Source organism: Nothobranchius furzeri, chromosome 7 (assembly GCF_043380555.1).
Source record: "Nothobranchius furzeri strain GRZ-AD chromosome 7, NfurGRZ-RIMD1, whole genome shotgun sequence".
Classification (NCBI taxonomy): domain Eukaryota; kingdom Metazoa; phylum Chordata; class Actinopteri; order Cyprinodontiformes; family Nothobranchiidae; genus Nothobranchius; species Nothobranchius furzeri.
The window spans coordinates 50417163-50484649 of NC_091747.1; the positions used below are offsets into that span (position 1 = coordinate 50417163).

Below are 67487 nucleotides of genomic sequence, written 5' to 3' on the forward strand. Positions count from 1 at the left end.
TTCTAAGAAATCTAGTTTTCACCCATCCCTTTGAGTCCTAGTGTCCCACAGTTGAGGAACTTTGAAGTTTAACTGCAAAATTAATGTCCCACATATCAGTAATTACGTTCTCCAAACACATCTACAACTACAATATAAACAGTCTAGATGGAAAACAATGTCATTTAAAATATTAAAAAATTAAGACACAATAATACTTGAAGTTTATTTTAGAAGAGCGTCTGGCTCTTTTGTACGTTCTTGCTGTGTTTGTCTTTAAATTCCATTTTTGGTTCTTTTTTAAACACAGATAAGGTTTTTCTTTACCTTGCTGACGTTTCGTTTGCAGCTGCAAACATCCTCAGAGCTGACGCTGATGGTGGCGTCACTTTGTTTGGCTCTGACGGAGAGACAACTGGATTACGTCGTAGTGCGGATACGGCTCCTGAAAATTTACGCATGGAGTCCACTTTTTCAAGACACTGCTTGCGGAGCAGAAAGACATTACACGAGCCAGACAAGAAGTGAGATGTTTCAACGAGGTACATCTGGTTTATTTCATAATAAAACATGTCACATTATTTACATCATAGAATACATAGACACCCCATTGGACGCTGGAGAACATAACAGCATCGCCGCCATATTGGATAGGTTCCTCACTCTCCAAACCTAACTGGAGCAGGATGCAACAATTGGTGTACCATTGAAAACAGATCACGTGAGATTACTATTGACTTTGCTATCCTACCTGTTGGGATTTTATGCTTTTGTTTAAATATATTTAAATTATAATGCCATACCATCTTATTTTTTTAAAAGAATAATAAAATGTATTTGCACCTTCTTCAGTAGAAATTAAAGCACTGGGGGCGAATGGGAACCCACCCAAGATGGCGGCTGGCCACCTTGGGACAGGGCGTCTACGTATATGATGGCTGTGATTTAGATAAACAGACGTTCAGCACACAAACCGCAGTCAGTGTGAAAGGCAGGAAGCCGTTTGGTAACCAGGCCGCATTCAGTGAAAAACAAGCTTGATTATTTACGTGTAAAGACGATCCAGTGATTCAGGATAATTCGCTAACAGACATCGACAAAATTAAAGTTATGGACCCTAAGCCTAACTAAAGAAAGGAGTGACTTTCAGCTGTTACCACAGCAAACTTCATCTTATTAGAATTTCCTGACTTTTCTACAATGAGTTTCTGGATCTGTTATGATAAAGCTTGTGTTGAAGCCAAAACTCTCATTAGGCTCCCGAGAGCAGGCAAGTGCATTCCTGCAGCAGTGACTCACAATTAAAACCCTTGTTTAAAAAGACGTTTTGGGCTGTTTTGCAGCATGTCAATAATAGTTTTCATGTTTTTCCTCTAAAACTGTCCAAATGGAGCTTTGATGCTGTTATTGACAACTCTAATGAAGCCACATTATATTTTATCGGAACAGCTTTTTCCTGAAGAGCTGAAGAACAAAACATTATTACAAATTTGCCAATTTAAAATTAATGATCTTGCACCAGCCAAAAATAAAGACACTTCCTGTTAATCAGACTAAAACACTGAAATTTTATGCTACAATTTTACTCAAAAGTACAATTAAAATGTTTGAGTTTATTCTTCTGCAATGTGTAAAGCTGCATAATTGCGTAGATTTGACTTCAAATTACTCTTTAAGAATTTATATCACATTTACTGTTATCAACATGAAATCTGAAGGAATAAATTATGCGACTTAATGAAATAAACAAAATTAAAAGTTAAATTTTTTTAAATGACAAAAACAGCATTTGCAGTTTATTTTATTCTTATTAAATAAAACATTTTATTGATGTCTTCATTTAAAGTTTGCTTTTATTCCTTGATTTTTTTCTCTATAATTCTTGATTTTATTTACCGCTAAAACATACAGCAGCTCCGTATGAATTATGACTAAAACCATGGAAGACTTTTACTTGAGTGTTGTAAAATTTGTACAAATAAAATATCAGCTAACAAAATATCTAAAAACATTTTTGTTCTATTTCATTCATAATATGTCAGATTTGATCTCAACAAAGAACATGAGTCATTCCTCGGGAAACGTGTGTAAAGAAGGATAAAATTCAGCAAAAACATAACATTTTACCTTTATTTATAACGAATTTTTTACATTTTCCTTGAACACCATCTAACAATATGAAGCGCAGTTTGGGTTTTAAATTTTTCAAGAAAAAACAAGTCAGTATTCTGTATTCACAACTTCAATTTTACAGAAAATTACTGGAAACGATTTAAACAAAAGTGAAATTCAATCCACACTTTCTGCCAACATCCTGTTGAAGATCAGAACGGCGGGCTGAGAGAGGGTGTTCTGGATGCTGTAGGCTTGTCCTGCAAAACAGAAACATCAGACTGAAAAAGATTTTCCATAACAAACACAAATTACAGATAATTAATGGTTTATAATTTCACCAACACGACCTTTTATTTGCATCTTGTTCTTACCACACTCCACAGAGAAAGCCTGACCGGACCTGTAGCGGGACACGGTGCCGTTGACGGTGACGCTCAGGGAGCTCGTTAATAAATGAAACACCTTAAACAACAAATGAAAAGAGCAATTATTAAAACATGTATTATTTATGAAGAGTTTTACTAACATGCACTGACTGTTGTTGCACTGTGATCCACCCAGAGGGGCTTCTTCATGTAGGAGCCCATCAGGATCTTCCCAGAACAGAAGCAGGAACTGTTCAGGTCCACCTGGATACCCAAGGCTCGGTTCTGGTGGAAGAACCACTGAAACTGGTCTGGAGTAAGTGCGGCAGGTTCTGCAAGAGATATATATACTGGCTGGTCAAACTGGTTTTCTAATGGAAGTCAGACGGATAATTATGAGTCCTCACCGTGAGCCGTGGTGGACCAGAGAGTCTGGAACCACTCGGCCAGATTGGCCCTGTCGTTGGAGTGTAGGGTCAGCGGTTTGAGAGGAGGAGCACAAAGAGCTGCTGCAGACAGAAAGCTCTGGGCTCTAGATGGCAGATCTATAATACAGGAGGAGGATTACGGAGGGCAGTTAGTCAGAGAAATGCAACGTCAGCGGACGTTCACACTCATGTCAACTGGGGTTAAAGGACAACATCTGCTGCATCAAAAGGCTTGAGTCGACCATCTTTCATTCTCAGCAGGAGGTGAAAGCCTCTAGAGTGGCTGCACGTTTCAACTTTAAGCCTCTGCTGTGGCGATTAGACGTGTTACCACCCAGAAGCATTTCACTGAATCTGGATCAACTGATTTATGCTTATGTCTTTATCGACCATGCTTCATCTGCGGGGATGGAGGCCTTCAAGCATCCGTCCAGGTGAACATACCCATTTCCTCAGAGTTTTCCATGTCGACCATGGAGGACGGTCCACTCATGCAGGCTCTTAACCTGCAGGAAAGAATCCAAAGCAGTAAATAAACAAACCCTGGATGATAACAGAGACAGAACAAGCTGGTTTACTCTGACTTCTCTCCTTACATGTCGTCAGACGGACGTTTTCTGTGTGGTGCGGTGGGCTGTGAGTGGCTGTGATGGCCCACATCTGGAGCAGCACTGCTGTGTGTTACAAAGGCCGTCTCAGCGGGACGCGGCATCAAGACAGGGCTGCTAATCTGATGCGCAGCGGACACAGCCGGGGTATTTACACCTGAAGTTAAAATGTCTTTTAACGCTGCCGGGGTGTCTTTGACTGTCCTTGAAGGTACGAGACACTTCAGAGGAGACACCAGAGCCCCCCCTGGTGGTTCTGATGCCCTTTTCCCTACTTTAGGAGAAGCTTTCCTCTGTTTGGACTTCTTCTTCTGCTCTTTCTGAGATTTGGGCTCCTGAGAAGGCAGCTGAGGCTGTGAGGAGGAGTTGGTGCCTCCTGAATTATCAGCAGAAAGAACTTCCCACCAGCTCCCAGGATGCTTTCTCCTCCGTTTGGCTGGCTCTGCTTCCCTCAGCGGATCTTTAGCTGGTTTGGGAGCGACGGGAGATGTGGGAGGGGCGGCCGGTTTGTCGGTGGAGGAGCTATGATAGACCTTCTGGAACATCTGTGCTCCTGTAACATAAAAGCACACAGCTGAGCTAAAAGGTGTAGAGCAACCTCTACCTCAGAAACATCATATTTGAATCTCAAAGAGGTTAAACTGCTATTTTTTAATGAAAGAGGAAACCCTTCCCACACACCCGAACTGACGCTGATGTCTCTGCGACTGAGCACCAAGGGGCTGGACTCCTGATCCAGGCCTCCATCAGGGATCTCCTGCTCCGCCTCAGCTGTGTCAATTTCATCCACTTCTTCGACCCGTTCCTCCTTTTTTCTCGTGGCCTTCCTCCTCTGCTTCCCAGTAGCTGTGGCCGTGTGAGCGGGTGGTTTCTGATTTGTTTTCTTGGCCGCCGCGGCTGAAGGAGGAGCTTCGCTGGAGTTTTTCTGTTTGGACTTCTTGGGCGGTTGAGGGGGTTCCGTTTTCTTGGGACTTCCAGAGATCCGCCACCATTCATCGGTCGGTTTCCTTCTCCTTTTCCCAAGAGCCCGGACTTCTTCATGTGAACTCTCCCCGGACTTATTCGAGTGTTCCTTTTGTTTACGTTTTTCATTCTCTTCGGCTTTTAGAACTTCTTTCTCTGCTGAAACACAACGAAAAGTTTTAGCATCTCCAGGAAAAAAAAGCCCAGAGTTCTTTTTAAAAGATTTATTTCCAGACCTTTATGCTGTACCTGTAAATGATCCCAGATCTTCATCACCTGCAGGCTCTCCGTCCCTCTGCTCCTCTACATCAGCCTCCACCTCCTCCATCACAGCTTTAGGAGCCTGAAGTCCTTTTCTGTCCTTTAATGTTTTATTTGTTGGGATTTCTTCTTCATCCTCAGAGGAAAGGATCTGTTTGTTGTACTTCGCTGCTTTAGTTTTGGATTTAAGGGAGGCTTTTTCCGTTTCCACATCGACTCTATCTTCAGGTAGCTCCTCCTCCTCGCCTCCCTCTTTTAATGAAACCTTCCTCCGTTGTTGTTTCTTCTTCTTTGGCTGCTTTCGCTCCATCGAGTCACCAGCAGGAGGATCCTCTGGATTTGTCAAACCATCACAATCCTCATCGGACCCAATCACTTTCCCCTTCTTCCTCCTCTTCTTCACTTTTTCATTCTCAGCCCGAGTTTCCCATTTGTTGGCGGCCTTTTCCACTTCCTGCTCTTCCTGCGGCAAATCCTCTGATCCCTTTTCCGGCGGGTTCGCTTTCCCAGAGCCGAAAGTCTTGTTCAGTTGATTTCTTTTGTTTTTGGCACTTCTACTCGGGATGGTGATGTAAAGAGGTGCATCGTCTTCCAGAATCAGAAAATCCTCCAGCTCAGGAGGAGGCTCGGGAGGAGGCGCAGAAGGCGACGCTTTCACTGGAGTATTCCTGACAATTAAGCAAACACTGAACGTGTTATTTACTTTTACAAAAAACATATTTCATAACAAAAAAAGACCATTTTAACTCACGATGTTGGGTTTGACAGCATAGCCTGTTTTAACTTCTGCAGAAACGCATTCCTGTCTTTTCCAGAAGGTGCCGGTTTCTCTGCAGGAGGCCGTGTGTCGGCCATCTTTGCAGATGCAGGTTTAGGCTGCTTTCTCGTTGCTGAAACAGACGGCTTTGTGTTGTCCATGCTGTGTTTAACCATAGAATAAAAGAAACAGATGATGCTTAAGCTCTTAAAGATGACACAACAAGCTGTCAGGATGTTAAACCCTTTAACAGCAGTGGAAGCAGCTGATTTTACTTTTACTAAAGTGACAGAATCGGGAGAGTTCCACCCATTCATTGTCTGAACCCGCTTGTCCACGTAGGGTCGCTGGTGCCTGTCTCCAGCGGTCAATGAGCAATCAGGCTGTGTACTCCCTGGACAGAGAGCCAGTCCATCGCAGGGCAACACAGAGACACACAGGACAATCAACCATGCACACACACACACACACTCATCTAAGGACAATTTAGACAGACCAACCAACCTAACAGTCATGTTTTTGGACTGTGGGAGGAAGCCGGAGTACCCGGAGAGAACCCACACATGCAAACTCCATGCAGAAAGATCCCAGGCCGGGAAGCGAACCCAGGACCTTCTTGCTGGAAGGCAACAGTTCTAACCACTGCACAGCCTTCGGGAGACTTATTGCGCTCAAAAGATTAAAAAAATTACCCTCGCCGCATTTACCCTGAAGTTCTGGTAAAGAACACACCTATCTAGTCTTGTATTTAAGTGGCAGTGTGTTTTGTGGTTTTAAATTCATGTATCTTACTGCCTAAATGTTTTTGAATGTGGTAACGTAACTAATGTAATCATCAGCCAATCATCTAATGTGACGTCATCAACAGGTGCAAGACCCTGAGCCGCCCAGAAGAAAACGTGGGTGTCTAATATGGCATCCCCCAAAGACGCTAGACCCGAGCCCTATGTACTCTAGACCTGATTTTTATGGTTATGTGGTACAAAGCCGACAATATTTTACAGAAACTGGACATCATTGGATGGATATTTCCAGAGATTAATGGTAAAAACTACACTTTGTCTCCAAGACATGAGAAATGAGAAAAGAATGGAAACTTTTGTTTCCATCGCACTACACATCTATCAATAGATGTTAGGGGTGAAAGGGTTCACGGGGGCGTTGAACCGTTTTGGTTCGGCCTGTTTGGTTCGGTTCACTTTTAAATGATGAATTTTTATTGGCATGATTTAAGTGCAGCAGATAAAAGTTCCTAGGCGAGTTTCTGCACGGACGCTGTATTGAGTGGCGCATGATGGCTGCACGTGCCTGATCTCCCTTTAAAAAATGTGATCTGCAAATTCTGATCAACGACTTTCAGAGCGGATCAAACCAGCTGGCTGTCGCTGCCACTGGAGCCTGTAGAGACGCTGAACGGAGCGTCGCCCCTCCCTCCCTTCTCTCACACTGACGGCACGCAGCGGCAAAAATGTAAACAAACATGTCTGCTGAACTTTCCCCCAGGGACAACTGATGTAAAGTTTTCATCCAACAACAAAAATTACGGCACAGAGGAAGCTCGTTATTTAATGCGAGTTTTAAAGAAGAAACTCTGGCCGAGTTTTCAAAGCTCGCTGCAGAAATAAAAACACCAAGCATCAACATTCAACACTTGTCTGTATGAGCGTGACACTCATAGCTGCTGTTGTCCTATTTTTTGGTGATTTTAACATCCATATCTGCTGTCCTGATAATGTGCTTGCTAAAGGTTTTTTTAATTTGCTAGAGTCATTCAATCTAACTCAATGGGTATCATCCCCAACTCATGCCAGGGGTCACACCCTGGACCTGGTTATCTCTTATGGTCTACCCATCATGAACCTTGTGACTTTGCCTCCTGTGCTCTCTGACCACTCTCCAATACTCTGTGATGTTACGTTGCCATGTCCTGTCCCTGTGTGTGAAGCTCCAGCTACTAGGTTCAGAGCCCTGGATGCAGAAACTATTTCAAAGTTTGTGGACTGTATGTCTGTAAGGTTAGAGACCTTTAACCCAGATCCATCTAACGTTGATCACTATTCACAACACTTTGATGTACTTTGTAATCAGGTCCTGGACGTGGTTGCCCCTCTCAAGCTTTGCAAGTCTCGGCCTAGGAGGGAGCCTTGGCTCTCTGATGTCACACGGGCTTGCAGGCGGGCGTGTAGATCCTCGGAGAGAAAGTGGAAAAAGGATGGCCTACAGGTCTCGCATGAGTTGTTCAGAGCATCTCTGGTTGCTTATCAGGAGGCAGTGAGGGCTGCCAGAATGGCCTATTTTGCAGACATCATTGAGACAAACTCCAATAATCCTAAGATTCTCTTCAAAACGCTAAACTCAGTTCTGGTGTATCAGGAGCCTAGCTCCATGTCTCCTACAGCTGCTGGAAACTCTGAAGCTTTTCACAAATTCTTTGTAGATAAAGTGTCGGGCATTAGAGCAGCTATTTCTGGTAACTCTGTTGACCCTGTTCCAGTTCATCCATTACCACCCACCCTGAGCTCCCTCAATACAGTTTCATACTCTGAGCTGAGTAAGCTTGTTGCAAGGCAGAAGCCATCTGGCTCTCCACTTGATGTTCTACCGCCTCGTCTCTGGAAGGCAGCCTTTCCGTGCCTTGGCCCATCACTTGGTCAGATTATCAATGGGAGCCTCAGCACAGGTGTTGTCCCAGCTGCTTTGAAAGCAGCAGTTATTCGGCCGACCCTGAAGAAACCTGGTGCTGATGTCTCTGTGATAGAAAATTACAGGCCTATCTCTACCCTGCCTTTTACATCTAAACTGCTTGAGAAAGTCGTTTATCAGCAGCTGGTCTCACATTTAGCTGACTCTGATCTGTTTGAGGTTTTCCAATCAGGGTTCAGGTCTGGCCATAGCACAGAGTCTGCTCTACTGAGGGTCCTAAATGACATCTATCTATCACTAGATCAGGGAACATCTGTGCTGCTTCTGTTATTAGACCTGACAGCAGCCTTCGACACAGTTGACCACGCGATTATACTCGATCGCTTGGAACGATGGGTTGGGATCAAAGGGTCAGCTCTGGACTGGTTTAGATCATATCTCCAAAACAGGACATTCTGTGTTAAACTGGGTGATGTTTTTTCTTCTTGGGAGGGGCTCCGGTGGGGGGTCCCGCAGGGGTCGATCCTTGGTCCACTTTTGTTATCCATTTATCTGCTACCTCTGGGGTCAGTCTTTCGTAAACATGGCCTATCATTCCATCTGTATGCTGACGATTGCCAGATTTACTCTCCATTGTGTCAGGAGAAAGGTCACTCTATTCAGTCCTTTGTCTCCTGTGTTAATGAGGTGAAGTCTTGGCTAATGTCCAACTATCTACATCTGAATGAGGGAAAGACAGAGCTCATTGTTTTTCACCCCAACAGCAGGAATGTGGATCGTTATGCTGATCTTGGCCCTCTTTCTCCATACTCAAAACCAGTTGTTACCAGTTTGGGGGTGAAACTTGATGTAGGACTTAAATTTGATGCTCACATCAATTCTGTGATCCGGTCCAGTTTCTTTCACCTGAGACGCCTTGCTAAAATCAAGCATATGCTGTCGAGAGCCCACCTGGAGCGGATACTGCATGCCTTTGTAATTTCTCGGCTTGACTACTGCAACTCTCTCTACGCAGGGTTGTGTCAGTCAACACTGCGTCGCCTACAGGTTGTGCAGAACAGCGCTGCCAGGTTCCTGACTGGGACCAGGAAATGGGACCACATCAGTCCAGTTCTGGCCTCCCTGCACTGGCTTCCGATTTCCTATCGCTCACAATTCAAAATACTCGCCTTTGTTTATCATTTCTTCCAGGGTGGTGCTCCCCCCTATCTGGCCACTCTCCTGAACAGACATTCCCCATCACGCGCTCTGCGCTCCTCTGACCAAGGCCTGCTCGCTGTCCCTCGGTCTAGGTGTCGTACCCGTGGGGACCGGGCTTTCTCAGTCCTAGCACCGTTACTCTGGAACCAGTTGCCACCCTCAGTTAGGCTGTCCCCTTCTCTGCCAGTCTTTAAGAATCACCTAAAATCACACCTCCTCCGCTTGGCGTTTCCAGAACATGTTTGATTATGGCCCTCTACTATGTTGAATCCATTCCACAGTTTTCATTGGTACACTCAATCCATCCACTCAATCCAATTGTGTTTCACACATTTGTATTTTACCGGAATGTTTCATCTATCTTTTAATTTCCATTTTGTATTTTGTAATTTGTATTTTGTAATTTGAATTTCTTTTATTGTTGATTTATTCAATATAATTACATACAACTGTACCATGTTCAGCGCTTTGGGCTTCCTCACAGGGTTGCGGAAGGCGCTTTATAAATAAAGCTTTGATTGATTGATTTGATTGATTGATTGAGCTGCACAAATAACCTGTGAAATAATTAAAGACATCATGTTAGATCATGTAGCGTCATGAAATGTCCTGTTTTTGACCTAAAGGTCATGCTCTGCTGCGTCTGCTCGAGCAGAGACATAAAGTCTCTGACACAGGCCTAATCTACAGGAGATATTGGACAAGGCCTTTCATGCCTCTGCTCATCTGAACTGCTTCACCCTTTACAGCTCAAGACAAGACAGGGAACTCTCTTGATAAATACATAATCAAACGTTTGTTATTGCCAATTATGTGAATCCAATGTTCAATCAATCTGTGAAATGACAATGTTATTACTTGATATTATAATTCTGTGATCAGTAGTATTTTACAAGTAATTATAATCTTTGACGGCTGCACTAGACTCGTGATGACACAGAGTAATGCTAAAGTCACATGACACAGCAGCCTGTGATGACACCTGCTTCTGCTCACTATGGAAGCTGCTTCAGATATTAAATAAATAAATATAATAATAATAATAATATAGAGACAATTAATCAAACAGAGCTCTTCAAAACACTGAACCGAACTGAAAAGGAATTTAGAAGAAGAAGAAAATATCATTTCTATAGCGCCTCTCAAGATAAAAATCACGAGGCGTTTCACAAAAACAAAAATTGTAAAAATATAAAAAAGCATTTAGAAAATGTTTAAAAATATATTTTAAATGAGCAAAAATAAGCAATTGCGATTTAAAAGAAAAAATGTTAAGAAAGAGAGAGAGTGAATAGGAAAGAAGGAAATCAGTGGATCCTGAGGAAGGTGGAATAGGTGGGGAGAGCAGAACAAAGAGAGAGTGGTGAAAAAGGTCATACAAAAGCCAGCTTGAACAAGTGAGTCTTCAGCTGATTTTAAAGGAGACCACTGAGTCCACTGATCTCAGGCTCAGGGGGAGAGAGTTCCAGAGTCTGGGGGCCACAGCAGTTAATTATCAGTCACCTTTGGTCTTTAGCCTGGTGCTGCACAACCAGTAGGCTTTGATCACTGGACCTCAGGGACCTGCTGGGGGTGTAGGGACTAAGAAGATCACCAATGTAAGATGGTGATTGTCCATGTAGGGCCCTATAGACCAGAACCAGGATCTTAAAATGAACCCTGAAGTTGACTGGCAGCCAGTGAAGCTGGAGGAGAAGCGGGGTGATGTGGGTGTGTTTGGAGGACTTGGTCAGAAGCCGAGCACAGGCATTCTGAACCACCTGTAGATGGTTCAGGGAGGTTCTGCTCAGACACGTGAAAAGAGAGTTACAGTAGTCTAAGCGTGAGGAGATGAAGGTGTGGAGAACGGTCTCAAGTTCAGAGCGGGACAGAATGGGACTCAGCTTAGCAATGTTCCTGAGATGGATGAAGGAAGAGCGAACAAGAGAACTGACATGGGAATCCAGGGTGAGAGCTGGGTCAAAGGTCACGCCAAGATTCCTGACAGAAGGTTTGGTGTGGGAAGCAAGCTGGCCAAGAGAGTCTCTGACTTTGGGAACCAGCTTGTCTGGGGCACAGATGAGGATCTCAGTCTTATCTTCATTCAGCTGAAGAAAGCTCCCAGCCATCCAGGTTTTGATAGAGTCTAAGCAGATGTGTAACAGCTGCAGCTTAGACATCTCATGGGGCTTAAAGGAGATGTACAGTTGGATGTCATCTGCATAAAGATGGTAGGAGATTCCTTTGGAGGAGCTCAGGATGTGCTGAAGAGGAAGCAGATAGAGGAGGAAGAGCAGAGGCCCCAGCACAGAACCTTGTGGGACACCATGGGTAAGAGAGGTGGTGGAGGACCTAAACTTGGAGACGGCCACAGAAAAGGAGCGCTCAGAGAGATAAGAGGAGAAGCGTACCGTTGCACCCCTAATAGATATATACCATTACTGAATTATGGTCTGGCCATAATCCATGTGATGCAGCCGCGTATAAAACTCGACACAGCTGTGTAGCCTAAACCGATTCAATGCAACTCCAACTCAAAATTAGCTCGTTTTCTTGCATTTATTAAAAAGTTGGACTTTTAATGCGTTTCTTTTTTCAAACAATAAATAATTCCAACATATTAAACTATAGAAATAAAAAGATTTAAAAAATACTTACACTGTTGCTTTTGCCATCACTTTGTTAAAGGTCTTCTTCAATTGAACATCTACTTTTGGAGAAGACTCCAATAAACCCTCATCAGCATCAGCAGCGTCACCCCTCCTGCACATAAGTAAAATAAAAGCATAAAAATATATACACCAAACAGAAAAATAACAGAAAGCGTTCTGATCTTTGTACTTTTCTGTCACTTGTCCGGTGCACTGAGGTTTCTGGGCGGGTAGAGGGTCTTTTTGAGGTTCCTCATCTTCACTGTTGAAGAAAATCGGGGACACAACACACCCGTATTCAGGCCTTTCGATGCAGTTCTTATTTGTGTTCTGTTCAATTGGGCTGGAGGTCTTCACTGGGTCAAGGCATCTGATTGGGACACTTACATCTGTAACAAAGGAAAAGGTTCTACTTATTAAAAAGAGGAAACAAAACAAGAAAGAAGAGCAAAATATGAATAAAATAATGAACGAGTATAAGTCGGTTTCTGACAAGAGTATAGTTGGGGGTCTGGTGGTCTTGCAACAGGATCAACAAAATCTTCATCGGGACTCTAAAATAAAATAAATAAATAAATAAATAACACTGAATGACACAATACACTCAAAGGCTTCAAATCTAGTCAACATGACACTTTAAACATTTTATGTTTGTGATTTCAAATCAACCTAAAGTACTGACTGGAATGCGACCAGCGATTTGACATCCAGGACGTTTTTTCTGCAGGACTGGGGAAGCTTGTGTGTCATTTCGGTATGAGGCTGAATAAGAACCCTGGTGCAGAACAGTAGTCAGATGTGGCTCGGCTGTGGACAAAAAGGGTGAACAGGAGTTAATTAAATGCAGATGAAATTTTAAAATAAATGTGATTGAATTTCAGTCACCAATGTCATCAAACATCTTGTCAACATCATCCAGAGTGACCAATTTCTTCCACTGATCAGACTGCCTGAAAGACAAAATATACATAAAGTTTTATTTCTGTTAAAACATACAGGTTTGTTGATTTCTGGGTTTAAATGATGCTGATTCACTTAATTAAAAAAAATACCAAAACTCCTTTTTTAAATAGAATTTTTTTTGTAAAATTATGTCTAATCGTACCTTTTCTTTTCTGAAATGTAACAGAGTTTCCTCCTGGGTCTCACCTGGAAACACAATTAATTATATCACTTTATAGAAAGAATAAAGAGATCAACAGCTAAAGTAATCTGTTAACTCAGACTGATTTAGCTTTACAAAATCGTACTTCAGTATTTTTTTAAATAAAGTACAACAACCTAATGAGGTGAAAGGAGAAAAAAGTATTTATCAGTTAAAGAACATTAAAATTTACTACATAATAAACATGGCGTATTAAAAATGATCAAATAACAAAGTTAAATTGAATAGTTATGTAAAATCGTATTTAACAAGTAAATCAAACCATGTATCAAGTATTTAGCTAACATTAACAGTTTATTAGGATGTCTTTTTCTTCCATAAGGCTAATAACCTGGTTTCCATTCGAAACAGGTAGAATTTGAGGCCAAATCCTGACATTGTGTACAATTTTCATCAGAAAAACAAGTCAAAAACACAGCCACGACTGAAGCTGAAATAGGTAGGTTTGAATCTGCTTCGCCTTTCATTAACTTCTTGTCATTCGAATGAAAATTGTTAAAGTAGTAGTTTTTATTTGTTTTAATGAGAAACAAACTGAAAAAACTTTTGCTTCACTCACCAGAGTAGGATATTTGGCTTCCATTGGCCTGCCTGTATTTGTTTTAAGTTTCCAGGTCAACGTCAATATGCTCTTCCTTTACATTTGACGTTAGCTATAATTCCTAATCAAAAATTTCCACTCGACTGCTTTTATGAGCGGTCACTCAAAAAAAATACGAGAATAAAACAATTTAATAGCCAGAGGAGAAAGGGATAACATTTTAGACGACGTAAACTAGCAAAACAATGGCGCAGATAAATATTGCTTCAGAAAACCCGCGCATGAATGTTTTAGTCAATCCCTCTGTACAGTCTTACAGGCAAAACGTTGATTTCAACGTACCACACTTTAACCTACAGAAAGTGCTCGCCTAAAATTTGAACTAAATCAAGTAGCAAATAAAAGTTCTCTCTAATTAATAATGCTAGTTGTAAACAAAAAACATCGTAATTTAAGAAAATGTTTAGCCTGAAAGATATTTTACGGGGGCAAAATGCTCTGGACAGTCAGATCTACTTCTTCTCCTTCTTCTGTGGAGCTGACGTATGCTTTACTGTCACCTACTGTTTTAAAATACACGTTGCACAAAAATATGTTTTATATAATAAAATTTGGGCTAGTAAAAACTAAAATTTTGTAATTTTAAACTGGAAATAAAGTGAACTGCAATCCTTTTTTATTTTGTTTATATATCTCTCTAAAGTTTCCTGTTCTGAGTATTTAACATTAAATACATTGCTTTAAATTTATATTGAACATTATTTTAAATATGCAACTAATTTAATAGTGTTTTGAAGAAAAGGGAAACACTTTTTGTACCTTTCTGTTGTTTACCACTCTTGTTATAGTTTTAGTTGAAGGTTAAAAATAAATTAAAAATCCTTACAAACAATAACCAGGAAAAAAAAAACAAAGGCACACTTTGAAATTAATGCAAACATCTAAGAACTTTAATTAAATATTTTTACATTAAACTACATTTTGTGCAAAAAAAGGGAAATATAATTAGTAAACTAATGATATGAGGTACAGTTTTGAAGGATATATTTTTTAAAACTATACAACTAAACTGCATCTTTAAAAAGTTTTGCCAACAAAAAACATAAACGGAAAATGAAAAAAACAAAAAATTGCAATATTATACATTATGATGTATGTGTCAAAATGTGTCAAAAATAACATAACTGACATTTGATACTAAACAAATTATGAAATAAACTCCAGCAGAGTGTTTCTACTGCAGATTCTCTTATCTTAATTCAGCAAAACACCCATAAAGGTTCGTAGGTGGTCCCACAATGCTTAAAATAGCATTAACACAGTCATAAATTACAAAAAAAAAAAAAACGTAACAATAACAAATAACAAAAATGCTCATTGAAATATGATGTTCTGTCCCCCAGCGATCTCCATCACTTCCATTTTTTCATGACCCCCATCTTTATAGAGCGGCTGCTTCAAACTTCTCCAAACAATCAAAACAATCCGGGTAACAAGCAGCACACAGGCAACAGCCAGCAGCACAGCTGGAAGAGAAAAACATGATTTACATTATTGCTTTCTATTGTTATTTTGTTCAGAACATTTTAATCCTTAAAAGCTCTGATCTGACTCTTTTACTGAGAGCTCTTTCATCATCTTTTCAACCTACCGATGAAGATGCCGTTGCCAATGGGTGAAGCGGTGTCATAATTTTTATCCATGTTCCCTGACAGAGCCCAGATCACGACAGGGTAGGTGATGAAGATGTACCGCACATACTTCTCCAGAACAAAGTTTTCCAAAACAAACCTGCAAACCAAACTTTAGAGTCTCCTAGAAAAATCCTCCATTAAGTCAACGTCTTTCTAAATCAAGTCCACTCACCAAACGATCAACAGCACGGTCAGGAGGGAGTACGAAAGGGTGGCAGCGCCTGCTGGGGACATCTCTGCGTGATAACTCAACACTATCGTCAGGTTGAGAAGCGTAGCTATGGTTGTCCATGTGGTGTAAATCATCAGACCGTTCTGAACCTGCAAATCCACATTCAAAGGGTAAAAAACATGCTTTTACGAGGGGTGGGACTCCATTTAAAAATTATCTAATAAATGTATCTAATTATGCTTTGTAATTAATTAATCTTCATTAATCACATTTTAATCGTTCAAGACTATTTGTGTCCAAGAAATTTTTTTCAATTAAAAATTATGTTAGTGAGGCACAAATAACATACCCACATTTTAATGAGTTTATTTCTGTAACCACAAGGTCTGTTTGATTACACTGGTCTCATTCTAAAGGTAAGCATTGTGGGATTTGTTAGGATGTGTAAATATTGGTTATTTGTGTTATTGATGAAGTGTAAATGGACATTGAACAATGTAAATGCTGTGTACTGATCTGACCACTAGGTGGCAGCAGAACACTGCTGATATATGTAGTGGTGTGGTCTAATGAGCTTTGAAAGAAAAGCGTCTGGACTTTTTTGAGTTGCTTGAAGACGTTTCACCTCTCATCCGAGAGGCTTCTTCAGTTCTAAGGTCAAATGGTGGAGAGTCCCAGATTCAAACCCAGTGGGAGTTTCCCCCCGAAGAGGGGGAAACAAAAGACCCCCTGATGATCTTCTACATAAACACATGAGCCAAGGTGTGAGGGTGGGTGTGGGTCCTACTCAGCCAGAGTTTTGGGTGAGCTCTTTGTGAAGCCTGGCCCCACATTATCATGTGAATTCCTGAGGTCAGATGGCCCAGGATATGCGTGGGCGTTGAGGCATCTGGGAAGGGATCTCAAAACTGGATTATAGGTGGCAGACAGTTAATCCAGTCATGAGATCCCTTCCCAGATGACCATTTGACCTTAGAACTGAAGAAGCCTCTCAGATGAGCGGTGAAACATCTTCAAGCAACTCAAAGAAGTCCAGACACTTTTCTTTCAAAGCTCATTAGACTACAATGACCTGGATGACTGAGAACCTTCACAGACATATAGTGGTGTGGTGTATGTGATGTAGAGTTCAGGGGAAGTTCTGCCAAGGGTTACAAGATGAATGTTTTGTGTACGCTTGTCCTTCCTGCTGTAGGGACAAGCGTAACAAAAAACTTTCCACTCGACTGCTTAGTAATAAGGAAATCATTCTATGATTTCCTCATTACTAAGTTCATATGGATAAAGTTACTGCCTGCCTGCTTTCCACCAACTACAAAACATAACAGTAAAAAAGTAGATTTATTTCTTCCTTTCTTTTCTTAAAGAATAGCAACGTGTCATGATTCATTTAACTTTAGTTTTAGTTGTGTTTGGAGCTCAGAAAAAGGGTTTATATGGTCTTGTAGCTCAGGCTCTGCAGTCTTGTTAGAGGTGCAGCTTGATGATTGCTGTTGATTATATAGGTCATAAGTTGTGATGCTTAATTTTTCCGGCTCTGGTTCAAAGGCCTATATTTAAAAACATTATTTTTTTCTAACTATTATTCGTTATTAACGCTTTAAGTTCCCACCGCTAATTTTTACTAAAAAACGTTGCAAACCTTCACCACATGTTGAACACTGACCAAAACACGCATGAGCCACAGGTCTGCTTTGTGGTACTTATTGAGCCAGGGTCCATAAATATGGAGGCTGTGACTGATGAAAACTATCATGAGGTAGTTTGTGCAGATGATCAGGATGAGGAAGACCAGTGCAACAATCATCATCCTGCAAAGATAAAAATAAAAAAAAAAACTTTTTTTTAAACACCCAGATTGCTTGTTTGACATCTTTTTGCATCATTAGATAAACGAGACGCTCACCCTCGGTCCCAGACAAGAAGCCAAGCGATGTTAAAACACTGATTGAGACACCAGCTGAAGAAGAACCCATATGGAAGCACTGCGGGTCTGCAGTAGACATAGCCGTATGCATTTCTGCAAACACAATTTATCTTTTAAAGGTGTAGAATTATATTTTTTTAATGTTTTTTCTGATATAATCGGTCTCTCTGAGTTTTTCATGCAGGCTGAACATGAAAATAGTCTCCTACACCTATCTCCTGCATTAGCTTCTGATAGAAAACAGACTAGGAAACTCTAGGATTTGAAAATCCTGACAGGTCTACGTCTCACTGTCACGGACTCACCCATATTGACCCACGACGGGGGAGGTTGTTATTGATTTAGTGTCTGAGAAACAGCAGAGAACATCTCAGCTAGTTTAAGCTAACCATTAGCATTAGCAACTCCACCATACAGCAGAAGCTCCTCCTGGCTTGTGTTGTTTGTGCAGATAAAACATCAGCGTTGCAAGTCAGTGGTAGAGTCACATTGCTGTTCTCCAATCCCGGGTGGGATGTTCAAAAAAAATAAGAAATAAGACTACAAAACCGTCCGTCTGAAGCTCAGCAGTGATGTGGGCAACTTTGAAGTCAGAGAAATGGTGCACCGGTATAAATCTCACCCCCAAGAACGACTTATAAGGCATTCGTTCCTTCTAGAGACCACACTGCCAATGTATTCATTAAGCGAGTGATCTACTCCTTTAATGCTGTTTTTCCCCACGAGACAAGTGAATTCATCGTTCTAGTTCAGAACAGAAAATGTCAACTGTTGCCACAACCTTCTGCAGAGTCCCACAGTGATGTAAGCAACCATCGCCATCAGCCAGATGTAGATAAGGGTCCAGATGTAGAAGGTCCATCCCGAAGGTGTGAGCTGTGTGTCAAACACAGCCGACACGTTGGCTGTCGTGGTTTGATAGGGGCCTAAAAGGAGAAACATTACATTTCAGCTCTTCTTTTACTGGTAAAGAAACTGAGATTAAATCAGAATAAACTCACCAACTCCAACAACAGACAGCCCATTGAACACCAGACTTATCACAAAGACGACGACTGATACGACTACAGCAGCAAGACGTCCATAATTGTGCTTTTCCATGTTGTCTGCTGTCAAAGTTTTTAAAAAATGACTTAGTTAAGCTTAGAGATGCACATATCTTCACATAGAAGGTAGAAATAAAATGGAAGAGAATTCCTAGAGCTGTTTAAAGTTCATCAAGATTTACACCACGCCTACAAGTCTGATCATTAACAGCTTTTGGAAAAGTCTCACATTTTCCAGTTTTATGGAGCTCAATAAAAACACCTGCAGCGTTACAAAACAAGACAAAGCAGCTGTTCTGAGATCAGCCGCATCTTACTGTTTTCTCCTGTTGCTGCAAACCGAAGAGGGAGAAGTAAATGCACCTGCGACAGAAGAGCGTGGGTTTTATAGGGCATCAGTTAAATAAGAGGAGAGATTATGACCCATCTTAGGGTCACATGTCCTCTTATCTTATATGTTTCTATTATGAAACATATCATTATGGAAACATTATGAAACTGATCGATATACTCACGTGTTCCACATTTATTCTATGATTTCCTTATTATTAATCCATTTTTATTCATTTTACACTTGAATTAAGTACCTGGAAGTTCTAAAAACCACAAAAATCAGACAGAGAAGTTGATTAAAAAGTGCTATTTCTGCTAAAAGGTTCCTTTGCTGTCTTTTACTCTCAGAAATTAGTTTAATTGAAACTATATCAACGGCTTTTGTGTAATATTTGGCGGTCTGCAACAGAAGATGTGACAAAAAAAGTCTGAACGATTGTGAGAAGCATAAAAACCAGCAGCTCAAAGTGTTGGCTTCAAGTTTTTCTAGCAATTCACCCAATGAATGTATAAAAAAATGCTAAAATTATTTACAGAACAACTGAGACATTTGGTGTCTCCTTGTGGCTCCATAACCTTAATCTCTCCCACGTTTTTATGTTTTCATCTTGTTTATTTTCTGTTTAAATTTAAATATTTGACTCGTCTTTTGAAAGCACAGTTAACTGGTTTAGTTGGAAATTAAGAAACATGCTTATTTAAATAAGATCACAGAGAACTGGGTGAAAATATAAAATATAAATGATTTGTGTTTTGTCCTCTCATCCTAGTAGAGTCAGTTAGGCTCAGTAGAAGGGGTGTGGTCTCCTGTAGAGTGACATCTCGTCAATGCAGCACAGGAAATCTGGTGTGATGATTCACAAAAGTGTTAGAAGAATTTACTCAACAACTATCAGCTAAACCCAGGTGATTGGAGGTGTCTTAGATGATGTTTCTCCTGATAAACAGGAAGAAAGCTGCTGATTTATTTGTCCAATCATCCACCAACTCATAAATACCTATTAAATCAATGGTGAATTTATTTTCTCTAACATGCAGATTGTGTTTAATATTTGTAACACAACAAAAATATCTGATTCTGCAAAGTCAAAATGTGGGTGATACATTTGAAATTTAGGGGTTAGTTCCTTTCAAGATGGCCGCCACACTGATCCAACATCACGAACAACTAAAACATCTATAACACCACCAGATATTTAGCTACGACTTTACATCCTGCAGGGAGACACAAGGATCCAGTTTAGGGCTGGGCAATATGGCCTAAAATCAATATCACGATATATTGAGGATTTCACCTCGATAACGATAAATCGATGATAACTACAGGTATGTGCAGAAACAAAAGTTGCCCACTAGATGGGGCTGTCACATGTATTAGATGAGTCACATTTTTACATGACTCAAGGTGGTACACATTGCCAACCTATACACATCTTTTAATTTTTTTTATTATCAAATTTATTCACATGGGAAAAATTATGACGATAAGAGTCAGAAATTTCCATAACGATAAATTTTTTATTTATTGCCAGCCCTAGTCCAGTCAAGGCACCGCATCTCATTTCAATGATGCTAAATTGTTACGTGGCAGCAGTTTTTCTTTGACCTCTCAGGGATAAATTGGATATTTAGAACTCTGATATCATCAGTAAATCTCAAATACTGGCCCTTTTTGATGGTTTTTGCTGCTTTTTAATAGGCGGATTTAAAGATCAAATCTGGATAAATGTTTCTGGACTTTAAAGAGAAATTCCACAAAAGCATAAAACTTCATCACACTTGTGTTTATTTTAATAATACAAAAACGTTTGAGGTCATAAACAACAAAAAACAAATAAGAAAAAGACAAGGAGTGACAGATTAACTTAAAATGCACTTTCAAACATGGCAAAGGCGTCAGAAAACATCGACAGTCACGTTTATCTCATGGCTTCCTTCCACCTTCACGTTGACAGGCTTCATCGTTATCCGAGGTCTTCCCAGGGACAAAGTCATCATTTACGACACACAACAAAGTAATTTCAATATGCACAAAGATATGAGTCAGACGCTTACAAAAATATCTTCTTCTGCTTCTCTGCAATCTCCATCGGTGACATGGCGTCAGGGTTCCTGTTTTTGTAAAGCGGATTTTGGATTTGCCTCCAGGTGACCAAAATTATCCGTGCGACGAACAAGAGGGAGGTTAATCCCAACAGCGTAGCTGTAGAAAAGAGGTGAAGGATTAGGTGGGTGTTCAGTTTTAATTCAAGCAGATTTTTGAGGATTTCAAACTCAGAAAATAAAACATCCTGAAATGCAGAATTAGGTTGTAGACTCACTATTTTCAGTCACATTTAATTATTGTGTTGTAGTTCCGCAAATGTGATTTGCTTGATTGGTCAGGTTTGTGAACCAGTTTTCACCAACCATCTAGCAGTTTGCAGAAAAAATATAAAAACATCTAAAATCCCAATTTATTACCGTGCTTGGTTGCTTTGAAGAGTTTTTGTGTGTCTGCTGCTTTTTAAGCTTTCTTTATATTTTTGCTTAATGCACTGATGTAAACTGTCACCAGAGCTCTGACCAACTACATTGTCCAGACCTGTTTTTTGCAGCTTTGGAAACATAAACAGAGCTGCATGCTCTCTTAGCTCCTCCGTTTCAAACAGCATTTCTCTAATTGTGCTACCAGAACTTTAAATGTCTACCATGCAAACTGGAGCTCATTTCATCAAATAATTCCCAAACCTGATAGAAACCAAAACATTTTTATATTTAAAGGGTTAGCATAAGGTTTAGGGTAACATGCATTATTGCTTAAATCAGATTTTCCTCACCAATGAAGATGTTGTTTCTAGTAGGAGATGCACTGTTATAGTTTTCAGTGAACACACCCGTCAGCGCCCAAATCACCACTGGATAGATGGCGAGAATGAACCTCACGTGTTTGTCTAGGACAAAATTCTCTAAGAGGAACCTGGAACGAGAGGACAGTCAGGACACGCTGTCCACCTGTTCCTTCTTTCTTTTCTTTTTTTATAAAAACAAAATTAGTTTTTCTTCTCGTACCACACAATCATCAACACAGTCAAAAGTGAAAGTGAAACAGTGGCTGCATCTGAGCTGGACATTGTAGCATCATAAGTTAGAACGATAGTCAGGTTGATTAGAGATGCAATGGTCGTCCACGTTGCATAAATAGCGACTCCGTTCTGGATCTAAAATACAGGGAAAAAAAGCAAAGATGTAGAAAAACTGCAAAAAAGAAATGATTGAAATAAATGTTTGAGGGATAAAGCAGTTTGTCTTTAACTGACCAGCACCCGATGGAGCCACAGATCAACTTTGTGGTATTTGTCGAGCCAGGCTCCGTAGTAACTCAAACCAGCGCAGGAGAAGAAAATTACAACGTAGTTGGTGGAGGCGATCAGGATGAGGAACGCCAGGGCAGCAGGCATAAACCTTTCAAAAGGTGGAAAAACAGAAAAGGCTGCATGAAGCAAGAAACATTTGTCCAGCTTGTTTCTCTTTAAAGGTGCATAAAGTAAGAATGACACCATGTGGTTAAAGGTGGGTACTGCATCAAAACAAACAGATCCGTTATCAGCAGCTGTTTCCAGCCACGGCTCAGTGCCAAAAGATTCTGGATGACAAGCAAAGACGAGTCATACATAGTACGTTCATAAGTAGATAAAAACATTTAACTGTAATATTGAGTTGTTTGTCGTTTAAAAGTAGCTTGAGATATTTTTAGATCTAATTCTTATAGCGTTGTTAGCTCAGGGTTAGCCTCTAGCCTCCTTTGGATGCTTGGGAGTAAAACTCTGGGGCGTTTCTTATGCTGGCTTCCATTCTTTCAGCAATGCTGCTGCTTGTTGCCAGACAGTGTCAAACAGCAGTTTTCCAGCACAGACTTGGCAACCTTGCAAATGTAAGTGGCTCTGGAACCAGGAAGTATGGAGGCTCTCATATGCTCGTGTTTAGAAACATTTTTTTTCAAGAATTGGTACATTTGTAATTAAAAACTCTAATAAAAAGTCATAATTACATATAAACTTCCTCGTTAATGTTCTGTAAGGTAGGATTGGACTAGATTGGGTATAATTAAGATTATAATATTTGAATAGAAAAGTCATCTAATTGTCCTTCAAAAAAGAGAATCTCAAAATGTTTAATGTTTAGACGTTTATATGTTTTTAAATCCTCTGTTTCTTAAAGTACCCTAAAGTATGTAAAATATAAGATTTTATAAGTATTTTTTTATTATATTTGCCCTAACAAAACTAATTTACTGAACTTTTGAAACTTATCCATTACAAATCTGACAAATGTGACTCCTAACTTCATTTGAATGTATAAAAAAAATCAAGTGTTGATCTCACTTCCGGTCCCACAGCAGCAACCACCCCAGATTAAGGAGCAGATTCAAAGACCAAGCCACAAAGAATCCATGAGGTAAAACAGCAGGACTGCAGTAGACGTAACCGTAAGCATTCCTGCAGAGAAAATCCACAAATGCAATATTGTTTTATTCACACTGATAATTTAGCAGAAGAAGGCTTTGAATTAGGCTTTTCTTACTTTCTAAAGATGCCAGAGAGAATATAGACCATCACTGAAGCCAGAAAGAGGTAAATGATGGTCCAGATGGTGAAGGTCCAACCTGACGGTGTGATCTGGGTTACAAACTCATCTGAAATGTAACTGGTGCGGGACAAGAATGGGTCTGGTGGGAACAAATTCAGAAAATATATTTTAATTAATTAATTAGCAATATAATTCTAAAAAACAGTTTCTACAATTTTATTCTAAACAGAATTATTTCGTAAGGTGGACTTACTTTTTCCTGCTGCAGCCAGAGCAGAGAACGCCATGGTGATGATGAAGACAAACAGAGCCAGAATCGTGGCAGTCAATAGGCTTATGTTATGTTTCGTCATAGTTGAGCTCTCGAATTAAAAAAAAAAAATAAATAACACAAAAATTAAAGTTTTTTATGTGGAAAGCATACAGAAAACTGCACAAAAATACAGATTTTGTGTTAAATTACTGCAGAAACCTTCTTTTCCTGTGAAGAGAACCGTGAGACTGGTGAGGAGGAGTGGCGCAGTTTCATATAAAGGAAGTGTTTGTGTAACAGTTTTATAACGCTTTAACACGTGCAGGTTTGAAACTTACATCACCAAAAGCTCATTTAAGTTTCTACTGTTGAATGGTGAGAGAAAAAATACCGTCACATTAAAAAGACTTGGTTTTATCAGTCATTATGACACGAAAGAGGTTGGATAGCTGTGTTTATGACTCACTCATGCAAGGTTGGGTGTTAGCTCCGCCCCAACAGGTGAGAACAGTTTGGCTTCTTGTGATTGGTCAATCTCATTCGCTTGTGACAAATTATGAAAGTGGCTGCTTCCTCAGTTGGATAACAGCTATTATGAGTCTTGAAGCAGATTACCACACTGGTGTAATGCAAAAATAAGAGAAATATTATGTTTCAATAATCTGACTCATTTTTCAGAATTAGGTTTTATTTGGTCAATTTATAGTTTAAATTGCGAACCAATTGATATTTGTTTTAATTATAAACTCTACGTAAAAACACAAGACATCACAAAATTGTGTTTATTAAAAGAAAAGAGCCTTGCTTCCATCATAAAGAATGAGATAAATGTATGTTAAGATGATCCAAACTCATTTATTTTACACCGCTAATCAGGGAAATAAAACTAAAAACAAAACGATTTGGATAAATATTCACTGTGTTTTTTTCAACGCTTCTCCAAATGATTTAAAACAGAGATCATATCAAACTGTATTCATATATGATTTAATATGTCTGTCATAATTAAATCCAGAGTTCTTATGAAGATTTCAAGAACAAACTTCAAGAGCAAAAATATTGTATCAAGATATTTGTGCAGTTTTTAAATATTATTATCCAAAATAGGTTTATTTGTATTTAGCTTTAACCAATTCATTATTTTTAGCCAGAACATTTATGATAATTTACCATAACATAAATTATCACTTTTTTTCTAAATAAAACACCCCTCAGAGCACTTAAAATAAAAGCTATTATTTCTTTCTGTGAGACCCCCAAACCAAATTATTCAACCTGACATGTTGCACTCATATTTAAAACCCTAATTAAAAAATTATCAAAGCAAATAATAGTTTGTAGATTTAACCAATGCGACAGTAAAGCAAAATATAAATCTGAAAAATACATACCTGCACTTATTAATGCAAATTTGCTTATTTCTGACTGTTTATGCAAATAAAAAGCAGTCATAGTTTTCAAAGAACTGTTTATTATATGAAAATGATGACGGAACAGATTATTATTGTGTTTTAACTCATTAAAGACGGAACACAACAAAAACTGCCTCATGAACTCAAAATCATTTGCATTTAGTCATGATAAAAACAAACAAACAAATACTGAAAGTTTGGGATTGTTAAAGGATGCAGGTCAGACTTACTGATGCTCAAACATCAAACCAAACAGGATCCGCTTAAACCCATTTTTCTCCTTGTTGACAGATTTTAAGTAAACAAAACAACCTTTTATAAGTTTGTTCCAGCTGACAGCATCATGCTACCAGAACTTTAATCCGGACAGCACCCTCGCAGCCTCCTGCCGCTTGTCTCCAGGACAGTACTTGCGTGTGTGCGCTCTGTCCCCGGTGGCCTTACAGTTGGGACAGGTGTACTTCCGGAGGACGGGGCAGAGCACCTTCCCGTCGTCAGATTTGAGCTTGTGGGACCGGTACACCTTAGGAGACTCTCCGTTCTGCTTGCAGAAACTGCAGCTGCTTGCAGAAGCCCCGTTGTTGCTGCTGCTGTTGCTGCTGCTGCTGGAACTAGTCTCTGCGGAGATGCTGGAAGTCCTGCGCCTGGATGGGGTCTGGAGGTGTCGCCAATGGGGGTCCTTCTCGGGCTCCTCTGGAGCCACCTCCCTCTGGTCGCGCTTCTCCAGAAGGCTGCTCAGGTTCATGTAATCATGCCACATGTCGAAGCAGTCGCCACCGTGCAGGAACGAGCTCTGGACGTCCACCCCACCTTGCATCTTTATGGAACAAAAATGTGCAATGGTTTGCGTTAGAGAGCATCGTTGCATATTTATAGGCGCCAGTAAGTCGTTTTAAATTGCAACAATGTTGATGTCTTGCAGGTGTTTGGGTTGTGCAGGGTAATGGCTTTGTTTGAACACTTAAGGGCAGTTGCATTTATTTAGGTAAAAAAAATGTTAAAACACGTGCAAAGGTAAATATTTTTCACAATGTAGGCCTACTACAATCTGTGGAATGTTGTTATTGTTATTTCCTGAAGCCCCAATCAACAAAATATAAACAATGACTTTACTACAGAGTAGTCCGTGGATTAAGATGTTTATGATCTTTATTTTTGAATACTTGTGCAAAAATTTGATTATTAAAAATTATAAATGAACGCATATTTTATCTTTTTCCAAACTTTAAAAAGGTGCACCTGTTTTGCTCTGGTGCACGCTTTTCGATATTTGCGCCTGTGACACATTTAGATGTTAATATTTAGATTTTGTAATTGCATGTGTTGCCTAAGTTTGTAAATGTAGTTTAAGGACAAATCACAAAAGCAAAACATGAAAACAACAATAATAAGTGATGGTGAAAATGTCTTGCATACACTGTGATCAGTGTGTGTGCATGTGTGTGTTCCTGTGTGTTTATGTGCATGTGTGGCTACCTTGCCGACCCACCGTTAACCCCTTAATGATCCTTGGCGCCTCAGTGTCTCATCTAAAACACTTCAAAATAAACACCTGCACCGTTTGAAAAATGTTCAGTAAAACTGACAGAACGCATCGCTCTTTGAAGTTAAAACAAATCTGTCAACCCCTAATTGTGAGTGGGATGACTCTTTTGGCTTCTGAACCTTAACACGTTCAACTTTTGACCTACACTTTCACTTTTGAAGACGTTTTCACCCTTTTAATCAATGGAAGCGTCATATTTACAAAACAAAAGCCTCGTGTGGGCGTGGCCACAGAAGCGTACGAGGACTCCTCGTACGTGCCTCGAGGCGCATGCGTAGTTATTTACCGGTGACGGCTGTACAAACGGTGGCCTAACGAACAAGGGGATTACGAGCACAACCCGATAGGTAAAATAAGTAAAACATTTACACTTTTTTATTTATTATGTTTAGAAAGCCTTTACATTGACAAGATGTTTTACCATTTTTGCCAGAGACATCTGGGAAACGCCAGACTGTCCGCAGTGCTAAGCTTGGTCTCGACCTAAGCTAACATCCAGCTAGCCACTAGCTTACGGAGTTGAGTAGGAGGCTAATACCCGCTGTGATATAAGCAGCCTGACCCTGTCTGTACGTTGCTGTAGTACTACCTTGTGTTTTTAGTAGTGTCAGTTGACTTCGACAGGTTTTCTTCACCAAAATTGACATGTTTGGTTTCCTGCAGCCCACGCAGTAAATTCAGAGAATGCTAACCTGCTAGCAAGGTCTCTTAATACTTTAGCTGAAGCAATGTTTGTTTAGAGGAATGATCTACTCATTGACTGTGAAAGAGACTGCTGAAGTAGCAGTGTGATCCACCCAACCTTTTGCTATGACTGTCAGAGGATACTGGGCGACGTTTAATTCATGAAGGAGGCTAAAACCAAGATTAGGATCTGCTCTGATCCAGCTATGCTAAAACAATGGCTCCTAATCCTAGTCAAGTCTGTGTCGATCATAGGTATTTCTGTGCTCTCAGGCATCACTATGAGTCAAAGTAAGGACAATGCACGACTCAAGAGCTACAAAAACAAGTCTCTTAACACAGATGAGATGAGGAGGAGGAGGGAAGAGGAAGGCCTGCAACTTAGGAAACAGAAGAAGGATGAACAAGTAAGTCAATGGTTAATGTGACCGTAAATGAATAAAATGTCAGAATTTGCAACCAAATAAGCATCTTGTTCTTTTATAGCTTTTTAAAAGGAGGAATGTTGCCACTGTGGAGGATGAGGGCACCCTTGAGGATGATGGAATGGCTGATAGTGGCTATCTGGAATCTCAGGCTAACAACCTGGACCCACTAATGGTGGGAAAATATTCCTTCTTTTTCTGCAATCAACTCTTTTTATTTATATATTTATTTTACTACCGTTTAAAATCACATGTCAAATAAATTCTTATTTTGTCACCTCACAGGGTGGGGTGATCTCTGATGACATGATTCAGATGATCTTCTCCAGCTCTCCGGAGCAGCAGTTGATAGGCACTCAGCGCTTTAGGAAGCTTCTTTCAAAAGGTTGGCTTTTTTTTTCCTTTTTTTAAATGTGTGCATTTTAAACCATGCACCCTGTTTCAAAACATCATGATTTACTACCTGAGTTGAAACATTTAGTGGTTACATTCCTACAAATGTTTTTCTTGCGCAGAACCCAACCCACCCATCGACGAAGTTATTGCCACTCCGGGGGTGGTCGAGTGTTTTGTTGAGTTTCTGAAGAGGAGAGAAAATTGCACATTGCAGGTTTATTTCCCAAAGTTAAATAAAATTTCCTCCTCGTGTTGGACCGCATCCTCTCTCTGCCTTGTATGGTGTCTCTAATTCTGCTCATGGTTTAATACATTTAAGCCTTTTTTGTAATTATCTTTGTAGTTTGAGGCAGCTTGGGTGCTGACCAACATTGCTTCAGGGACATCCCACCAGACGCGGGTTGTGATCCAGGCTGGAGCTGTGCCCATCTTCATAGAGATGCTGAGCTCAGATTTTGAAGACGTTCAGGAACAGGTTGGTCGAGTTTTCAGGCTTATTTCTGCATCAACAACCTTATATCTGTTAACTTTTTTTTAACAAAAACATGCAAGAACTGGCCTGTGATGTTCTTGTTATACAAAATCATACATTCATGTAGTGCTTGTTGTCTAAAATGAATAGTTGTTTCACTCCTCAGGCAGTGTGGGCATTGGGTAACATAGCAGGTGACAGCACAGAATGCAGAAACTTTGTCATCAACTGCAACATCCTGCCTTCCCTGCTGCAGTACGTCATTGATCTCTTTGTATAATTTTAGAAAATAAAAATGGAAAAAACAGCATCTTTAGGAATTTTTGCTTTGTTAAATCCCGCTTTTAGGTTATTGGCCAAACAGAATCGCCTAACGATGATGAGGAACGCCGTGTGGGCGCTCTCAAACCTGTGTAGAGGAAAGAACCCACCCCCAGACTTTGCTAAGGTAATTTGCCAAGATATACTATCGCTATGGCAACTGCACATCAGAGCACATTTCAAGGTCACAGGCAGGATGGTCTTCTAATTGAATCCAAAAGCAAATTTCCTCTTAAATCTCCTCATGTTCTCCTCCTTGCCCCGTCCAGGTGTCCCCATGTCTCTGTGTGCTGTCCTGGCTGCTGTTTGTTAACGACACAGACATCTTGGCTGATGCATGCTGGGCACTGTCCTACCTATCTGATGGGCCTAATGACAAAATCCAGGCTGTTATTGACTCAGGAGTCTGTCGGAGGCTAGTGGAGTTGTTGATGTAAGAATTGAAACTTTTTTATTCTGCAGCGTGTTGTAGAAGCGTGTGTCCAGTCCCAGATTCTTTCATATGATCCACACATCTCCTTCCCTTTAGGCACTCTGATTATAAAGTGGTGTCTCCAGCTCTGCGGGCTGTTGGGAACATCGTCACTGGCGATGATCTGCAGACACAAGTAATGACATCATCAACACAAACTGTTAAATAAACATGAATGTTCTGATTTGAATCTGATTTTTATTTATCCTTTCAGGTGATCCTGAACTGTTCAGCTCTGCAGTCCCTACTTTACCTCCTGAGCAGCCCAAAGGAGTCTATCAAGAAGGAAGCTTGTTGGACCATTTCCAACATCACCGCAGGGAATCGAGCACAAATACAGGTTATTCTACACAGTTTTCTTTCTTCTTTTTTTTTTTTAACTACTTCATCTCGTAACAGGGATGTCAAAGTCAAATACACAGAGGGCCAAAAATACAAATTGGCTATAAGCCGAGGACCGGACTGGTTCAATGTTTATTAAAACATATTGAAATGATTGCACGTAGCCTATTGAACCAAGACCTAACGCAGTGTATTATTTAATGATTAAATCAATAATGGGGAAAGCATTTTTCAGCAGGCACACAGACAAGAACAAACTGCCTTCAAAGAAAAATCACGTCCTGTACATTAAATGAATAAAGTAATATTTTCTTATGGCTCTGTCAGTAAGCTAAAAAGAAAACATTTTCAACAGGCAAACAGCAAAAAAGCAATTTTCCTTCAAAAACAAAACATGTTCCTTACATCAAGATGAATGCTTAAATGAAACTGCATGCATTATAAACTGAAAATGCAATATTGTGCTGCTCTATTATCCTACCAATTACTGCTTCAAATAGTAAAATGAAAAAATGTAGAATAAATCAAATTCTTTCTCATGGCTCTTATCTGCAATTTCCCCTGAGTCCATTAACTAAAATAAATATAAATAAAATACAGTACAATACAATAAAATGCAAAAATATATGGCACACTGACAAAACAATACTTCCTTCAAAGAAAAATCATGTCTTGTAGAAACAAATGTAAAATTTTAACCGAATTAAAAACTAAAGATACGTTAATGCTCTGTGATGCTCACTTCTCTGAGCCTGATACTTGATGGTGTCTCATCTTTTGTACAAGCTCATCAATGTTCGGGGTAAGGCTCTGAGCTGAGGAAATCCTCAAGATTGAGTGAAGGTGCTGATCAGTGAGACGGTTCCTGTGTGGTGTTTTGTTTAGCTTCATCAAAGAGAACAGTTGTTCGCACAGGTATGTGCTGCCAAACATAGAGAGCGTCTGAGCAGCTTGGATGCGCAGCTCGGCCATTGTGTCGGGAATGAAACGTGCAAACTCGGCAGCACCCACTCGCTCATACTTTTCCTTCAGTGTGTCATTGCACTGAAGCTCAATCAACTCCATTTGTAGGTTTGGTGGTGCGCTTTCCACGTCAACTGCAAAAGGATTGCTGAGCAGTTGAAACTTGCATTTTTGGGCTTCAAACTCAGCAAATCGGCGTCGGAAGTCGGCGGCAAGTATGTTGAGTTTGTCAGCAAACTGCACTCGGGAACACAGCGGTAGAGAGCTTCTCTTTCATGGTCTCGCAGCTGGGAAAGTGGCTCAAGTTTTCTTTCCGGATCTGCATCTCCCACAGACTCGGCTTGGTTTTGAATGCCTGCACTGTACTGTACATATCAGAGATGACACGCCCCCGTCCCTGCAGCTGCAGGTTCATCACATTCAGATGGCTCGTGATGTCGCACAGAAATGCCATTTCACACAGAAAATTTTCATCTCGGACCTCTGTTGTGTCTTTCCCTTTGCTTTCAATGAACAGACCGATCTCCTCACGCAGCTCGAAAAATCTTTGCAGCACCTTTCCCTGGCTTAGCCATCGCACCTCTGTGTGATGGGCAAGTCACCATACTCTGTATCTAACTCGCCCAGAAATGCCTTGAACTGGCCGTGATTTAAACCTCTTGCTCTGATGAAGTTAACCGCCCGCGTTATGGTGCTCATTACATGTTCCATTTTCAAGGCTTTGCCACACAACGACTCCGGGTGTATTATGCAGTGATGAGCTGTCAGCTCACCTGTGGCGTTTTGCTCCTGCATCCTCTCACGCATCCTTGCCACCAATCCACTCGTGTGCCCACACATCGCGGGTCTGTCGTCAATCCCACGAGTTTTTCCCAAGGCATTTGCACATCTGGATACCTCTTCATACAGATCTTGTCCTGTAGTTGTGCCATGCCTAGGACGTAATGCCAAAAGCTCTTCTGTTATGCTCAGGCTGGAGTCCAGTCCACGAATAAAAATTGACAGCTGGGCAACGTCAGATGTGTCGGTGCTCTCATCCACAGCAAGGGAATATGCAATGAAATCTTTTCCCTTTCTAACAAGCTGTTCCTTTAGATCGGTGGAAAGCTGGTCTACACGTTCAGCCACAGTGTTTCTGCTCAGGCTCACGTTTGAAAATAGTTGCCTTTTGTCTGGGCACACTGCGTTACAAACTTTAAGCATACAGGTTTTGATCAACTCTCCCTCTGTAAATGGCCGAGCGGATTTTGCGACCTCTTCTGCCACAATTAAACTCGCCCTGACGGCAGCTTCGCTTTGTGATTTTGCTTTTGTGAACAGAGCCTGCTGGGACTTAAGACCTCGTTTTAATTCTTCCACCTTCTGTAGCCTTTGTTCCGTGTCCATATTCTTGTCTTTGTCTGTGTGTTTCTTAGACGTTTCATGGTGCCTTCTTAGATTATATTCTTTCATTACAGCCAAACTTTCACCACACAGAAGACACACAGGTTTGCCATTTACCTCAGTGAACATGTACTCTGCCTCCCACCTAGCTTGAAACCCCCTTTTCTCAGCATCCACCTTCCGTTTAGCCATTTTTGGGGGAGGAGGTAGCTGAAAGTCGACGTCTGCCGAATCCGGCCCGCGGGCCTTGACTCTGACATATGTGCCGTAGAAGCTTAAAATGCGTGCCGATATTTAAAAAGTTGTTTCCTTTTCCACAGATGGTGATGGATGCAGGTCTGCTGCCTCCTCTCATCAGCATCCTGCAAGTAGCAGAGTTTCGCACAAGGAAGGAGGCGGCGTGGGCCATTACCAACGCCACTTCAGGAGGCTCTGCAGAGCAGATCCGGTACAACCCCAGTGCAGTTTTAGTTACTGTATTTGGCTTAATCATTTATGATTGAAGGTTCCAGGAGAAATCCTGAAAATGTGTTTATTAGCAACACCTTGATATTCACACTTTAGATCTCTACTATTACTAAAAACCCAGAAACAGTTGCATCATCTAAGCATGTTTGGTTTATTGACGCGAATGTAATCATTGCAAATCCAGAGAAGTTTGTTTCTCTTAGATAAGCAACAAACTTCTGAATCTGTGTGTTTGCTGCCACCTGCAGGCATCTGGTGGAACTGGGCTGTATAAAACCTCTGTGTGACCTGCTCACGCTCATGGACTCCAAGATTGTCCAGGTGGCTCTGAATGGGCTGGAGAACATCCTGCGACTGGGAGAGCTGGAGGCCAAAAGGGGAGGGGGAGGCATCAACCCTTACTGTGCGCTGATCGAAGAGGCTTATGGTGAGAACACACACCTGATGCTTCTCTCTCCAGAACTTTTCTTGTTTGTCGCTTTGATGCAGTTTATAATAATCAGTGCCCTTTTTTTTTTTTAGCAAATATTTGTAGTACAAAACTTTTGAGAATCATTCATCCATTAATGTGATGCACACACCAACTTATCTATTTATAGATTTATTACCACAATAATATGAGAATATCATCCAAAAGCTGATGTGACATTTTTTTTCTTATTTAACTGACTCATTTAAAAATAATCCTTCAAATTCCAGAAGCTAAAGCCGGAGTGTTCTTCTGATTTTGTGGCTGAAATGACTTAATTTCCTGTGCCAGGTCTGGACAAGCTGGAGTTCCTGCAGAGTCACGACAACCAGGAGATCTATCAGAAGGCCTTCGACCTGATCGAGCGCTACTTCAACACCGATGACGAGGACCCGTCTCTGGCACCGGCTGTGGACCTGCAGCAGCAGCAGTTCCTCTTCCAGCAGCGCGAGGCTCCCATGGAGGGCTTCCAGCTATAATGCTAAACCCCGCCTCCTCCCATCATGCTCCAGCTGCATCCTCACCTCACGCCTCTCAGCCTCAGTCCTGCAGCCAAGAACCGGGGTGACGGTAGCCCCTGCCCCCCCCCCCCCCTCCCTTTCTCCTCTTCCAGCCTGAGAGGCAGACATAATCGTTACCATGGTTATAAGATGATGTACCATTACAGAAGCACACGTCTGAGCGTGCGTCCAACATGGGTCCGTTTCTGCAGTCCTGTCAGCCAGTTTGTGAAGGTTCTATTAGTCATTCTTTTGTGCTGACTTCCTTATAGTCCGAGTCCTTCCTCGTAACGTCATCTCAATCTTTTTGGATTTTCTCCTCTGATCATCTAAACAAGAACCTCCCCTCTACTTGCTCGCGTCTCAGCAGGTGGGACGACACGGCTCGCCCTGAAGCATTAACGACCGGACGAACCCACGGCGAATGATCCAACCTAAACACTGGACTGACTTTGAAACACTGACCACGTGTTTGTGTCACAGGACTCAACAAACTTCTACGAAAGGCACTTAACTCTCGAAAGGAGGTCGGACTTCCTTACCTCCTCCTAGAACCACAGATCGACTGATTTAAAAATGGCGACTTTGTTGCTGTGAGGTGGTTGCATTCCCGCCTGGATCTCATATCATTCCTCTAACCAGTATTTGGGACTTTTCCTCCGACACTGGCTCCATCCTCTAAAGACTGCCTCCTTTGATGTGACGTAAACAAACCCATGGAACCATGGGAACTGGAGTCTTCCTTTGCACTGAGACAATTTGGACGGACTTGGACGAGACGAGAAAAACAAAAACAGACGATATAAATATATATAAAAACTCTAGATTCTGTCCAGCAGCTAACCAGCAGGATTTTTATTATTTTTTATTTGAATTATTCTATCATTTCATTTTCCGCACTTTAGTTTTGGACTGATGCGTGTTCATTGACAGCTGTTTCTGCTTTTGCTGTTTAATTGCTTGATGACACAGCTCTTCCTTCTCAGGAAGACGTGGGGGGGAGGGGGGGTCTTGTCCTCGTCCCCCTCCTGTGAGGACATAAGGACATTGTTCAGCCTTCCCTCTAAGGGGATGGATTGGACTGAAACAGTCAGAAAGCATCTGACACAATCAGAGGATCACGTTGCCTCAGAAAAAAAAAATATTATTACAAATAAGTATTTAGTCAATTGGCTTTTTCAGCTATAAGGAGTCTAAAATGAGGCATAAGTTCAGGTACAGTATTTAAATCTGATCATGCCTAATCAGCACATTTATCAGCTTTTAGGCCAGAGATTGGTTGTTCAGTTTTTTCCTATAAAGAGTAATTTTTATTTGGAAATTGACGTCTTTAGCTGATGGTGCCATAATCTTTATTGATGATTGGAAACTCTTCCACAGTTTCAGCAAAGATCGTGAAAGTTCTGGTGATCAGCTTAGCTAGCACAAATTAATGTTTGTTTACCAAGTCTTTGATCAGATTTCTTACTTTTGATTGTCAGCCAGAGATGACCAGCTCTACGTGTTCATTACTGTTTGTTGTGTCGGGTTTGTGCATCAAGTTATGCCATTTGCATAAAAGTTGTTTCATAAACGGATCAAAGTGACAAATGAATTAGATCATTTTTGCCACATCATCACACATTAATGATGTAAGGTTAAAGGTGTGGGGCCCTGGCAGCACATTTTTTAAAATGATTATTCCTGATTGCAATTTTCATGCAGGCTGAACATGAAAACAGTCTCCTCCACCTATCTTGAATTAGCTTCTGATAGAAAATGGAGGGTGAAACTCTAGGATTTGAAAATCCTCAACATTGCAAGTCAGTGGTAGAGTCATGTTGCCGTTATCCGATCCGAGATGTCCCAAATATCAGGAAACAAGACTCCAAAACCTTACTTCTGATGCTCATCTGTGATGTGGCTCACTTCTAGTTCCTGGAAATGGTGCACCGGTATTCCCGCCCCCAGTACGACTTCCAAGGTACCTACTAGAGACCACTGCAATTGCATTGGTTAAACAAGTTTCCCACACCTTTAAATTGTTTAAAAGGGCACGATAATCACATTTGAGATTAGAATATAATAGGGTTCCCTTTTAGCCCAGAACAAGACTTCCTGTTCACACAGCTCCTCTTTGGAGCCTTTTTGTACAAAAAAAGATAATTTAGCTAAAATCAAAGGACTCATCTCGAGAAGCATTACTTTATTTAACAGTTTCCTGTTTTTGTCGCGCTCTACAAACACAAATGCCCCAATTGCTTTAAGCACACTATTAGTAAATGAACAAGATAACATTTGATGTAAGGACCTAATTTATCTAAAAACTCAAATGTCCTCAAGGGTACAAATTACAAGACTTGCTGATTAATTAGAGTTATCCAATCAGAAACCGAATTTCTTCCATCACAGCGCTGCTTAAGTCAACACCACCCGCTGCATTTACATCCGTTACATTTACTGGAGGAGTCCTGTCTCCTAGGTTTGTGTGTTTATTCTACTCCTGCAGGATTGGAGCAGTGATGCGTACAGCAGGAAGGGAGACGCTTTATTCCAGATGTTTGTGAGGAAGCATCACGACTGCTGAGTGGGTCGTCCTCCATCACTGGGTCTTTGGCGCGTTGTCTTTCTCCATTTCCTCCCTCCATTTAGCTTTCTTCTCCATGTTGTAATACGTCAGGGACTCGTTTCTGCTTGCAGCCTGCAAAAGGAAAATTAATGAGCATTTGCTAAATATTTTAATCTTATTTGCGATTTTCTAAAATGTTTTAAAGCATTTTAACAAACAGCACATGAGAACCTTTTGCTACTGTGAGGTGAGTAAGACGAAGCTACAGGTGCAGTCAGGTTCGAATCCTGTTCTTCCACTTTTTGGTTTCCTTATTTCCTGTGGGCGGCCACTGGGGAAACGTTGCGTGCATAAAATAAAGTTCTGCACAGTCACCGTTACTCACCTTTTTGCCCAGAATTACCATGACCACACAGGCGCCTATCGTCAATCCCATCATCACGTAGGCAGCTTTCACTCTGATTTTGTTCCTGGCAGCGTCGATCATCTCAAATCTTTGAAAAAGGACAGGATTATCTAAATTAAAGAAAAATTTTACATTTTAAAACCTAACTTTTGTTGATTTGTTCTCTACATGTGTTCCTTTATAAATACCAGTCTTATATTTGCAATCAGAACAAGGAAGTTCTGACAATTCCATTCATCCCGAATCCCATGAGTGTGACAGGTGGGAGGATTTTACAGTTTCTAAGCATAAGGTGCAGATGGTATTGCCACCCTGATGTCAGGAGCCATTGTGATTCTCTCCAGCTGCAGACACCTTGTTTGAACTGCAGCTAAGAGGACCAGCTGTGCCATCGCTCCTTCAGTTAATCTGCTCTGTTCCTCTGATGTGATGAAAATCAGACCAGTGGTGTGCTGGGAGGTCTGGCATAAACAGGAAGAGACTACTTACGACACAATCTCTGGTATCTGCTCCAAGGATTTGAAGCGGCCCGACCAGACCAACATCTTCTTGTCCAAATTAGAGGGTTTGTAGCCTGGGACTTTAAATAAGGGACGAGGTTCTGTATGAAAGAACAATAATAATAATAATAATAAAATCATGTTGTTTCATCCACTTCCCCTGAGCAAATCAGTCATTTCCTAGATCATACTGAGCTGTCAGCACACTTCCTGTGTCCCTCGGCTCCAAAAACAAACATAATTGTTGAAAACAATAAACATCCTGTAAATGGGATCAGATGTGCAGCAAGTTTCTGCACTTTGTGCGAAAGGCTCAGCTAATGATTGTGTTGTGTTGTGGGGTGAAGACAATAAAATAAAAAACAATCTGTACGTGACCCAAAACTCCACCTTGTGCTGAAGCTGCAGGTGACGACTCTGCTTTGGTCTCTTGTAGTTTATTACACATCCCTCTAAATCTTTGACCTGTGTGGATGTTAAATAAAGCAAAGAGAATCACAGATTACTCATCAAACAACTATTTTTATTATCTGCAATTTGCCAAGTCCACATGTACTCTAATAAAAAATGAAACGATCACATATATTAGGAGTAGAGCAGTGAATCAGCTTATATAATTTTGGTATTTTGGCATTAACTTCATCTACAGTCGAGTATATTCCTTGGAAAATTATGTTTAAATGAAAATAAATGACGTAACACTGGATCAAAGTGTTGTATGTCGATGGTTGTCACGAGCCGATTTAATTCTGAAGTAAAATCTCATCACACTTATTACAATTTAATAAATACAACTTCAACCACCATAACAAGCGTGGAGCTACATTTCGGCCAAAGTATTGTCATTTCAGAACACTCAGCATAACCAATAAAATAGCATTAGTTGAAAACGTATGTTATAGCTACTAGTTTTGGCTCATTTAACCACAAAAACCATTAGCAGGAGGCTATTATTTATAACTGTATAAAATAGAACATAAACGTAGCTATACGAACCAATAAAGTTGTTACTGGAAAGTCGTGATCTCATGAAATTCATGTCGGAATCGATAATTAAGTCTGTGAAGTCCCAAAGTGCCTCGTTAACTCCAGTAGTCGGAACCTCCAGTCCCCTTCAGCCACTGAAAGTCATGGCAGACCAAAACATGGTCCCATTACGTAAGGTTAGGCGTCTATTATACGCCTGAGCAAAAATCAATAGGCCCTGATTTTGAGGTTTAACAGTAAACTCCATAGCGTTATGTATGTTTTTTTTAAATATAATATTAAATACTGTGCATTCAAACAGACTTTGTCTTAACACAAAAATGCAATATTTTAGAAACAAAATCACCGTAACATGTCATTGTAACACAACGCTATAGGTAATTCATCGGGCTGTATGTTTATTTAAATTTTAAATTACATAAAATCAAATATAAGCACAGCTATTTGGTGGTTTCCGTTCAGGCACTAACTTGAACAGTGCCTCCTGTCTGATTCTGTGGAGGACCCCTGTAGTTAACTATGGCGGCGCCCGGTAAAACTTTAGTCTGTGATGATTATTCTTTATTTCAGGTAATGTCTACCAAACGTTCCTTCATTTTGACAGATTTTTCTAAAACAGTGACATCGATCTGAATCATCGGGTGTCAGAGCGCGATGTGCTCACTGCTGTATTTTGTCAGTAAGGTGACGCTCCTGATCTCAGCCTGGATTACAGAACTGACAACTGGCAGCATGTTCAAGATTTACAAAGGAACTCACGTCGGCTCACTCCTTTCTGCTTTAGTTCTGTTATATTTTAGTATACCTTTATTCAGGTAAATTAGAGTGGGGTAGTCGAGCAGGGTTACCATTATTTAGGATTTGGAGTGACTTTATTTATTAGTTAAACACATAAATGTTAAATTAATTGCTATGAAAAATAGTCTGTCAGAATATAACCTCCACCTTAAATGTAAAGGTTTGATTAGAATCTGCATAAGCTGCTTGATCATTCATATATTATTTATTTCAGAGGCCCTAACAAAAATAATTATTAGATTATGTAATTATTTTTGCCCAATTCTTTTGAAAGTCTTTTGTTTCAATGTTTAAAAAAATGAAATACAAAATCAAATTAGAAAATCAGACATACAATTTAAATGATTTGGCTGTAAGTGAAAAATAACACAATCAAATACTTTCTATTGATCAATTTTATCCAACAGGGTGGCTTACTAAAGCAGCTCAGATACACATGGGTGATGTGTCTATTGTTAACAATTAGAACTGTATTTAAACAAACTCAAATAACCAAACAGGCCTAATCTAACATTTACAAACCAAATTGTAAAGCTTTTGAAATATCGTTTAAATTCTTTATTATTACATTTAATGCTTATTAGATCGTCATCGCAACACAACAGCTGTTTTAGAAGAACATGATACTCTTTTTTTATTTAATCAGATTTCTTAAAGCTGAAGGTATAGATTTTACAGCTGCCTTTATGGGAGCAATTCAAATAAACTCAGTATAATATATAATGTTGCTCTTATCATTCATTTGTTGAGCTTTGTGGACCAAATTCTGCTTTTTTTCCTTAATAGCATGTATTGTTTTCTATTGTTAGCATAAAAAAAACTAACAAAGACAGTCAAAGAGCCTAAATCACATTGAACCAGAAACTTAATCACTAGAAACCTTTAACAACAGACACATAGGGGTACTAAACTGAAATTGATATTTTTACATGAAAGTTTTCAAAGAACTTAGTTTTATAATAATATCTATTGTTACGTCACTACAGATTTAATTCTTTCAGGCTGACATCAAATTTAAGTCCACAGCTTCCTCTACTGGTTGTGTTACTCTGAAATAACCAGAAACAAGAGTTGTCTCTTTGTTTAATAACTGATGTTTTATATCATTATTATTTATTAAAACAGGAGTTCATGCCCTTGAAATTAAATGATCATCATTATTCATAGGAGTTACTAACTTTGTTTTTCAGGAGATGCTGAAGGCGATGCGGGTCATGGACGACCGCATCGTCCATGCCCTGAACACGACTGTACCCACGGCTTCATTCTCAGGAAAAGTAGACGCCGTGCAAACATGTAAACAGCTCTATGAGTCCGTGAGTGTCAGAAAAGTCTGGTTTCAACGTCTCCTGGGATTTTTCTTTACCCAGTTGTAACTTTGACCCCACGTCCTTGTTCTCCCCAGTTGATGGAGGCCCATCAGAACAGAGACAGAGCCATCAAAGCTTGTATAGCTGAGAAGTCTGAGCTGGTGGGACAGCTGCGAGAGGAACGAGCAAAAGATGGAGACAATCTGGAAGTAATCAAGCAGCTCAGGAAGGAGCAGACCAATGTAAGCACTGAGGAAAGAGCTGTGTTGATTATTTTGTTGTTTATCTGTCAAATATGTAGCAACAACAACAGCTACTGATCTGGCAGCCAGTGAATGCTTTCTTTAAGCAACGTCTGAAATTATTGTTGTAATTTTTATCTCTCTGAAATCTAAATTTAATATTTAAAATGTCATTTATGAGTATGATGCTAAATGTGTGATGACTAATCTGCACCACCGGGGGAGCAGCTCTCCATTTTGATTGTAAGCCAGGCTTCATGACAAAGGTTTTATTTTAAATAAAGAATTTATTTATGACACATTTAGAGGAAAATATGAATTTGTTCCATGTTAAATTTTTGTCTTATCAGAGTTTTTAAACATAAGTTTTACTGATCAGAAATCTTCAGAAAGCAACAAAACATTTCTTAATGTGAAAATTTATCTTGTTTGTTTGCTTCTCCAGCTAAAGCTAATGCAGTCAGAGCTGAATGTGGAGGAAGTTGTCAATGATAGAAGTCTGAAGGTACTTTAAACCCAATTTCATAATATCCTTTAATAATAAATCCAGCTTCTTCATCACTTACGAATATTATCCCGTTCAGGTTTTCTTCGAAAGGTGCAGAATCCACTACATGCCTCCGAGGGTGAAGCGAAGCTCCGTTTGATGAAAAGAGCTGCTTCTCCTGACGTTGAAATCCCAACCGGAGCTGTGAGGTTCTGCAGAATCCTGACTGCAGGCTGCTGAGCATTCAGACATCTCAGATCTCCTCTCCACCTCAATCATTCTGTGATCATAACTAAACATCGCAGTGAAAGTGTCAGCTGCGTGCTTCCGTACAGAACATTATTGTACAGAGTTTTGTTTTTTAAAGACAATGAACTATTTTCCAGTGACCTCTGTTGTCTGTGTTTTACTTTTGATTCACTGGTTCTTCCTGCATGTAGGAAGCAGAAGACTTTCTCTGTTTCTGCAGCATGCAGCTGCAGACGGGTTTGTAATAAAACCCTGAAAACTGACTAAAACCAAAAAGAAGTTCTATATCCAGCTGTAGCCACATCAGTATGATGTAGGCAGCATCTTCACCTGGTGCAGTGGCGGCGCCAGGGGGTGCTAGGGGGCGCTATAGCTACCCCTGGATTAGTCATTGCACCCCCAAGTAAATATTAGATTTATTTTTTTAGTTAACGTGTGGATGTGATAATATTTAACATACAAAATAAAAATGACCAGTAAATTATTATATAGATAGTAAAAATCTAAATAAAAACAGGAAATTGATGTTAACCTTTGACCTCATTTTCCACCTGTGAACGAGTGAAAGGTAGAGCTAGTGGTAAAATGGATCGGTTTTTGTTGCCCACATTTCCAAGGTTCAGTCAGAAACCAATGAATCTTTGGAAGTGATCGCAGACCCACAAAAACCTACGGATCTGGAGGAAGTGAGTCAACCCTCAACTGCCGCAGCAGTCCAGGGTTTTGGTGCTTGAAATGCTAACGCTAATGTTAGCTAACCTTGCAACACTATAGGTGGTTTTCTGTGTGGCTGTATGTTTTTATGATTTCATGGAAAAGTCAGCGATTGTTCATAAGTTTATGATGTATATTAATGATTGTTTCAGGTGTTGTTGAGGTGTTGTGCACGCATGTGTATCTGTTAGTGTTGAAGGTGTTTTAGAGAACAATAGGTACGCATGACCACTTCCTTCATAGCACCCTCAATAAAAAGACTAGCTCCTTCATAGCACCTGCAGAAAAACATTTCTGGAGCCGCCACTGACCTGGTGTCTGCGGTCTTTGTCTTTAAAACCACCCAAAAATATTTGCACATCTCAGAACTTTAACACAGTTTAGTTGCAATATTTTTATTGTAAAGAATGGACAGAAGCCAGCTCAGCTGTAGACAGGTGTGAACAATGCTGAACATTTTCTCACATCACTGAGAAAACAGATCTCTAGTTTTTGACAGAATAGGTTAAATTAAGCCTCATCAGAAGGTTTTGTAGCATAAATGTCTTGTTAAAGGTCACAGGTAAAATATTCTCCTTTAGGATTTGTTGTTAAAGAGCAGAATTAATGGTTCCATCAATTACATCAAGTAGTCCTCAAGCAGTCCCAAACAATCATACTACCACTGCCATCTCTGGCTGCCGGTGTGATGTTTTGAATTGCAGTTTTTGTTTTACACCAGATGTAACGGGACACCCACCTTCCAGAAAGTTCCTCTTTTGTTTTGTTAGTCAATAAAATAGTTTCCCCAAAGTTTTGGCACTGATTTAAAACTTGTTTTGTATTTATGTCAGAAACCGAAACAAAGAAAGAAGACAACAACCGTCATGCTTATTGATGTCTTTTATTACATTTTGACATTTCTATTAAAATCTGCTCCAATGCTTAAAATGCCTCACACGGATCATGGCAGTTTTGTAAATGAATCATTTCTTTTTCTGATAACAGAACAGGACATTTTGCAGTGAAGCATTCAGCTGGATGAAGCTCAGGCAGCTGGTTTTTCACTTTGGCTTCAAACTCAGCTGGGTTAACAGGATCACCTTGCTTGTAGCCATCCTGAACAGACAAAAGTCTGAAATCAACTGGGTTCTCTGAGAGGAGGCTTCGGACAAACAACAATGAAAGGTAAGCATCTGGCCTGTACTGAACCTGCAAAAGAAAGATAAATACACGTCTGTTCATTGCTACTTTTCTAAAAGGCTTCACTAACACCAGATCAGTGATTTAGTTCACAGACACATCTGAATAGTTGATCTTAAATGCTGAAGAACAAAGTGCAGTAATATAAAATCAGTGCTTATTACCTTAACCGCATACTTTGTGCCAGAGGGCAGAATCTTTTTATGGCATTAAACTGCTACGAACGCCCAATATGTAGTGTGTTTGTTTTTCTACCAGCTTCTTCATCTGAGCAGAAAAATCATTAAAATGAGACTTAAAGGGGCATTATGGAAGTTTGACAGCCAAAACATGTATAGAAATAATAAATTTCTTCTTCATACATTCTCCTGCAATGCACTGGTCCTGTAGAATGAACCCTGGCATTTTTACTGTGATTGCCTGTTTTTCTGTAAAATCACAGAAAAAGAGAGCTGCTCGGGTCGAGCAGGCTGCTTCATGCGCGTTCACGCTCAGGCATGGCCCGTAGCATTTGCTATCAGTAGCTTTAGCAGCAGAGAGAGAGAGGTAGTGCCAACTCAGCGACTTTGTCGCTGTTCCTAACGCCTAATGATGAACCTAGCTACATTTCTGAGGACACTTAGCTACTTTCTTCTAGATATTTCCTGCAAATTAGCAACAAAATAGCCATTTTCGCTCCGAACCGTTCTTTGAGCATTGTTTCAGCTGTTATCAAGGATATAAAAGTTACAGATACAAAAGATGTCACTGGCGCTTTAGCTCACCCAGTAAAACGTCAGACTCTCGTGCAGAAGATCCAGGGTTGATTCTGGATGTGACCATAATTTATTTAGTTTCTTTTTTACATTAATGGTATATTTTTTTTTACAGTAAGATGCCCAAATTTTAATTTGAGACTCGTCGAACGGCATTGAATCCACAGATAAAGATGTGGGTTCAACTTTCATTTTGGAACAAATTTTCAAGCAAGGGAAGGGAATGATCTGTGAAGCTGACGGACTGACCCATCTTAAACCTTTGTCTGTGCTGAAGAGAAAGGTACAGAACCAAGTTATTTAATTAATTAGCTGCGCGTTCTCCTGTCGTCTGTCCTCCCGGCCACACACACACACACACACACACACACACACACACACACACACACACACACACACACACACACACACACACACACACACACACACACACACACACACACACACACACACACGGGACTGTCTCAGCTGTTATTTTCGTTAAGGAGTGTGCACCTACAGCATGTGCGCCTCGTGCACGAGCCTACTATTGAAGCTGCCGTTACGCTTTTGGCCTGAGATTTCAGATTCAGATTTCAGATTTATTGGCCAAGTAAAATTACATTTACAGGGAATTTGTCTTCGGTAGATGTGAGGGGGTAATCGCAAGCATAAAAATTCAAAACTCCGTAAAGTCCCTTTAATAACGAGAATGTTACTTTTGCATGTGGAAAATACGAGGAACTAAATCAGACTCAAACTCACCAGTTGAGTATACACTTGAGTTGTTGCGTCAGGAATTGCTAGATAAACCCAGTCTTCAGACATCCTGATGATTTCTGCTGCTTTTCCCAGAGAAGTGAAGTTCCTGCTACTGTTCATCTCCAATGTTTAACATCAGTTGGTTTCAGATCATGTTTATACTGTTATTCCTGACTGGAAAGTTTTCAGCATGGGTGGAGCTTTAAGGAGATCAAACTTGTCACACCTGAAAAGGTGAGGCGTTGCTTGAAAGATTGGAGCTGTGGTGTGAGTGACCCAACCAGATGAAAAAGATCCAGGAGGAAAAGAGTTAATTTTAACTAAGGAATGAGGAATCTGTGGTAAGGCGAGGCAGGAACGTAAACACGATCAAACTAAAAAGATCCGAACCAGATAGTGCTGAACAAAACAAAGCAAGACTGAGCTGGGAAAAAAATATGTAGCATGGTTTAATCAAACCAGGTCTAAGAAATTAAGAGATGGACAATACCAGTAGGTATGTAACATTTATTCATAGAGCACCTTTCACAGATAATGTGTCATAAAGTTACAACATATAGGTAAAAACTGGACTAAAACGTGCACAAGGAAAAAGTATCTGAATAAAACAATAGTAGAAAAAGTATCATAATCAGAATCATTGCAAACAAGGAAAATAAAAACAGTAGTAAAAATAAAAATATAAGCAAAACTAAAAGTTTTACACACATTTAATGAGAGAAGGAGAGAAATGATCTTTTTAAAACCTCTGCAGAGTTTCAGAGACAGAGTTTGAAGGGCAAACTGAAGAAGAAGTTTATTTAGACATCACTTTTCACAGACACAAGTCAGTAAGTGCTTTACAGACTAAAACAAACATACAATAAACAACAACATAGTCAATTAAACAGCATTACCACTAGTGGTGGGGAGGGACTATGGGAAAGACAGCCAAGGGCAAGGGCGTAGGTGGCCCGAGGGGCAAAACTGAAATGGTATAAACTAAAAACTAACAGAGATTCAGTACTTTCAGTAGGTTGGAAGGCTAACCAGGAGTCACTAACTATTTGAGGCAGCCTACATGCCTGGAGACAGCTGGAGAGAGGTACCAGCCCCCTGCGACAAGCGGGTATAGAAAATGAATAGATGGACTCTGGCGCTGATTCAACGATATAACTTTGACAGTGCAATGTGGATTCTACATAGTTTCATTGTGTTTGCTATCTGGAAAGTGAGCCAACATCGTTCCACAGTGATTTATTTCCCAGGATGCCAATAGTTTAGCTGTCATCAGCAGTCTTCACACCAGAATAACTTCGTGCCTCACCTTGAGTCTTTCTGGAACTTTAAGAAGGAATTTGATGAGAAAGAACAAAGTTGAAGCAGAGCTTCATGACACTAATTCTACCCTAGGGGTTTATTGTGGTATATAACAAAAGTGTTCTGTTGTTATAATTTTCAAAAAGGTTTAATTTCATGCAGAATATCACAGAAAACAAAATGATCAAATACAGAGGCAGGCCTTGTCCTGGTGAAAGAAATCCCAAAATAAAAATGCTAAACAAGTTCAAAAACATGAATTTAGAATAATTTAGAACTTTACAAGGCACTTTAGAATGAACTAGCATATTTTAGATCATTGTACAATGAAACAGAATACATCATATTTATTAAACAATCTAGTAAATTCTTTAAAAAAAGAAATTACTAGATTACTTTTAAAAGTGACTGAACAATCGAGACCATTTTGGATCAAATATAGAATATATCTGCTCTGCAATATCGCGTGGACATCGGGGGCAGTCCCACTGGACTGGCAGACCGGGGTGGTGATCCTCTTATTTAAAAAGGGGGACTGCAGGGTTTGTTCCAACTACAGGGGGATCACACTCCTGAGCCTTCCTGGTAAGGTCTATTCAGGGGTTCTGGAGAGGAGGGTCCGCCGGATTGTTGAACCTCAGATTCAGGAGGAGCAATGTGGTTTTCGTCCTGGCCGTGGAACACTGGACCAGCTCTATACCCTTAGGGGGATCCTGGAGGGTGCGTGGGAGATTGCCCAAACAGTCTACATGTGTTTTGTGGATTTGGAGAAGGCGTTTGACCGCGTCTCTCGGGGTTTCCTGTGTGTGTGTGGGGTGGTACTCCGGGAGTATGGGGTACCAGGCCCTCTGACACGGGCTGTTAGGTCCCGACCGTTCTCAGAGCTTGGTCCGCATTGCCGGCAGTAAGTCGGGCTCGTTCCCAGTGAGAGTTGGACTCTGCCAAGGCTGCCCTTTGCCACCGATTCTGGTCATAACTTTTATGGACAGGATTTCTAGGCACAGCCAAGGTGTGGAGGGCATCTGTTTTGGTGGCCAGAGGATCGGGTCTCTGCTTTTTGCAGATGATGTGGTCCTGTTGGCTTCATCAGAACGTGATCTTCAGCTTTTGCTGGAGCGGTTTGCAGCTGAGTGTGAAGCAGCTGGGATGAGAATCAGCTCCTCTAAATCTGAGACCATGGTCTTGGTTCGGAAAAGGGTAGAATGCCTTCTCCGAGTCAGGGATGAGGTCCTGCCCCAAGTGGAGGAGTTTAAGTATCTCGGGGTCTTGTTCACAAGTGAGGGAAAACTGGAGCGTGAGATCGATAGGCGGATTGGTGCTGCATCTGCAGGCGTTGTACCGGTCTGTCGTGGTGAAGAGAGAGCTGAGTCAGAAGGCGAAGCTCTCGATTTACCGGTCGATCTACGTTCCTACCCTCACCTATGGTCATGAGCTTTGGGTAGTGACCGAAAGAACGAGATCACGGATACAAGCGGCCGAAATGAGTTTTCTCAGAAGAGTGGCTGGGCTCTCCCTTAGAGATAGGGTGAGAAGCTCTGTCATTCGGGAGGGGCTCGGAGTAGACCCGCTGCTCCTCATCGAGAGGAGCCAGTTGAGCAGGCTCGGGCATCTGGTCAGGATGCCTCCATGGTGAGGTTTTCCGGGCACGTCCAACCTGGAGGAGACCTAAAGGTAGACACAGGACACGGTGGAGGGACTATGCCTCTCACCTGGCCAGGGAACGCCTTGGGATTCCCCCGGAGGAGCTGGCCCAAGTGGCTGGGGAGAGGGAAGTCTGGGCCTCTCGCCTTAGGCTACTGCCCCCACGACCCGACTCTGGATAAGCGGATGAAAATGGAAGGATAGAATATATTATGTAGAATATATTTAGAATGTTATATATTTGTTAAAAGCTAGCCAGACACCTTAAAAGCGGTTCAGTTTATAGACATTTTTCGTTTGTATATTTGTTTTTTAAGTAACATTTTAGGCAGAAATCAGCCAGAACGAGTTTGTATCGCGGGTCCCAGTTATTCCTGTGTGTGTGTGTGTGTGTGTGAAGCAAATTAAACTTGTCATTTGTTTTAAGGACAGCGGAGCAAAGAAGCGTTTTTATTAAGCTTAGAGGTGAAGAGTGAAGCTGTTTACACACAACCACAGAAGTTCTTCTGTGAAAATTAGTTTTACATTCAGGGATTTACACAGCTGACACGTTTTAATGAAGTAAAAAGTTTGTGTGAAGAATATAATTTTTATGTTTATTGCCTTTTTGTCACCTGTGGTCTCTGATTTTCTCTGTAGGACTGCAGGTGTCCAGGGTCAGGAGAGGTTTTACCTGCTGGTCATCCTGGGAGAGAGGCCTTCTACTGTCATAATTATTTAGCTGTTTGATATTTGAACACATTTATTAAAACAAATACTAATAACGTTCTGGTCATTGATTTTATCACTAGTTTTATTATTACAGATGTTTTTGAACATGTTACATGAACAGAAAATGAAAAGATGGTAAGGAGACAAGATTATTTATAATAGGTTAAACTTATTTACAGATCAAAACCAGTATGGACCAGTTATGTACGGTTAAAGCAGGATTAACCTGAGTGACTCCTCCTGGATCATTTATTTAAACTGAGTGAGCAGGAAGTCTTTAACAGTGCAGCTGGATCTGCTGCAGGAGGATCCAGACGTGGATGGAGGGCTGGAGCAGACCCGTGGCTGGACGTTTCTGGTCAGAGGAACATCATACAGGATGGTCAGCAGAGAGCTTTGGGACGCTTCCTCTCACTGTCCACTCCATCGTCCATCTACAGGGACTGCTGGGCTGGCTCAGACGACGGCTGTTACATCTCTGTGAATGACTTGCCTGTTAACAATAGTGGTGGTCTGCTGGTACCTCCTCCAGGACAGAGCACCACTGACCTCCTCCACACACATCTTCCTCACGCTCATCCTGCTGACCCACAACTTCACCAGCACCGATGCAGATGTGCAGCACAGTGCATGCTGACCTGTAATAGATTAAATAAGAGTTTGTTTGTTTTTTTTTATAGAAAAATGTAAAACAAAACATAACATGCAGTACACTGATTCTGTTCAGTTTAAAGAAAAGCAGCAGGGAATAGTTAAATAAAAACTACAGAGAATTTACATTTTTAAGACAGATCTAATCATTATTAGGCTTAAGTTGAATAAACAAATGCACATTGAAAACACTTCAATGCTACTTTATTAAAAAGCCTGTTTTTTAAAAGCATTTTACCCCATTTGATGCAAAATAAGTTCTACGGTCCAATTTACATTAGAAAACATCCTACTGCATTCAACATTTATAATGCATTTGGTTTATATTAATTACCTACACGATAATACTCTGTAGAAATGTGTTGTGTATATTTAACAAGTTCATTATGTAGCTTAAAACATACATTAAACCATCTAAAGTTAACATTTAAGTCCTGAAAGCTTCTATAATAAACAAAATTACTTTACCTGAAAACGTTTGTGAACAAACGCTGCTGATGGGCGTGACGCTGCTGTAGCTCCTTGCTCCATTTTCGCTAGCTTTAGCATTTTTCCTTTGCGTGTAGCTGCCGCCACGGCGGATAACGGAACGACGCAGCTTCACGTACAACGTGACTACCAAGTGAGCTCATTTACATATTACGTCTGACGTCACAAAGCGCAGAATCCCTATAGACCTAAGACCTATAGGAACACGTCATTCATATACACATCGTCTAGAAGAGAGACACTTGTTTTTGGACTCCCACAAGAAGATTTAAAATGGCAAAATCCACACAGGAATGTTTAAATAATTCTACTATCAGAATTAAGGAAGGTATTTCTGTTGCAAGCAGATCAGAGGTTTACCAAATCAACAAATTATCACATTACAGGAAGTTTAGTCAGATTGCCGAGTGCCAAAATGTGAGAACAGGTGAAATTTTGGCAATAAAATTTGTTAAAAACAAGTTTTATTCTCAAAATAAGAGAGAGGTGCAGATATTGAAACAACTGAAAATGTTAAATCTCCAGGACAGCAATATAGTCAACTTCTCTGAGTGTTTTTCATACCAAGACAGGACCTGCTTGGTCTATGAGAAACTGGATTCAACCTTTCTGGAATTGGTTTTAGCAGCAAATGGGACACCTGTTCACCTTATTGAGATCAGAGCAATTGCATATCAAATGTTAGTTGCTCTAACGGCTCTGAACAACTCTGGTTTCACTCATGCTAATATAAAGCCAGAAAATATAATGACTATGGATGAAGATTCACATCAGTATGGTGTAAAACTGATTGGGTTTTCCAACTCTGCAAAGACATCTGACTTATGTGACTTAAAGATCCCATTAGATTGTGGTTACACCGCACCAGAGGTGTACCTGGACTGTCCACTAGACGAAAGCCTTGATATCTGGAGCCTTGGATGTACGTTAGCTTTTCTGTTCTTAGGGCAACACATGAGCCCTGTGGACTGCGAATATCAGTACATGAGGTTTATCGTAGATGTTTTGGGCCAGCCTGAAAATGAACTACTGGAAAAAGCATGTCAAAGTCGTCGTTTTTTTAAAAAAGTGAAACAGGGGTCTGATTACGTTTGGAGACTCCGGACCCCGAAGGAATTTGAAAAAACAACTGGAAGTGAGGTTAAGAAAACAGATTGCAATAATTTCACTGATTTAAGTGACTTTCTGTCTAAATCCAATCAACCAGAGCCAATAGATAATGATGACACAGAGGCTTTTATCGACCTTCTCATAAAAATGTTAAACGTGGACCCAGCACTTAGGATCAAACCGGCAGATGCTTTAAATCACCCATTTATAACAATGACGCATCTACGTTATATCTCAGATGAATTTTATTTAACAGAATCCCAAAGGATTATGAAGGAATGCCAACACAGAGAACAAGAAAACACTTATAGTTCTCTTTCCACTCCAAACAGCAACAGAGAACAGACCCCAGACCTGGATTTTAGTAAGGAGGGAAAGATAAATCCCTCACATTCAGTTCAGGCTGAAATCAGAACAGGAACCAGTAGCATTGAAACAAAAACTGAAAAGAAAAACACGCCACACTCTGACCCCAGGAAGATTTCACCTAATGATGAGAAATTCAATCAGTTGTTTAGCAGTGAAAATTTTGAAGGAGCTAATTCAGAGGACTCAAAGATGGACCTGTCTATCAAATGGAAAGACGAAGGGTCATCCTCAACTGACTCACAGTGCATCCCTTCAATGTTAACACCAGGTATGATAATTACGGGGAATTCAAAGGTTTACAAAGTAGAGGAAGTTCTTGGTTCTGGGACGTGTGGACAGGTGGCCAGGTGCTGCATACGGGGAACAGAAAAGGTTGTAGCTTTGAAAACAATGAGTGGCCTAGATTTCAGCAGTTTTTACAATGATACTAAAATATTAGAACGTCTGAACAAACTCCCACAATACAATAACCATTTTATCAGATTGAACGACAGTTTCTGCTTTCAAGACTTTCTTTATCAGGAATTCGAGCTTTTGGATAGGGATCTGTGGGACTTTATGGAGAAAGGTGGTTATTTAAAGGTGGCTGAAGTCAGAGCAATTGCCCAGCAGACGTTAGAAGCTCTTAGCGCTTTGAAACAGCTTGGTATTACGCACACAGATCTGAAACTTGATAATATCATGCTTGTAAATCATGAAGCACAGCCATTCAGAGTGAAGCTGATTGATTTTGGGTCAGCTTGTGAGACTGAACGTTTACTACGGAAAAGTATCTATCAGCTTTTGCTGTACAGAGCTCCAGAGATAACTCTTGGTCTACCACGAGATGAAGCTATGGACACTTGGAGTCTTGGCTGTGTCTTGTCTGTTCTGTTTCTTCATCGTTTTCCATTCCCACATGAAAACGAATACGATAATCTGAGAATAATTATAAAGCTCCTTGGTCAACCTGACCAAAAACTACTGGACGAGGGGACTCTAGTCTCAGACTATTTCAGAAAAGGTAAGAACGGGTCTGAATGCTCTTGGAGATTTAAAACCCTGAAACAATACGAAAAGAAGAGAGGAGCGGTGTCTACGAGGGCAGACGCAGCCTTTGATGATTTAACAACGCTGGATGACATGTTTTTCTCTGAAAACACCCAAAACTCAACTGAAAATGAAGATATCAAAGCTTTTCTTGACCTCGTGAAGAAAATGTTAACAGTGGATCCAGCAAACCGGATTCTGCCAGCTGATGCTCTAAAACACCCTTTCATCACGATGGAGCATCTTGATGGCTCTTCAGGTAAACGTTATGTGAGAAACGCTCGTAAATTAATGAGAAATGTCCAACCAGGGAAATTTCCTTCAGATGGTGAAAGTGTAATCAGCGAACGCCCTGGGCCCAGTCAGGTGCCAGGTGTTCAAACAGACTTAGATAGATCTTTACCAAAGACAGAATGTGATAAATCGGCATTCAGTACAAAATTTAGTTCTAAAGAAATAGTAGAGGGTTATTTAACAGAATGCAAAAGAGGAAACATTGCAGAGAAAACTTCTATTGACACCAGAGAGAAGAATGAGTCACTTCATGTCTTGAAGAATGAAGAAGCAATGTGTAGCAAAAAGTTATTAGAGTTAACCAGCACAGTAAACACAGAGGAACTGCATATGGGTAATCTTTCACCAAACCAATCTACAGATTGGGAAACTTCTTCCTCAGACACACATGAGACAAACTCATCTGACTCAGAAAGCTCATCTTCAAAACTAATCCCAGGTATGATGATTACTGGCGATTCAAAGGATTACATTGTAGAAGAAGTACTTGGATCTGGGTCATACGGAGCGGTGGCCAGGTGCCGTATACGGGGAACAGAAAAGGTTGTAGCTTTGAAAACAATGAGTGGCCTTGATTCCAGCAGTTTTTACAATGAGACTAAAATATTAGAACGTCTGAACAAACTCCCACAATACAATAACCATTTTATCAGATTGAATGACAGTTTCTGCTTTCAAGACTTTCTTTATCAGGAATTCGAGCTTTTGGATAAGGATCTGTGGGACTTTGTGAAGAAAGATGTTTCTTTAAAGGTGGCTGAAGTCAGAGTGATTGCCCAGCAGACGTTAGAAGCTCTTAGCGCTTTGAAACAGCTTGGTATTACGCACACAGATCTGAAACTTGATAATATCATGCTTGTAAATCATGAAGCACAACCATTCAGAGTGAAGCTGATTGATTTTGGGTTGGCTGTTGAGACTGAACGTTTACTACGGAAAAGTATCTATCAAACTTTGCCGTACAGAGCTCCAGAGATAACTCTTGGTCTACCACGAGATGAAGCTATAGACACTTGGAGTCTTGGCTGTCTCTTGTCTGTTCTGTTTCTTCATTGTTTGCCGTTCCCACATGAAAACGAATACGATAATCTAAGAATAATTCTGAAGTTCCTTGGTCAGCCTGACCAAAAACTACTGGACGAGGGGATTCTAGTCTCAGACTATTTCAGAAAAGGTAAGAACGGGTCTGAATGCTCTTGGAGATTTAAAACCCTGAAACAATATGAAAAGAAGAGAGGAGCGGTGTCTACGAGGGCAGACGAAGCCTATGATGAGTTAACAACGTTGGATGACATGTTTTTCTCTCAAAACACCCAAAACTCATCTGAAAATGAAGATATCAAAGCTTTTCTTGACCTCGTGAAGAAAATGTTAACAGTGGATCCAGCAAACCGGATTCTGCCAGCTGATGCTCTAAAACACCCTTTCATCACGATGGAGCATCTTGATGGCTCTTCAGATAAAAGTTATGTGAGAAACGCTCGTAAATTAATGAGAAATGTCCAACCAGGGAAATTTCCTTCAGATGGTGAAAGTGTAATCAGCGAACGCCCTGGGCCCAGTCAGGTGCCAGGTGTTCAAACAGACTTAGATAGATCTTTACCAAAGGCAGAATGTGATAAATCGGCATTCAGTACAAAATTTAGTTCAAAAGAAATAGTAGAGGGTTATTTAACAGAATGCAAAAGAGGAAACGTTACAGAGAAAACTTCTATTGACACCAGAGAGAAGAATGAGTCACTTCATGTCTTGAAGAATGAAGAAGCAATGTGTAGCAAAAAGTCATTGGAGAAAACCAGCACAGTAAACACAGAGGAACTGCATATGGGTAATCTTTCACCAGACCGATCTACAGATTGGGAAACTTCTTCCTCAGACACAGATGAGACAAACTCATCTGACTCAGAAAGCTCATCTTCAAAACTAATCCCAGGTATGATGATTACTGGTGACTCAAAGGATTACATTGTAGAAGAGGTACTTGGATCTGGGTCATACGGAGCGGTGGCCAGGTGCCGAATATGGGGAACAGAAAAGGTTGTAGCTTTGAAAAAAAGCAGTGGCCTTGATTCCAGCAGTTTTTACAATGAGACTAAAATATTAGAACGTCTGAACAAACTCCCACAATGCGATAACCATTTTATCAGACTGAACGACAGTTTCTGTTCTCAAGATGTTCTTTATCAGGAATTCGAGCTTTTGGATAAGGATCTGTGGGACTTTACAGAGAAAGGTGGTCCTTTAAAGGTGGCTGAAGTCAGAGTGATTGCCCAGCAGACGTTAGTAGCGCTTAACACTTTGAAACATCTTGGTATTACTCACACAGATCTGAAACTTGAAAATATCATGCTTGTAAATCATGAAGCACAACCATTCAGAGTGAAGCTGATTGATTTTGGGTTGGCTGTTGAGACTGAACGTTTACTACAGAAAGGTATCTTTCAAACTTTGCCGTACAGAGCTCCAGAGATAACTCTTGGTCTACCACGAGATGAAGCTATAACCACTTGGAGTCTTGGCTGTCTCTTGTCTGTTCTGTTTCTTCATTATTTTCCGTTCCCACATGAAAACGAATACGATAATCTGAGAATAATTATAAAGCTCCTTGGTCAACCTGACCAAAAACTACTGGACGAGGGGACTCTAGTCTCAGACTATTTCAGAAAAGGTAAGAACGGGTCTGAATGCTCTTGGAGATTTAAAACCCTGAAACAATACGAAAAGAAGAGAGGAGCGGTGTCTACGAGGGCAGACGCAGCCTATGATGATTATACAACGCTGGATGACATGTTTTTCTCTGAAAACACCCAAAACTCAACTGAAAATGAAGACATCAAAGCTTTTCTTGACCTCGTGAAGAAAATGTTAACAGTGGATCCAGCAAACCGGATTCTGCCAGCTGATGCTCTAAAACACCCTTTCATCACGATGGAGCATCTTGATGGCTCTTCAGGTAAATGTTATGTGAGAAACGCTCGTAAATTAATGAGAAATGTCCAACCAGGGAAATTTCCTTCAGATGGTGAAAGTGTAATCAGCGAACGCCCTGGGCCAAATTTAAGTTCAAAAGAAATAGTGAAAAAGTCTCTCGAAAAACAGAAAGGAATGAAACATACTGATGCCAAAAGAAATACAGTTCTTAAGAAGATTAAGAACTTCTTCACCGAAAAGTTCCACTCCATCAACTGTTACTTGTCTAAATTCTGGTAGTTTAGTATATATGTAGAACTTGTTTTAGTTATACCATTTTTACCAAATTAGTACCAAAAATGGGGCTGCATGGGACACACTTACTCAAAGCAAGAAGATTGCAGGTTCAGATTTCACCTGGGACTTCTCTTATGTAGTTAACACGTTCTCCCCATGCATGCGTGGGTTTTCTCTGGGTGCTCCAGTTCCCCCCACAAACACCAAAAACATAGCAGGTTAGGTTTATTAGTGTATTTGAATTATCCCTAGGTGTGAGTGAGTTAGTCACCCGCCCAGGGTGTCTGATGTCTCTTACCTGGTGACTGCTAGAGGCGGCACCAGCTCATTCAGATAGTGAGTTATTTTCTGCTAGACTGAAGATACTTTTAATTACTCCTGTAGACACTAAGGAAAGCTAGGGAGACAGTTCAGCTGTTAGATTCACCACTTCTTTCCATCGGCCATGAAGGCAGTCACGTAATGTAATGGTGATGTTTTAACCGCAAACTTATTTCCAACTGGAAGCAATTCTGACGCGAATCGAGAGCGAAAGCGCTCCACACGGCTGATCCTGTGATGTCCAAAAAAATCACGGGAGAATCGCAACACCACACGTGATTTCAGAAGTCCACGCAAAGGCAAGGCAGCTTTATTTGTATAGCACCTTACAGCAGTATAAATTCGACCAAAGTGCTTCACGAAAATTAAAACATAAAAAAACAATACACAAGATAAAAATGCATAAAAACTAAAGCTTAAGAACTAATACTAAAAAGACTCTCATGCTGAGTTAAAAGCCAAATCGTAAAAATAGGTTTTCAAAAGAGATTTACAACCAGACAGCGAAGAGGCCGACCTAATGCTCAAAGGCAGCGCATTCCAGAGCCTAGGGGCTCTGCAGAGGCCTCTGAGCTTACATCTTGTTTTTGGGACTTCCAAGAGCATCAGCCGACCTCAGAGACCATGCAACGGAGTAAAAAACCATAGCTCAGAGAGGTAATCTGGAGCAAGGCCATGCAAAGAATTAAAAGCCCATAAAAGCACCTTGTACTGGATTCTAAAACAAACAGGCAGCCAGTGCAGTGCTAAAGACCAAAGGTGACAGATCATTTGCTGCTGTGGTCCCCAGACTCTGGCACACTGCTTTTGAACACACAAAATTAAAACTAATTAATTTTGTATATAATTAATTGATTAGTTTGTACAAATTTAGAGTGGCACACACTCAAACCAGAAAAGATTTTTCGATGTTTTTTGCTAATTATTTCACCATGGTAAATTGAAACTCTTAGAAAATTGATAGCACAACTCACATGGCCGAGCCCCTCGTTTTGATGTATGATTTGTGGGGTTGGACGCTTCCATTCGAGCCGCATTAACGTTTGCGGGAAAAATAACTAGAAAAAAATTTCCTGAATTTTGAAAAGGGAACTGCCACCTGGCACAAGATAGAATTTATGCGTATGTAAAAAATGCCACACACTCAAAGTCTGAATGAGTAACTCAGTCTGGCCAAAGCTGAGAATTTTTGCTATGCACACTCCAGGTGCATAACAATAAGGGTCCTGTTTGCTGGAGCTTGGGGCCCTGTTAGTGCAGGGTTCCTTAATTAGTTGCTTAATTTATTCCTTGCTGCTCCCAGATTTTAATTTTTTTTGCAGTTGCAAGTTCTTCATTCCCCTTGAATGCAGTTAAAACGTATTTATTTACCTGTTTACACAAAAACAAATGACTTCTGATCTGTACGCAAAACATTATTAGTGGGCTGTGGTTTGAAAGTTTGGCATCAACCACCTCAGATATTTGGTGTATAATGTAAATTTCTACAGCTTTATTATAAATAAAATTTTTTAATCAGGATTATGACATGTTTTCATTGATCTGCTGATCTGATGAAAGTGACAACTTGTCACGAAACGGGGTTTGTAGGACCCAAAATGCAGGAACCCAAGATGACACGAGGCAGGTGATAATATAAAGAAAACTCCTTTATTTTGAAGGATGAGTCCAAAAAATAAGAATAAATCCACAGGAGCTGGAAGTCAAAACTCCAATAAGTCCAAAATGAAAACTAGAGACGAAATACTAGAGACTAGAGAAGGCTGAGATCAAAAATACTAGAGACAAAGAACACTAGAGATTAGAGCAGAACTGACAGAATACCACAATGGACCGACACAAGACAGAGACAAAACAGGGCTTATATACACGGGGAGAACAATTAAGGAAACAGGAAGCAGGTGTGTAGAGTATGGGCTGGAGGGAAGGCAGGTGACAATAATTAACTAAATGGGGAAACAGAACCAAAGGACAGATAAGGCTAAATCTACAAAACCAAACTAAAAGGCTGTGGGAAGGACTAACACACACACACCATCACACACAATACACAGCACACATAAACTCACACCTACATATACTGAACTGGGGAATGGACACACACACACACACACACACACACACACACACACACACACACACACACACACACACACACACACACACACACACACAAACGCAGAGATGGGGAAGGACATGCCCACACACACACACTGACACAAATAACTCTCTCACACACACACACACTAACACACACATACACACACTAACACACATACACTCACACACACATATACTGGGCTGGGGAACAAGAGGCTGGAGCTGCAACTGGAGGGACAGAGGATAACTAAATAAACACCGGACCTGAGGGGATGATAAAAAAGGCCAACAAACAGAAGACACAATATTGCGACGCAGACAAAGGACACATGAGGGCGCTATGAGACACAGAAGGGAAACTAGAGAGAATGGAGAAACATCAGGAGACAAATAAAGGAAGGGGCAGACGCAGACCATGACACAACTTGTTTTTGTAGTTTTACCCAAAAAAAAAAAAAAAGAAATGAAAAATGATAAAAGACCTGCACTTGTATAGCGCCTCTCAGAGTAAGGACTCCAAAGCGCTTTACACTACAGTGTATCATTCATCCATTCACACACACATTCACACACTGATGGTGATAAGCTATGATGTAGCCACAGCTGCCCTGGGGCACGCTGACAGAGGCGAGGCTGCCGAGCACAGACGTCACCAGTCCCTCCGACCACCACCAGCAGGCAACGTGGGTTAAGTGTCTTGCCCAAGGACACAACAGCAGAATTCTCTGTCCGGAACCGGGATCGAACCTGCAACACACACAAGAGGGTGACACCATATTTTTTACTTTCCTTTTATTGAGACCGAGCTTAATGACTTTTAGATTGATTCATTACATTTTTGCTAATCCGTTTGTCTTTAATGTTTTAATTGGCCACAGGAGGGCAACATTCGTGACTCTCAACTGGAAGAGTGCGGCCCTTATTAAGAGCTTTTCAGATTTAAATTAATGCTGCTGCTTTGGGCCCTGGCAGGATGGGCTGGGGTCTCCATGCCCTGGGTGGCATTTTGACAACAGAGGTGCCTATTGGGGCCAGTAGGGGAGCTGACTCCCTGGAGGGCTAAGCCCAACCAGCCATTCCTCCCCATCCCCGCATATTTCTCTCCTCCTGCTCCCTCACATCATCACACAAACATACACACATAGGACCTTGGGGGGTGGGCAAGTCAGGGAGTGCGGGTATGGACCCCATTTCCACATTCCTGTGGCAACCTGCCCCCCAATTTTATTTGCACCTTATACACTTCCACTGACGACATCCCACACAAACACACACTTAGGGCCTTGGGAGTGAGCACATTCAACGGCATTTGGCAGGGGGATATCTCAGCCTCCTCCCGGGTGCCGGTGCCAACTTCCAATTTTAAACCGCACTTAGACACCGAGGGCTGAGGGTGTAAGCGGGGTGGTGCGGTGGCATCAGCTGGCATAGGCCGGATGATGCCCGCACTGCCCGCTCACCACAGCCATGGAATACACCTCATCAACACACAACACTATACTGGAGCAGGCGGAGGGAGACTTAGCGCTCCTCTGTTGTTGCTTGGCTTCCTGGGGCTGGAGGCTAGGAGGGAGATATGGCCATCTGGTTGGGGTCTGGGGTGGTAGGTTGCTGTGCTCAGCGTTGGGCGGGGGAGCCTGCTCATCAGCACCCCCAGCAGAAAGGGTCAAACTCTGGTTACTGGTGATGGTTGTACCCAATGTGCAGCAGTACCGGGACCAGAGTGAATAGGGTGTGTATGGGGAGCATGAGTGGGTGTCCGGCGTGCATTTTTGTAAGTCTTGGGTTATATGTGCATGTGTGAGCATGAGGGAGGGAGTGTGTGACTGTGTTTGTGTATGACTGTATATGTCAGGTGGGGCCTTTGACTCCTCCCCTCTCCTGGAACTTCTTTTGAAGATACAGATCTTCGTCCCCCCCCTCCCCCTGCCACACCTGGTGTGAGGGGTTGTGCCTTGGTCTGCCTGAGTGTTCGTGGCAACCGGGTCTGGGGGTTTAAGATTTTGGCATCTGTCTGATAGATCCCGGTGGCTGCCTGGTGGGGTCTGGGTCCCTGGGCTCTGCTGGGTCCCCGGCGGGGGTGGTCGCCCCTGGGTCCCGGGTCGCTGGGTCCTGGGCTCGGCCGGCTAGGGGGTGGGAGATTGTGGGCGGGCCTGTGGGCTTGCCGCTGATGTCTCCCGGGACTCTGCCGGCTGCTGGTTGTGACCCCCTGGGGCGATCCTCTGTGCCTCTCGAGGGGGGCGGGGGCCTTTCTGGTTGCAGTCCCCTTGGGGTTCCTGTGTTCTGGGGCAGCGCCTGGATCTCTGGGACTTGGAGCTCCCCCCATCTCCTGCGCATCTTTGGGGGGCGGATCTGTGGTCCCTCACACTCTCTGTTGAACGCTCCTATAGAGAAACCTTACATAAACAAGCGCGTGTACACACACAGGTGCTCACATGGTGCTCTCAAAAGTATGGGCTTGGGCACATTAAACACAGGTCTTAAGACTATGGTGGGCACTTAATGCACTATGATTTATTATCGTGATTCTTCAGTTAAGCAATGTTAATTATATATTTCTTCATCAAGTTGACGCAGTGATAGCTTGATCTTGTATTGTTGTTGTGTCCCATTTTTTTGTCCTTTTGCTTTTTTTTGTCTTTTTCTGCAGGTCTAGAAGCAGACTCTTGTTCATTATCGTTTATTTTTGTGGACCCCCCCCCCCCCCCCACCACCACCACCACCACCACCACCTTTGCTTTTCCTTTCTCTTTCACCTCTGTCTCCGTGTCTGGTCGGAATTACAAAGCATTCAAAAACAATAACAATAAAGTTTTAAGTATCAGGTGTGACATTAAAAGCAGACACTTTGAGCTCCACCTGAGAGTAAATCTGTAAGGCTTGTTACCAGCATTCAGACATCAATTCTGTTTGCTTCACAGCCAGACAGGACATGGTAAAAAAAAAAAAAAAAGATTGACATTAATTCAGATTTTTGCTGAAGAATTTTTGCTCCTCCTTGAACTGTCACCTTATCGTGGTGGAGGAGTTTGAGTGCCCTAATGATCCTAGGGAGCTATGTTGTCTGGGGCACTTTGTGCCCCTGGTAGGGTCTCCCATGACAAATTGGTCTTAGGTGAAGGGTGAGACAAAGAACAGTTCACAGGATCTTTCATGGAAGTAAATTCAAAGAGTCGGAGTACCCGCCCCGGAGGGTTACCGGGGTCCCACCCTGGAGCCAGGCCTGGGGTTGGGGCCCGTGAGCGAGCGCCTGGTGGCCGGGCTTTCGCCCATGGGGCCTGGCCGGGCCCAGCCCGAACCGGATACATGGGCTCATCCAACTGTGGACCCACCACCCGCAGGAGGAACGTGAAGGGTCCGGTGCAATGTGGATCTGGTGGCAGACCAAGGCAGGAGCCTTGGTGGTTCGATCCCCGGACAAGAAAACTGGTTTTTGGGACATGGAACGTCACCTCGCTGGCGGGGAAGGAGCAGGAGCTTGTGGCAGAGGTTGAGCAGTACCAGCTAGATATAGTCGGACTCACCTCGACACATAGCATTAGCTCTGGAACCCAAGTCCTTGAGAGGGGTTGGACACTCTCCTTTGCTGGAGTTGCTCCGGGTGAGAGGCGGAGGGCTGGGGTTGGCTTTTTGTTATCCCCAAGACTCTAACTGTGTGTTGGGGTTTACCCCAGGGGACGAGAGGGTAGCTTCCCTGCGCCTTCAGGTCGGGGAATGGGTCCTGACTGTAGTTTGTGCTTATGGGCCAAATATCAGGTCAAAGTACCCACCCTTTTTGGAGTCCCTGGGACGAGTGCCAGATAGTACTCCATCAGGGGACTCCATTGTCCTGCTGGGGGACTTCAATGCTCACGTGGGCAATGACAGCATGACCTGGAGGGGTGTGATTGGGAGGAATGGCCCGCTTGATCTGAACTCAAGTGGTGTTTCATTATTGGACTTCTGTGCAAGCCGCAGTTTGGCCATAACGAACACCATGTTCGAACATAAGGATGCCCATCGGTACACTTGGTTCCAGGGCAGCCTAGGTCGCAGGTTGATAATAGACTTTGTAGTCGTATCATCTGACCTGCGGCTGTATGTTTTGGACACCCGAGTGAAGAGAGGAGCGGAGCTGTCAACTGATACCCACCTAGTGGTGAGTTGGATCAGATGGCAGGGGAAGATGCCGCGTAGACCTGGCAGACCCAAACGCATAGTGAGGGTCTGCTGGGAACGCCTGGCAGAAGAACCTGTTAAGTCGGTATTCAACTCCCACCTCCGGCAGAGCTTTGACCCCGTCCCGAGAGCAGTGGGGGACATTGACTCCGAGTGGGCCTTGTTCCACTCTGCAATTGTTGAGGCGGCTGTTGCTAACTGTGGTCGCAAGGTGGCCGGTGCCAGTCGTGGTGGCAACCCCCGTACCTGCTGGTGGACACCAGAGGTTCGGGGAGCCGTCAGGCTGAAGAAGGAGGCCTACAGGGTGTGGCTGGTCTGTGGGTCTCCGGAGGCAGCAGACAGGTACCGGATAGCCAAGCGGGGTGCAGCAGTGGCAGTTGCCGAGGCAAAATCTCGGGCATGGGAGAAGTTTGGTGAGGCCATGGAGAAAGACTATCGATCGGCTCCAAAGAGGTTCTGGCATACTGTCCGGCGCCTCAGGAGAGGAAGGCAGCAACTCGCTCTCACTGTTTACAGTGGGGATGGGGAGCTGCTGACGTCAACTGGGGCTATAGTCGGACGGTGGAAGGAATACTTTGAGGAGCTCATCAATCCCACCTATGCGCATTCCGAGGTGGAACCAGAGCCGGGAGACCTGGGGATGGACTGTCCAATCTCGGGGACAGAAGTTGCTGAGGTAGTCAAACCACTACACAGCGGTGGAACCACGGGGGAGGATGAGGTTCGTCCTAGGTATCTCAAGGCTATGGATGTTGTAGGGCTATCATGGCTGACACGTCTCTGCAACATTGCGTGGTCATCAGGGGCAGTTCCTGTGGAGTGGCAGACCGGGGTGGTGGTCCCCATCTTTAAGAAGTTTGACCTGAGGGTGTGTTCCAACTATAGGGGGATCACACTCCTCAGCCTCCCTGGAAAGGTCTACTCCAAGGTACTGGAGAGGAGGGTTCGATCGATAGTTGAATCTCAGATTGAGGAGGAGCAATGTGGTTTTCGTCCTGGCCGTGGAACTGTGAACCAGCTCTATACTCTTGCAAGGGTGATGGAGGGGGCATGGGAGTTTGTCCAACCAATCCACGTGTTTTGTGGATTTGGAGAAGGCTTATGACCGTGTCCCCAGGGGCACCCTGTGGGGGACGCTCCAACAGTATGGGGTGGGTGGCTTTCCGTTAAGGGCCATTCAGTCCCTTTACCTGAGGAGTGTGAGTTTGGTCCGCATAGCCGGTAGTAAGTCGGACCTGTTCCCAGTGAGGGTTGGACTCCGCCAGGGCTGACCTTTGTCACCGGTTCTGTTCGTTACCTTTATGGACAGAATTTCTAGGCGCAGCCGTGGTGTGGAGTGTGTCGAGTTTGGTGGCAGGAGAATCTCGTCTCTGCTTTTTACGGATGATGTGGTTCTCCTAGCTTCATCCAGCTCTGACCTTCAGCTCTTGCTGGGTAGGTCCGTGGCCGAGTGTAAAGCGGCTGGGATGAGGATCAGCACCTCCAAATCTGAGACCATGGTTCTCGACCAGAAAAGCGTGGCTTGCCAACTCCGGGTCGGGAGAGAGGTCCTACCTCAAGTGGAGGAGTTTAAGTATCTCGGGGTCTTGTTCACGAGTGAGGGTAGGAGGGATCGGGAGATCGACAGGCGGATTGGTTCAGCATCTGCAGTGATGCGGACGCTGAGCCGATCTGTCGTGGTGAAGAGGGAGCTGAGCCAGAAAGCCAGGCTCTCGATATACCGGTTGATCTACGTCCCAATCCTCACCTATGGTCATGAGCTTTGGGTAATGACCGAAAGAACGAGATCGCGGATACAAGCGGCCAAAATGAGTTTCCTCCGTAGGGTGGCTGGGCTCAGCCTTAGAGATAGGGTGAGGAGCTCGGACATTCGGGAGGGAGTCGGAGTAGAACCGCTGCTCCTCCGGATCAAAAGGAGCCAGTTGAGGTGGTTTGGGCATCTGGTCAGGATGCCTCCTGGACGCCTCCCCGGGGAGGTGTTTCGGGACACGTTGGAGAGGTTGCATCTCCAATCTGGTCCGGGAACGCCTTGGGGTCCTGCTGGAGGAGCTGGTGGAGAAGGCCGGGGAGAGGACGGTCTGGAGCTCCCTAGTTGGGATGCTGCCCCTGCGACCCGGACCCAGATAAGCAGAGAAAGACAATGACGACAACGCTGAAGAAGGGGTGGGATTTACTAAGAATACTAAGATCCTTTCCTCTTTCTGAAAAATAAAGTCTATACTAGATTCGCCTGGAGTCTCATCTACAGGCTTTCTTTCAGACATGTTGATCTGTAAAAATTGAGTTACAGCAGAAGTAAAAGTGACTGCTCTAAACTAGACTTTAGTCTGACAGATCTGACCAATATATTGCTTAAATTTAGTGAAGTCACAAAGGCACAGGAATGTGGGCCTTTGTTCTAGTTACAGGTGGACCGACACTATCAGACTGGACTGAGCCCACTTGTTAGCTTTCCTCAAGGTAGCAGACGCTTCTTCTGTGATCACCTCACAACTTCCACTCTGTGGAGCATTTATACAAAAACACACTAATGTAAGAGTGGCAACAAATAGGAATAATAGTTTATTAAAGGAGAAGAACAAGGTCAGTTTTAAAATCACACAACAGCTCTTGCCTTGGTCATATCTCTGTCCATCTTCACCACCTTCTCTATGTTTGCTCCAGTGCCAAGTCGAAAGGGCTGCCCCTCAGAGCTGCTGCATTTTGGGGAAAATGGGAAAAAGCGCAAGTGGGAGAAACCCAGAGTAATCTCACAAAACTCTCATAAAAATAATCAAATTTTTACCTGAGAAATGGTTGCAAAACCTCATGAGATGACTGATCCTCCCTTTTGTGGATAAAAATGGATAGCTCGCCATCAACTGCTTCTGCCTCCTCCCCCACATCCTCTGACTTCAGAGCTCCTTTGGAGCTGGCACAGGACAAACTGGTGTCTGGCTCCGAGGAGCTGGGGGAAAGAAGGGTCTGACACCCTGCTAAAAGAGAAAATAACAAAGAAAGTTAGTGTTTTTTCCCATTTAAACCTCCAATTTTAGGAATAAACCCATTTTTGTTTTGATCTTGGCAGGAGAAACAAACCTGGTACAACATAATCTGCCAGTTTAGCTAGCAGCAAGGCAGCTCGGCAGAGCTGCAGAATGATAAGTGCTAGATTTTGGAGAGGGTCTCTGATCGAGCAGGAGAGACAAAAGCTTGGAAACACAAGCAGGCTGGCTCAGGATGGCTTTCCCTATGTGGCTCCTGAGATAAAAACAAAAGGAGTTAAAAGAATAGAGCAAGAATGTAGAAATATATTCACATCTGAGGTTTAAAAATTGTTTAAACAGTACCTGGAGGAGACTCATCACATCCTGTAAAGCATCATTACCGGCCGCCTGATTCCCAGAGCACTCTGTCGCTCTGGCAAGGTGATTGGTCAGCAGGCTGGAAGCCTGCCTCTGTCATGATCTGAGGTATGTGCTTAACCCAAGACATGCAGAATCAGAGACCGGAGACAAGTTGGATAGTAAAAGGTAAAATTATATTTATTAAACGGGAAAACTAAGGGCGCACTGAAGTCCAGCGGGTTGCAGAATCCGGAAACGGCGTCTACAGGAAAACAGAGGTGAGTCTGGTGTTTGTAGTTCCGGGAGTTTTTGATTAGTAGTCTGACTTACTGTGCGGAAGTGAAGTTGTGGTTTGGAGGGGGAGTGAGCCGGGGCGATATCCAAGATGAGGAAGCGGTCCAAGATGGAAGTGAGTAGGAGAATGAGCGAGGATATTGATCCAGAGAGGGAGCGTGAGCGAGGTGGAGAGCGGGTCGGCAGGCGGAGGAGATACAGGAACGAACCAGAGATTTCCTTCCAGGGGCAGAGCACGTAATCCAGGAATCCAGGAACCTGAGGTAGGGTATCAAACATCAATGAGCAAATATTCCAAAAATTCAAAGTTCAAATGTCAAAGAGCAAACAAAGCGAAAAACTCGGAGGCAAGCGACTACCAGTAAACGGCAATCATCCGGCGTTGTAACCTGGTCTTCCTCCTCCTTATATAGCCGGCCCGCTGATGAGAAACAGCTGTTGCTCCCTCTCTCCTGTAATTAGAGCTCAAAGGTGGTGAAAGATGTGACGAGTACTCACCCCGGCTTATGACAGCCTCGCCAAGCCAGAGTGAACTGCATCTGTGGAGCCACCTTTAATAACCAAGAGGAGTCAAACTAAGCTATAATTACAACACATTCACCTTTTTCTAAACCAGCATATTCCACTTTAGTTAGATTTATCAGAGTGCGACAAAATATTTTCACATCTTCCACTTTCTCCCACTCGATGCAGCAGTTAGCCAGCACCTGAAAAGCAGCCCAAGCCATTGTAGCCACCTTCTGCTTTTTGGGTTGCTTCTCACTTGAGCTACATTACCTCTGACCACTTAAGCTGCACAGCCTATCCATCAGCTGGACAAGGCCACTCCGAACAAGGCACTGCTCCTCGCTCCTATGAGAAAAAAATTAGACTGTTAGGAGAAATGCCACAGGCTGGATTCACGTGCCTGGTGTAGGGGATTGTGCAAAGCAGGCCAATGCTGTTGGCACAAGCGATTGGGTAGCGAACACATAGTGACACGACAGAGGTCATGGTCTCTCCAAAGGCTTCCTGCACCTGCTCCACCATCCCACCACAGGTCAGCTCCTCAATCCTGCACAGACAGAAAAACAGAAGATACGATATTAAATAAGATTGTTTAATATAAGATTAAAAACAGCACTACTAGATTCTACCTTGGACCACATTGCAGAACCATAGTGACAGGCACAACCAGGTGAGTTACTCCACCCACTCTAACAGCAGCAGTTAGTATTTCCCTCATGGAAATGAGGGCCTGTTTCTGTGTGCTGCTGCGTCTCCAACGCGCCTGTGTGGCTGACAGGAAGTTGCTGCTGGACACCAACATCAGTGCAACACATCTTCTGTGATCTGTTAGCACCCAGAGTGTTTGGCTCATAGACAACTTACAGCCACATCAGGTGTAGTCCCGATACAGGCAAAGAGCTGTCCCAGCAGCACGCTGTATGTCGGCTTGTCTCGGCTGTCCTCTACAGCCAGAGACTGCAGCAGGGTAAACGAGCTGCTGCGGCGACTGGACGGGTGGTGTCGCCTTCTGAAAGTCAATAAGACATCAAGTAAAGAAACGAGCATCCAATCACCAGCTACTGCTGGGATTTCTTTTTTCACTCAGCAAATACCTTTGGGGAGCATGTGCAAACGCTAGATCTTGGTTAGCGATCATCTCCAAGTCAGAAGGTGCAGACATGCTGCGCAAGAAGACTGGCTGCTTGACCAAGGGGATCGTTGTTTTGGCATCTGACACAGACTTAGAGGCTGACCAATAAAAATACATTTGTTTGTAAATGTACATATAATAGAATAGAATAGAGAGAAATAAAAAAAGATGTGTGTAGCTGGACCAGGTGTTCCAGCCAGTGTCGAGGTTAGGCTTCTACAGTGTGGAGCGATGGTGATGTGTAGAAGGAGCTCCGAGCGGTTCATCAGACTTTTGACCAGAGTTTTGGTTTTAGCCAGTGGGATGCTGCTTCTGCAGAATGTGGAGTTCACCTCCTGAAAGAACTTCTCCCCGTTGGAGCAAACGCTTTATATTAGAGCTCAGACTCAACCTGGGGTCCATTCCTACAAGATACTTTTCCCATTACT

At 42.0% G+C, this 67487-nt stretch overlaps 10 protein-coding genes and 2 long non-coding RNA genes across 16 annotated transcripts in view; 3 read left to right on the forward strand and 9 right to left on the reverse strand.

The window, feature by feature from the left end:
- Positions 1-2095: 2095 nt before the first annotated feature.
- On the reverse strand, positions 2096-14180 carry si:ch211-161h7.4 (triadin). 2 transcript variants are annotated; one of them, XM_015955165.3, is made up of 16 exons: positions 13674-14180; positions 13055-13098; positions 12835-12899; positions 12632-12756; positions 12443-12503; positions 12140-12338; positions 11957-12061; positions 5471-5638; positions 4708-5387; positions 4177-4617; positions 3484-4048; positions 3332-3393; positions 2867-3004; positions 2631-2791; positions 2466-2556; positions 2096-2351 (listed from the first exon to the last, which is right to left on the reverse strand). In XM_015955165.3, the coding sequence occupies exons 1-16, from the start codon at positions 13695-13697 to the stop codon at positions 2269-2271; spliced, it is 3012 nt and encodes a 1003-aa protein (XP_015810651.3). In that variant the 5' UTR covers positions 13698-14180; the 3' UTR covers positions 2096-2268. The 2 variants fall into 2 exon arrangements, with proteins under 2 accessions (XP_015810651.3, XP_015810652.3); XM_015955166.3 differs by having other exon boundaries at positions 4177-4614; positions 13674-14179.
- A 409-nt stretch (positions 14181-14589) lies between these two features.
- Positions 14590-18905, reverse strand: LOC107382836 (uncharacterized). 2 transcript variants are annotated; one of them, XM_015955168.3, is made up of 8 exons: positions 18812-18905; positions 18450-18557; positions 18230-18374; positions 17428-17541; positions 17188-17332; positions 15522-15670; positions 15307-15446; positions 14590-15181 (listed from the first exon to the last, which is right to left on the reverse strand). In XM_015955168.3, the coding sequence occupies exons 1-8, from the start codon at positions 18888-18890 to the stop codon at positions 15030-15032; spliced, it is 1032 nt and encodes a 343-aa protein (XP_015810654.3). In that variant the 5' UTR covers positions 18891-18905; the 3' UTR covers positions 14590-15029. The 2 variants fall into 2 exon arrangements, with proteins under 2 accessions (XP_015810654.3, XP_054607176.2); XM_054751201.2 differs by having other exon boundaries at positions 17164-17332.
- A 1691-nt stretch (positions 18906-20596) lies between these two features.
- Positions 20597-24098, reverse strand: LOC107382837 (uncharacterized). The gene is made up of 8 exons (XM_054751202.2): positions 23869-24098; positions 23650-23758; positions 23391-23535; positions 23192-23305; positions 22127-22271; positions 21879-22027; positions 21647-21786; positions 20597-21030 (listed from the first exon to the last, which is right to left on the reverse strand). The coding sequence occupies exons 1-8, from the start codon at positions 23923-23925 to the stop codon at positions 20879-20881; spliced, it is 1011 nt and encodes a 336-aa protein (XP_054607177.2). The 5' UTR covers positions 23926-24098; the 3' UTR covers positions 20597-20878.
- Positions 24099-25270: 1172 nt separating this feature from the next.
- Positions 25271-27337, reverse strand: LOC107382838 (nanos homolog 1). Its single transcript, XM_015955170.3, has 2 exons — positions 27197-27337; positions 25271-25878 (listed from the first exon to the last, which is right to left on the reverse strand). The coding sequence occupies exon 2, from the start codon at positions 25876-25878 to the stop codon at positions 25408-25410; it is 471 nt and encodes a 156-aa protein (XP_015810656.2). The 5' UTR covers positions 27197-27337; the 3' UTR covers positions 25271-25407.
- Positions 26854-33669, forward strand: kpna1 (karyopherin alpha 1 (importin alpha 5)). Its single transcript, XM_015955171.3, has 14 exons — positions 26854-26954; positions 27565-27698; positions 27778-27891; positions 28002-28101; positions 28232-28326; positions 28456-28587; positions 28751-28839; positions 28933-29032; positions 29175-29338; positions 29435-29513; positions 29592-29717; positions 32386-32513; positions 32782-32960; positions 33294-33669. The coding sequence occupies exons 2-14, from the start codon at positions 27573-27575 to the stop codon at positions 33479-33481; spliced, it is 1620 nt and encodes a 539-aa protein (XP_015810657.1). The 5' UTR covers positions 26854-26954; positions 27565-27572; the 3' UTR covers positions 33482-33669.
- LOC139070525 (general transcription factor II-I repeat domain-containing protein 2-like) lies at positions 30458-32327 on the reverse strand. The gene is made up of 3 exons (XM_070552864.1): positions 31306-32327; positions 30926-31264; positions 30458-30816 (listed from the first exon to the last, which is right to left on the reverse strand). The coding sequence occupies exons 1-3, from the start codon at positions 32255-32257 to the stop codon at positions 30458-30460; spliced, it is 1650 nt and encodes a 549-aa protein (XP_070408965.1). The 5' UTR covers positions 32258-32327.
- Positions 33670-35672: 2003 nt separating the features above from the next.
- On the reverse strand, positions 35673-38109 carry fam162a (family with sequence similarity 162 member A). Its single transcript, XM_015955172.3, has 5 exons — positions 37953-38109; positions 37347-37421; positions 36946-37057; positions 36436-36544; positions 35673-36182 (listed from the first exon to the last, which is right to left on the reverse strand). Exons 1-5 carry the CDS (start codon positions 37993-37995, stop codon positions 36084-36086), a joined length of 438 nt encoding a protein of 145 aa, XP_015810658.1. The 5' UTR covers positions 37996-38109; the 3' UTR covers positions 35673-36083.
- A 303-nt stretch (positions 38110-38412) lies between these two features.
- Positions 38413-41169, forward strand: mix23 (mitochondrial matrix import factor 23). Its single transcript, XM_015955173.3, has 5 exons — positions 38413-38513; positions 39932-40057; positions 40147-40293; positions 40739-40798; positions 40878-41169. The coding sequence occupies exons 1-5, from the start codon at positions 38463-38465 to the stop codon at positions 40938-40940; spliced, it is 447 nt and encodes a 148-aa protein (XP_015810659.1). The 5' UTR covers positions 38413-38462; the 3' UTR covers positions 40941-41169.
- A 1636-nt stretch (positions 41170-42805) lies between these two features.
- On the reverse strand, positions 42806-44817 carry LOC139070609 (uncharacterized). Its single transcript, XR_011521094.1, has 3 exons — positions 44425-44817; positions 43090-43192; positions 42806-42934 (listed from the first exon to the last, which is right to left on the reverse strand). It is a non-coding gene; the product is annotated as an uncharacterized lncRNA (long non-coding RNA).
- Positions 44818-48136: 3319 nt separating this feature from the next.
- On the reverse strand, positions 48137-49317 carry LOC139070608 (uncharacterized). Its single transcript, XR_011521093.1, has 2 exons — positions 49192-49317; positions 48137-48710 (listed from the first exon to the last, which is right to left on the reverse strand). It is a non-coding gene; the product is annotated as an uncharacterized lncRNA (long non-coding RNA).
- Positions 49318-49485: 168 nt separating this feature from the next.
- Positions 49486-57717, forward strand: LOC107373320 (uncharacterized). Its single transcript, XM_070553183.1, has one exon. It carries the CDS (start codon positions 49486-49488, stop codon positions 55222-55224), a length of 5739 nt encoding a protein of 1912 aa, XP_070409284.1. The 3' UTR covers positions 55225-57717.
- A 7581-nt stretch (positions 57718-65298) lies between these two features.
- The window catches only part of LOC139070607 (probable E3 ubiquitin-protein ligase HECTD4), a 4153-nt gene continuing 1964 nt past the window's right edge, over positions 65299-67487 (reverse strand). Inside the window, exons 1-7 of one of the 3 annotated variants that reach the window (XM_070553186.1) lie at positions 67244-67487; positions 67022-67157; positions 66792-66936; positions 66438-66474; positions 65780-66272; positions 65457-65678; positions 65299-65388 (exon numbers count right to left, since the gene is read on the reverse strand). The exon at positions 67244-67487 is cut by the window's right edge and continues 1964 nt beyond it. In XM_070553186.1, coding sequence (XP_070409287.1) covers positions 66469-66474; positions 66792-66936; positions 67022-67157; positions 67244-67325 — 369 coding nt within the window. In that variant the 5' untranslated portion in view covers positions 67326-67487 and the 3' untranslated portion in view covers positions 65299-65388; positions 65457-65678; positions 65780-66272; positions 66438-66468. Of the gene's footprint in view, positions 65389-65456; positions 65679-65779; positions 66475-66791; positions 66937-67021; positions 67158-67243 lie in introns of those variants that run through there. The other 2 variants (XM_070553185.1, XM_070553184.1) reach the window with 2 other exon arrangements.

Bases quoted from the DNA above. Each gene is read 5' to 3' on its own strand.
- si:ch211-161h7.4 (XM_015955165.3), bottom strand. From the start codon at position 13,697: ATGGAAGCCAAATATCCTACTCTG. The intron at 2,792-2,866 runs GTGAGGACTCAT...TATCTCTTGCAG, and splicing joins CTGGTCCACCACGGCTCACG to AACCTGCCGCACTTACTCCA. The intron at 2,557-2,630 runs GTCAGTGCATGT...TTGTTGTTTAAG, and splicing joins TGGATCACAGTGCAACAACA to GTGTTTCATTTATTAACGAG.
- LOC107382836 (XM_054751201.2), bottom strand. From the start codon at position 18,890: ATGCCCTATAAAACCCACGCTCTTCTGTCGCAGGTGCATTTACTTCTC. The intron at 18,375-18,449 runs GTGAGTTTATTC...TTCTCCTTTTAG, and splicing joins GCTGTCTGTTGTTGGAGTTG to GCCCCTATCAAACCACGACA. The intron at 17,333-17,427 runs GTGAGCGTCTCG...TTATCTTTGCAG, and splicing joins CTTCTTGTCTGGGACCGAGG to GATGATGATTGTTGCACTGG.
- LOC107382837 (XM_054751202.2), bottom strand. From the start codon at position 23,925: ATGAAACTGCGCCACTCCTCCTCACCAGTCTCACGGTTCTCTTCACAG. The intron at 23,536-23,649 runs GTAAGTCCACCT...TGTTCCCACCAG, and splicing joins TCTGGCTGCAGCAGGAAAAA to ACCCATTCTTGTCCCGCACC. The intron at 21,787-21,878 runs GTACGAGAAGAA...CTCTCGTTCCAG, and splicing joins ACTGTGTTGATGATTGTGTG to GTTCCTCTTAGAGAATTTTG.
- LOC107382838 (XM_015955170.3), bottom strand. From the start codon at position 25,878: ATGCAAGGTGGGGTGGACGTCCAGAGCTCGTTCCTGCACGGTGGCGAC.
- kpna1 (XM_015955171.3), top strand. From the start codon at position 27,573: ATGAGTCAAAGTAAGGACAATGCACGACTCAAGAGCTACAAAAACAAG. The intron at 32,514-32,781 runs GTACAACCCCAG...TGCCACCTGCAG, and splicing joins GGCTCTGCAGAGCAGATCCG to GCATCTGGTGGAACTGGGCT. The intron at 32,961-33,293 runs GTGAGAACACAC...TTCCTGTGCCAG, and splicing joins GCTGATCGAAGAGGCTTATG to GTCTGGACAAGCTGGAGTTC.
- LOC139070525 (XM_070552864.1), bottom strand. From the start codon at position 32,257: ATGGCTAAACGGAAGGTGGATGCTGAGAAAAGGGGGTTTCAAGCTAGG. The intron at 31,265-31,305 runs GCGAGTTAGATA...CCCATCACACAG, and splicing joins CCAGTTCAAGGCATTTCTGG to AGGTGCGATGGCTAAGCCAG. The intron at 30,817-30,925 runs GTGCAGTTTGCT...ATCCTTTTGCAG, and splicing joins CTCTACCGCTGTGTTCCCGA to TTGACGTGGAAAGCGCACCA.
- fam162a (XM_015955172.3), bottom strand. From the start codon at position 37,995: ATGAATTTCATGAGATCACGACTTTCCAGTAACAACTTTATTG. The intron at 37,058-37,346 runs GTGGAGTTTTGG...TCTTTCATACAG, and splicing joins ACCTGCAGCTTCAGCACAAG to AACCTCGTCCCTTATTTAAA. The intron at 36,183-36,435 runs GTGAGTAACGGT...TTCCTTTTGCAG, and splicing joins TGGTAATTCTGGGCAAAAAG to GCTGCAAGCAGAAACGAGTC.
- mix23 (XM_015955173.3), top strand. From the start codon at position 38,463: ATGGCGGCGCCCGGTAAAACTTTAGTCTGTGATGATTATTCTTTATTT. The intron at 38,514-39,931 runs GTAATGTCTACC...TTTGTTTTTCAG, and splicing joins ATGATTATTCTTTATTTCAG to GAGATGCTGAAGGCGATGCG. The intron at 40,058-40,146 runs GTGAGTGTCAGA...TGTTCTCCCCAG, and splicing joins GTAAACAGCTCTATGAGTCC to TTGATGGAGGCCCATCAGAA.
- LOC107373320 (XM_070553183.1), top strand. From the start codon at position 49,486: ATGGCAAAATCCACACAGGAATGTTTAAATAATTCTACTATCAGAATT.